This window comes from Theropithecus gelada, chromosome 5 (assembly GCF_003255815.1).
Source record: "Theropithecus gelada isolate Dixy chromosome 5, Tgel_1.0, whole genome shotgun sequence".
Taxonomy (NCBI): Eukaryota; Metazoa; Chordata; class Mammalia; order Primates; family Cercopithecidae; genus Theropithecus; species Theropithecus gelada.
Window position 1 is genome coordinate 124,601,111 of NC_037672.1, and position 72,089 is coordinate 124,673,199.

A 72,089-nucleotide genomic window follows, 5' to 3' on the forward strand; every position below is an offset into this window, starting at 1 on the left:
AGAAGGTGACAGGTGTGGCTGAAGTCCAGGAGCCGGGAGAGTGCCAGGAGATGAAGCGAGGGAGGTAAGTAGAGCAAGACTAAAAACTGTGAGTCATGGGAAACCTCTGAAAGGCAATAAGTAGAAAAGTAACACAATCTAGCTTAAATTTTAGAAGATAATTCTGGCTGCTCTGAGGAGGAGGATTTGGTTAGGAGCCCAAGTGGATGTGTGGAGAGCAGTTAGGAAACTGAACAGGTAAAAGACTGGCACCATGTCTGTGAAAATGGAGAGAAACTGGCAGGTTTGAGAGATAGTAAGGAGATAAATAGAATTTGGATTTAATCAACTGGATTGAACATGGGAGGTTAAAGAGAAGAATTGCCAGGATCAATGGGTGTCTGGTTTGTAAAATTAAATACATGTGTAACTGGATTCTCTGAAGTAAGAGCACAAATGGAGGACAGATTTGTGAGGGGAGAACATGATGGAACTGAAATGGAAATATCAAGTGAGAAGTTGGATACTCAAACCTGAAATGTAAAAGGGAGATCTGGACTAAAAATAAAAATTTGTAAGTCATAAAATAAAAGGGCAATTGAAACTCTGAGAGCGAATGACATCTTGTAAGGAGAAAATATCGCATGAGAAAAGAAAAAAGAGAAAGAGAGAGAATAAAAGGGGAAAAGGAGAAGAGGGAAGAGGTGAGAAGAGACGAGGATTGAACCTGAAAGTACTCCCATATGTAAGGGTTGCAAAGAAGACAGAGAAGGAGTGGTCAGAAAGGTAGCAGAGAAACCGGGAAAGAGGTAGATTTCTAAGAATTAACAGGTACATAGATTTAAGTGAGAAAACTTTTGAACATTACATAAAACCAGATTTTATTACTATAAAAAATTCAAATGGGTTGATATACATAGACATAGATACTCATATATGTGTGTTAATACATAGACAAAAACTGGGATAAAAGAAACATAAAAAACTGTAATAGTGGTTATCACTGGAGATTAAAGAGGAAGTTTAAGAGGCATGTTTACATTGTACTTTTTGCATTTCTATTTGTGATTAATCAATTAAATTACATATATAATTTAAGATATATATATATCTTGTGATATTTCCTTTAAAGAAAAAGAAAAATATGAAGAGAATTACCAAAACATCCAAAGAAAAAAAAAGCAAAAACATGGATATCCTAAATAGTAGGCAAATAGAGCTAAAATTTTGAAAACTGTGTCTATCAAAAGAAATATCTGATAAACATTGAGTTACTATATGACCCAACAATTCCACTCCGTTGTATGAAAACACGTTCATATAAAAACTTGTACATAAATATTCATAGCAGCATTATTCACAATAGCCAAAAAGTGGAAACAGTCAAATGTTCATCAACTGAAGAGTGAATAAACTAAATATGATATTCCACACAATGGAACACTATTCAGTAATAAAAAGGAATGAAGTACTGATAAATGCTGCAAGATGGAGCAACCTTGAAAACATGATGCTACATGAAAGAAGCCAGATACAAAAGGCCACATACTGTGTGATCCCATTTATAGGTAATGTCCAGAATACGGAACCACAGAGACAGAAAGCAGATTGGTGGTTGCTAGGAGCTCAAGAATGGAGGAATAGAGAATGACTGCTTAATGAGTATTAAGTTTCTTTGGGGGATGATTAAAATAGTCTGGAATTAGATAGTGGTGATAGTTGCACAACTTTATGAAGAAAACTAAAAAAAAAACACTGAATTGTACACATTAAAATGGTAAATTTTGCAGGACATGGATTATATTTCAATTTTTTTAATGAAGGTGAGAGATACCTTGTGAAGTGAAGAAGGGCATGACTCCTCTCTGAATGGTGAGACATTGGAACAGAGCTAATCTAACTTTACTACAAGCCTCCAGTGAACATCTTTTTATAGCCTGGAAAAGAAAAAAAGTACCTGAAAATTCAAGTATATAAATATGATAGCACATTATATTTCAATGTACGCTGGCCAGGTAGATCCTTTTCTTACGTCTAACAAAGAACAAAGTAAGATGAAACTCCATGAAGTTATAAGAAAACTGTATCTGAGATCTCGGCATTCCCCCCTACACACCCAAGCTCTATCAGTACAGCCCAGAGTCCTTTCCTTGTATGGACTATGCCCTTTCTTAATTATTGTTTCTCAGCTCCAAAACTACTCCGTCTTTATTCTGACTTGTGATGCTGGGGCTGGAACTCTGCAAACCACAGTCTGCTTTGCCAGTTGACTCCTGTCAGGCTTTTCTAACAGTGGGGCAGACTGTAGGGCTGCAGTAGGGAGAATGATCCTTCCTGTCCACTTCCTGTTAGTTCTTCTGGCTGTCTTCGTACTCCCTCAGTTCAGTAGCAGCAGCAGTACCTTCCCACAGCAGTGGTTGAATCCAGTTTGTGGTTCTTCCAACACTTTCAAAACCAATGGATAATATTCCATTATATGTATGCACCCCAATTTTTTCCTATCCATCCATTAATGGATATTTGGGCTGTTTCCACCTGTTGGCTATTATGAATAGTGTTGCTAGAAAGCAAAAGAAGCTGACAGAAAAGGCCACGTATTGTATGATTCCATTTACTTGAAAGATCCAGAATAGGCAAAACCATAGACATGGAATGCTGATTGGTGGCTTCCAGGGGCTAAAGAGAGGAATGAATGCAGAGCAACTGCTTAATAAGTGTGGGGTTTTCTTTTGGGGTGATGAAAATATTCTGAAACTGGAAAAAAGTGGTAGTTGCACAACATTTGTAAATATACTAAATGCCACTGAGTTATTGATTCTAGAATGATTAGTTTTATATTATGTCAGTTTTGCCTCAGCAAAAATAAATAAGTAACTGGGACTGGGGCCAGACTGATACACGGACCTTCATTACACCCACAGCAGCCTTCAAGTTTGCCTTTGCCACCTAAGCTGCATGGCCTCTTGCCAGCTATTGTTCTTGTCTTGTCTGTTCCTCCAGTTTTTACTGTTTGGGAAGTGGTTAATTCTCAATAGAAAGTATTGTCTTGACTTGTGCTGCCCAAGATTCTAGTCACCAGCCACATGTGGCTATTTAAATTTAAATGTAATTAAATAAAAAATTCAGTTCCACAGTTGCACTAGCACTAGCCACATTTCAAGTGCTCACTACCCACATGTGGCTACGATGGCAGTGGCAGGCTGTCAGGAGTGGCTGCTGCCACCATGCCAGCTGCAGTGGGAGGTGTGAGCAGTGGTGGCAGGAGGAGCTATGGGATCAGCAATGGCGGCATAGGTCCCCTGTGCCTCACATGCCCAAAGCAGCTGATTGTGCCACTCCTACCCTCATGTGGCAGGGCAGGACCTACCCTGCCACATGAGGCCCAGAGTCTCCTCCACTCTGGACGCACACCACTCTTGCCTACAGCCACTGTGGGAAGGGTGCCGGGATGAGGTGGATGTGGGCCTGGGGTGGTGCCACACTCCATAGAACCAGCAGGAGCCAGGGACAAGCAGGAGTCCCCTTGGAGCCCACCACCCTGGGAGCTGCCACAATGGGGCTAGGCAGAGCTGCCTGCCAGCAGGGGAGCAGCATGGTTTGGCACAAAGGGGTAGGCAGAGAGGGGCCCAGCGACGACCTGGAGACCCCACCCCAGGTTGTGAGGAAGTGCAGCTGGGGCTGACTGCATGCTTCATAGAGCAGGTGGGAGCCCTGCCCTCCCAGGTGCTGTATGTGGGCATCTCTGTACTCTGCATCCTGGGGAGCCTGGGAAGACCCCTCCTGCCCCTGCATGCTTGGGGGTGTCTGCTCCCTCCACCTGGCCTCTCTCTGCTCCTGGCACCCTCTCCAATCCTGAAGTGGGGTTGGGGCCAAGCTCAGGCACTTCACAGTCTATCCAGGTGTGCACACACTCAGGGCAGCACGCTCGAAACATGCCAGTTCCCTGCTGCCTCAGCCCACTCCTGACTTTGGGCAACAAAGAGCATAGGATAGGGGGAAAGCCAAGGGGAGGCACTGAGGGCAGGTCGGTGCTGGCCTGCAGCTGCCTGTTAGTATAAGCAGCCTGGGCACTATGGGTGGTGACAGGAGGCAGACAGGCACCCGGGTGGAAGAGGGCAGTCCCAGTGAAGCCCCACCTTCAAGCCAGGGAGGACCTGAAGGCTGGGGACTCGGTTACCAGTCCCACAGACTGGAATGGGAACTTGTGATGCCTTTTTCAGGCCCACCCATAGCAGCCCATAGACCAATCAGCAGACACTTCTTTCCCTCTAAAAGCCCCAAGCTCAGGCAAAGCTGGACAATGGGATGACCAGCTGCAGAGAGGAGCTACTCTCTCTGCTGGAAGCTAAACACTTGTTGGGACAACCTGCCTGCAGAGAGGAGCTACCCTCTCGGCTGGGAGTTGAACATTCGACAGGACACCCTGGCTGCAGAAAGCAGCTGCCCGCTGTGAATCTCCTCTGAGCTGTTACATCACTCAGTAAAGCTCCTCTTCGTAGTGCTTGCCCTTTTCTTGTCTGCATACCTCATTCTTCCCGGTTGCAGGACAAGAACTCAGGACCTGCCAAATGGCAAGGCTGAAAGACAACCTGCAACACAAACAGGGCTGAAACACACCCCTTGCTTGCCACCTGTGGGCAAAGAGAACGAGAGGTGAACTGCAGCCCTTCAGGAAGCCCAGACTTGGGAGCTCCCCAAGCCAGGGCTGTGACTCCCTCTTTGGGGCCCTGCAGTTTCTGGCATCTCCAAGCTTCTGGGCACCACTGCGTTCTCCAGTGCCAGCCATGGAAGCTGTTTGCAGTGTGCCTGGTCTGGCCACAGACTCTCTGAAAGCTGACGCCCATGCCAGCACCTGGAGCTGCCCACCCCACTGCAGCAGCCTGCGTGACTGTGCAGTGGCCAAATCCCACACTCGTTCACACACCACTCACCACTCCACGCCTGACTCACCCTTGGCAGGTGGTAGGATCCAGGCCAGTAGCATAAGCTGAGTGCAGCCTGCCAGGCTAAGTGGGCAAAATGAGCCCAGTGGGTCCGAGCAAAACTCAGGTGCCACCAGCTACAGAGGTTTCCAGCCAGAAAAGCGACACCCCAGTGATCCCATAACAGCTGGTGGCTACGGATTTGGACTACAAAGAATATTTCCAACATCACAGAAAGTCCCATTGAATAGCACTGGTCTGCACTTCACCCAGAATCTTTCAATCATAAAGCCTCCAAAATATCCTGTCCATCAACCTGTAGTCATAGGCTTCCTTAGAGCTTAAATAAGAAAAAATCAGGGAAAAAGAGGTTAAGTCAAGAACAAGTGTCTGCAATTTTCACCACTTCACTCCAGTCTTTCTTCAACCCAGTAGCTTGGTTCTTATCCATCCTTCTCCCTAAATACACATCAGTAATTACTGCATTTACAACTATACATTTATTTTGATGATGCATTAGTTTGACCTATAAAACTACAAACTTCTCCAGGCCAGAGTTTTTGGGTTTTTCATACACGCTCCTCACATTCAGTGGTAGATTCCTTGAACACTCATCAAGTACTTGCTGATTGAACATCTGATGAGGCTAGCTCTGGTTTCAGGGGATTGGTTCCAAACTGAAAAAATAAAACCTCTGCCAGCACAGTGGTAACACACTGCCTAAATAAACAGAAGTAATTTGCAATGCTTTACTCTTATTATTTCTTCTGGTTTTTATTTTTTAATGAGCATACCACTTCAAAAACATTCCTAGTGTGGCTCAGCCCAAATAACTCCAGTAGGAGATGGAAGCCTCCTTTTATGAAAACCAGCCCCGCACTAAATCTTTTTTGCTCCTCAGTAACAGATCAGATCCAAGATCAACCCACAGTAATACAAGCCAAATGCTGTGCCTTTCCCTCAAGACTTTTCTGAGCGTGCTTCCTACCTTTGTTGTGTGGCTTTCAGAGAAGGCTCCAGAGAAACTGAATGGCATGTTCGAATCACAGGGTAACTGATCAGTAGTTGTGAATGACTTTTTGCAAGCTTAGGTCAGATTTTAAAGTACTATAGTTTGTAATTACAACAACTTCCTCAATATTTATGAATACAGTTTAAGGCAAATCTGTGCTTTGTACAGTTTGCAGACTGTTATTGTAGGCATTAATATGTGTCAGGCCAGTAAAGGAGTAATTCTCCTCCTACTTACTGCATGTATGATATTGTCATTATGCATTTATAGTGGAAATGATCACGATTCACGTAGGCTATGATAAGTAGCTCAGCCTTGCTAAATGGAGGGAAAATAAAAGGACATATTAGGAAGAAAGTAGATAAATACAGAAAGTCAAAGTCATGAGAGGTCTTGAAAATGCAAAAAAAGATCCATGTGGGCATGTAAGTCAATTATCATTGGCTCCTCTACATGCTCATTTCTTACTTCTACTTCCTCTATTACTTCTTTCTCCCTCTGAGCTTATACTATATTTGGCCAATTTTCAAGTGGCAAGCCCAGAAGAAGAACCCAGTTCACAGTCCCTGGAAGATGAATAATACGGTCTGTGGAATCCATCACTGCCCTTGCTAGGTGCCCTCGGGCCTTATCATTTCTGTGCCCATGGCCTGATCTCCACCTGCTAGCCTCTACATCTCCTTGTCTGAAGACTTTTTCACACAGCACAAAAAGAAGTATCAGGGAATTAACACATGCTGGAGAGAGTCCTTCTCCAATGATGGGTGACAGTACCCAGTTTCCCTGCCCCTTGGGCAAACTCCCTATGAAATGTATGTTCTACCCTGGCTCTCAGGTTCTCTGGTGGATTAAGCTCTAGTTTCCCATGCTGGTAACTTGTCCTTTATTGGCTGCCTTCCCCTCTCTGTTTTATATCCTCACTTCCCCATAGTGTTTTCTGGGATCGCCTACCAAATAAACTACCCGCACTCAGATATTTGTTTTAGAAGGTGCTTCTGCATGATCTCAAATCAAGATATATACTAATCACAATAGTTATCATTTGTTAAGGATATGCCATGTGACAGACATTGTTCAAAGAGCTTTATACCTATTAAGCCACTTAAATGTCATGCAGTGGATAAGATAGACACTATCATCATTCTCAGTGCACAGATGAGGGAGCCACAGTACAGAGAGGTTAAATATCTATCTTTTGAACCTAGTCAGATGGCTCCAGAGCCTGTGCACCTATATTAAGCTCTGCTGCTCACTGCCTCAAATGGGCCTTTGAGACATGAACAAATAAATAAATAAAAACAGGAAAGGAATAAAATCAGAAATCCAGAAGTCAAATTAATCAATTCATAAATTCTAAGGGCCTGACAGAGGAAGAACCAGCAGACTTGAATACTTATTGGATAAGAGGTAAAAGAGAGAGAGGAGTGAACATAAATGCCAAGATGATAGGAGATATAATCCCTGAATAAAAATGTACATTACCTCTGGAAGGTTAAAGATGGCTACAAATGTTTTGCTACTCCTCCTATTGAGAGGTGGAGGCTATAATTTCCCTCACATTTAAATCTGGGCTGATCTTAGTGATTTGCTTGACCAGTTATATTAGTCGGGTTCTTTAGAGGGACAGAACTAACAGGATAGATGTACATATAAATGGGAGTTTATTAAGGAGTATTGACTCACACGATCACAAGGTGAGGTCTCACAATAGGCCATCGGCAAGCTCAGGAGCAAGGAAGCCAGTCCAAGTCCCAAAACTGAAGAACTTGTAGTCTGATATTTGAGGGCAGAAAGCATCCAGCACAGGAGAAAGATGTAGGCTGGGAGGCTAAGCCAGCCTAGTGTTTCCACGTTCTTCCACCTGGTTTTATTCTGGCCGCACTGGCAGTTGATTAGATTGTGCCCACTCAGACTGAGGGTGAGTCTGTCTTTACTGACTCAAATGTTAATCTCCTTTGGCAACACCCTCACAGACACACTCAGGAACAATACTTTGCATCCCTCAATCCAATCAAGTTGACACTCAGGATTAACCATCACACCAGCAGAGTGCACAGGAAGTAACAGGCTGACTTCCAAGACTAGGTCAAAGAAGCCTCGCAGCTTCTGCCCAGGTCTTTTAGGATAGTACCTCAGGGAACCTTGTACTACCATGTGAGAAGCCTTCCATGCTACAGAGGCCACAAGCAGGTGTGCCAACTGACGGTCTCCGCTGGGCATAACTTGCCAACAACCCCTGCACAGGCTCTAAACAGCTTGGATCTTCCAAAACTGGACTGCACCAACCTGTTTCAGAAGCAGCCAATAAATGGGTTCACTGTATGTAGAGACTTTTTTTTTTTTTTTTTTTTTTTTTTGAGGCGGAGTCTTCACTTTGTCGCCCAGGCTGGAGTGCAGTGGCACCATCTCGGCTCACTGCAAGCTCCGCCTCCCGGGTTCACGCCATTCTCCTGCCTCAGCCTCCCGAGTAGCTGGGACTACAGGCGCCCGCCACCGCGCCCGGCTAATTTTTTGTATTTTAGTAGAGACGGGGTTTCACCGTGTTAGCCAGGATGGTCTCGATCTCCTGACCTCGTGATCCGCCCGCCTCAGCCTCCCAAAGTGCAGGGATTACAGGCGTGAGCCACCGCGCCCGGCCTAGACTTTTAAAACAATAATAAAATGGACAAAAAGTTAGGCTGCTTTTTGTTATTACCATGAGCTGGCAATTCTAAACAATGTCAGCGGTAAACTACTATTACCTGAAAAAAATCTTTCGTTGGTCTAATTTCTAAACAACCACTGTGGTCATTGTTAAGTTTCAATCAGATGCATGTGCACTTCAGATTAGCACATTTTTGTTGCTTATTCTTTAAAAAACAGTATATTCTGCATGGAAGTTAATTCGGAGAACTCCTAGTTATACCCCCAACACATCCAGCCTCAGCAACATGCTTATTTCAAGCTCTCTGTGGGAACATTGTGGACAGCTGTGGACAGCTCATTCTCCAACCCCTGTAAGCACATATTCCTGCATTGCGATAAGAGAGGCAAACAGTGATAGCACAGTAGTTGCAAAAACAAAGAAACAGACCTTGAGTGTCTTCAATACTCTGATTCTACTTGACCACTTAAAGTTTTTATTTGTATTTAACATCTAAAACAGTGAAACAATGTGTAATATTGATGTTTTGTAAGTGCAAATTTTAGTTTATACATTAGTTTGCTGAGTTTAAATAATATTTATAAAAGTTAAAATGTATTCTTCCATTTTAATTAATTATTTTAAATCTAAATAATAAAGCAAGAAAATGAAATATTACATAAGTAGTACAATTTAGCAGTTCCCTAAATTAAATCTTTTATAGACTTCTCAGCTTTCCTAAAACTAACTAGTTACTGCATAATTATTATCTAAAATATTATTATATTAGACTGGAACAAAAAAGATCAAAATTCAAACTATGCAGATTAAATAGAACAACTAGTTAATACATAGTTGTGCATTTTTCCTTTTCTTGGTACTGTACTATTTTGCTTTCTTTTTCTTTTTCTTTTTCTAACAGACAGGGTCTCACTCTATCATCCAGGCTAGAGTGCAGTGCAGTGTGTTTTGCTTTCTTTTTGTAAAACAGGTATGATTATGTGTACAAAGTTCAATAAAAAAGAATTTTTCACTTTTTCTATTTCTCCTGTAGGCATTTATTGTTATTAATTTCATTTCATATTATTACTGAAAATAACCGTATCTTCTAGAAGAAAAGAGTGTTAAAAAATTTGATCTGTTCTTACACCATATACACAACTCATCCACCAGCCGAATACCACCAAGTGGTCAACATTAATTCCACGTGGAAAAGAAGAACCACCTAGTCATGCCCTGACTGAATTCCGAAAGTCATGAAATATAATAAAATTGTCACTGTTTTAAGCCGCTAAGCTTTGGGGAGGCTTAAGATTACAGCGAAAGAAAACTGAAATATTTACAAAGTTGAAAAACTAGGAGGTTTATAATATTTTTCCTTTGCTTTGTGAAATGATTTAACATGGATTTGTGAAACTGGAGAGTTTTTCCTAAGTTTATTTTTTCACTCGATATATTTTTTAAAGTCTAATATAATTCTAATAAGCAGTCATTCTTAGCTAACAAAGTTTCTTGGGTGATTCTGATAAACTCATTCCCAAACCACCACATTCCAACATTCTTGAGAACTGCTAAGATAAAGAAAAGCATTCATTAAAGATAACTGGAAATATGGAATAATATCTGCGAGGGTTTTTTGTTTTGATTTGGTTTGGTTTTTTTGAGACAGGATCTTGCCCTGTCACCCAGACTGGAGTACAGTAGTGCAATCTTAGCTCACTGCAACCTTAACCTCCCAGGTTCAAGTGATCCTCCTGCCTCAGCCTCCCAAGTAGCTGGGACTACAAGCGCACACCACCACACCCAGATAATTTTTTTGTCTTTTTACTAGAGACAGGGTTCCACCACATTGCCAAGGCTGGTCGCAAACTCCTGAGTTCAAGTGATTCACCACCTCAGCCTCCCGAAGTGCTGGGATTATAGTTGTGAGCCACCATGAATGGCCTCTGAGAGCTCTGAATTAGTTGTTCGACAATATTTTTGAGCTCCTACTACGTGCCAGGCACTGTTGTGGGCACTGTGACATAAGAGTGAACAAGACAGAGTTCCTGACCTTATGGAGCTTATATTCTGGTAAATTATGATAATCAGTTTACTTCTGGGCACATTTCATTTTAGAGATTATTGGTACATTCAAGTAATTGTGAACAATAGATATCCAGGAAAAAAGTAAGTGCTAGCCAATAGAACTGAAGATTCAGATTTTAAAATGATTAGGATTTGGCACGTGTATTACTCCGTGACAAAGTCTGAGTGAAAATTGTAGTTATGGCTGGGCGTGGTGGTTCACACCTTTAATCCCAGCACTTCGGGAGGCTGAGGTGGGCGGATCACTTGAGGTCAGGAGTTAGAGACCAGCCTGGTCAACATGGTGAAACCCCGTCTCCGCTAAAAATACAAAAAAATTAGCAGGGTGTGATGATGCATGCCTGTAATCCCAGCTACTCAGGAGGCTGAGGTGGGAGAATTGTTTGAACCTGGGAGGCAGAGGTTGCAGTGAAGCGAGATTGCGCTGTCGTACTCCAGCCTGTGCAACATAGCGAGACTCCGTCTCAAAAAAAATAATAATAATGATTATGTGGCTTCTCCTTAACTGTAAGTCCAATATATGCTTCAGGCTCACCTGGATTCATATGCTCAAAGAAGGTCTTGAGGATTGTTATGGTTTTTTATCCCTTGGAGCCACTCTTCCCTGTGTTAGCTTCATCCTCAGGCAGGCCCTCTCCTCTCCCTGTGGCAGCAAACACGGCCATGGACAGCTCCTGATTCATGTCATTCAGAGTTCCCCACAGTGCTTGATACAGAGCAAACACTCAGTAAGTATTTGTTGAATGGCTGAATCTCAGTTTATCATCCCAGACTAAAAGATGACCCTGTCTTCCCCAGCATTGATATAAAAACTTCAAGTGGACTCTGATTAGCCCTGCTTTGACAATGTGTCCATTCCTAGACTGAACACTGTGTTTAAAAACAGGAATTTTTCTTTCTGCTCTTTTTTCTTTTTTGAGACGGAGTCTCGCTCTTGTCCCCCAGGCTGGAGTGCAATGGTGCGATCTCAGCTTAGTGCAGCTTCTGCCTCTCAGGTTCAAGCAATTCTCCTGCCTTGGCCCCCCTGAGTAGCTGGGATTACAGGTGCCTGCCACCATGCCCAGCTAATTTTTGTATTTTTAGTTGAGATGGGGTTTCACCATGTTGGCCAGGCTGGTCTAGAACTCCTGACCTCAGGAGATCCACCCACCTCAGCCTCCCAAAGTGCTGGGATTACAGGCGTGAGCCACGGTGCCTGGTCAAAAATAGGAATTTTTTTAATTGGCCAGCCTGGTTTGGAATGAGAGCCACATCACAATCCTATGGCATGGGAGAGAGGCAATTCTTGAAAGGAAAAATGCTTCATAGGCAAAGTGATGAAATATATACCCTACAGTGTGAAAGGGAGCAAAATGGAGTACTCCAAAGAATAGAGTTAAAAGAATATTCACAATAAAAGGCTAATAAAAGAAAAGGTCAAAAAGTAAGATAAACCAGGAGGGTATGAAATTTTAGGAAGTGAGGGATAGAGATGGTTTTAAATAACACAGGGAACTTAACAAAATCTAATCCAGCTTATAAAAGAGGAAAAGAACCAAAAATGAAGCTCAAAATAGTGTGACTTGCTAGATACCTTAAAAAAGTGTAACGACCATCTACTTATGTGCCAAACCATGTGCCAAGGACTGGAAATATACTGGTATTTGATGTGGTTTCCAGTCTCTTTGGGGATACATAGCAGCAAACTGGCAAACACAGGACAAGAGCTTTGTCTCTGGTAAGCACCTGGGGCAGGAAACACAGGATTCCTACCATGATGCTTGCAGTGTATTCTTTCAGACATTCACTCTTGGCTCCAAGGTTCGTATAAATCAATCAACCAAATAATGAATGAAAAGCTAAATTTTAAAAACTTTTATATCGTACTTCTACTAATATAAGTGCTACTGACAACCATTATTATATACCCATATGCCACATACATGGAAAATGGTTTGCAAACAGCTTTGATCAATTTCATAGACCTTGATAAGGTCATAGATGTTTTGACTTGCATTTTATTCCATAATGTGATGGGACTGCCCAAAAGAGGTACTATAATATTCTAATTCCAATCAGTGTGAGGTACTCTGAGCACTAGAATTAACTTAGAATTATCAGTAAAAATACCTCTAAGAAATCAAAGACGACCTATTTAATTGGAGATTAATACCCAATATTAAGATTTACTATAGAGCTATGGTAATCAAGACAATATAGTATTGGCAGAGAGTTAGACACGTAGATCAATGAAACAGAATAGAAGAAAGTGGAAATAGACCAACACAAATATGCACAGCAGGTTTTTGAGAAACGTGCAAAATTAATTCAATGATGCTGGAGCAATAAGACATCCACCTGGGCAAGAAAGTGAGCCTAGATCTAACTTCACACTTTATACAAAAGTTAATTCAAAATGGATCAAACACTTAAATGTAAGACCTAAAACTATGAAAAATCATATAAAAAACAAGAGAAAATCTTTGTGATGTAGGACTAGACAAAGAGTTTTTAACTTGATACCAAAAGCACAATCCATGAAAGGAAAAACTGATCAATTAGATTCTTTATGAAAACTAAAAACTTTACCTCTGCCAAAGACTACTGAAGAAGGTGAAAAGACACATTACAGACTAGGAGAAAGTATTCTCAAACCACATGTCTGAGAAAAGACTAGTATCTAGAATATACAAGCAACTCTCGAAACTCAATACTTTTAAAAATCCAGTTAGGAAATAGGTAAAAGACATTTCACCACAGAGGATATGCAGATGGCTAATAAACACGTGATAAGATGTTCAACATCATTAGCTAGTAGTGAAATGCTAACTAAAACCACAATAAGATAATTCTATATGCCCACCAAAATCACTGAAATTTCAATAAAATAGTGACAACACCAAACACTATCAATGATCAATAGAAACTGGATCACTCCTACATTCCTGGTGGGAATGAAGGTGGTACAGCCACTCTGGAAGACAGTTTGGCAGTTTCTCATAAACTAAACATGCAATCACATAAAAACCAGCAATTGTACTCTCGGGCATTTATCTTAGAGAAATGACAACTTACATTCACTGAAAAATTTTTTCATTCATGTTTATAAATGCTTTGCTCATAATGGCCAAAAACTGGAAGACACCCAGATGTCTTTCAATGGACGAATGTTTAAACCAACACTGGTACATCCGTACCATAGAATACTTTGCAGCAATAAAAAGGAATGAACCTTTGATACATCCAACAATGGACAGATCTCCAGGGAATTATGCTTAGAAAAAAAGTCAATCTCCAAAGATTACAAAGTGTATGATTCAATTTATATAACATTCTTGAGATGACAAAATTATAGAAATGAAAAACAGATCTATGGTTGCCAAAGATTAGAATGAGGGAGAAGGGTGTTATAAAAGGGCAACACACTTGAGGAGGCCGCGGCGGGTGGATCACAAGGTCAGGAGTTTGAAAGCAGCCTGGCCAATGTGGTGAAACCCCATCTCTACTAAAAATACAAAAATTAGCCGGGCATGGTGGCACATGCCTATAGTCCCAGCTACTTGGGAGGCTGAGGCAGAAGAATCGCTTGAACTCAGAAGGTGGAAGTTGCAGTGAGCCGAGATCATGCCACTGCACTCCAGCCTGGCCAACAGAGTGAGACTCTATCTCAAAAAAAAAACAAAAACAAAAACAAAAAACAGGGCAACACAAGGGATCCTTGTAGAGATAGAACTATTTTTTATATTTACTGTGGTGTGGATATATAAACCTACACATGTGATAATAAATTGCACAGAACTAAATATGCAAACACACACAAGTACAAGTAAATCTGAGTAAGACAGGCTGGATTGGTTGTGATATTGTACTAGGTAAAGGCTACAAAGGCTTCTCTGTACTATTTCTTAAAATGCATATACGTCTACAATTATCTCAAAATAAGAAGCTTAATTTTTTATATGCCTGTAGATTAATCATCAAAATAATGCAATCTACTAATACTAGCCCTTAACACATAAAAGCCCTAATGAAATTGGAACAAGCCTTGTTAACTTTACCGGCTCTAGGTTCCTGCATTAGGCAACATGATAATACATGTTACAATCAAAAGCACTAGTAATCACCGTGATTGGATTCTTTGCTGTTTTGTAGGGAACTTGAGGTGCAGAAGGGCAAAAAAGAAGGAAGCAGTTTCTCTTAAGAGAAGCATGTGTTCACCGCCTCACAAATGGTCCACAAGCAACTCAAAACTTCAAAGGCAGAATAGGTGGCCGGGCGCCGTGGTTCACACCTGTAATCCCAGCACTTTGGGAGGCCGAGGCAGGGGGGATCATGAGGTCAGGAGATCGAGACCATCCTGGCTAACACGGTGAAACCCCATCTCTACTAAAAATACAAAAAATTAGCCAGGTGTGTGGCAGGCGCCTGTAGTCCCAGATACTCGGGAGGCTGAGGCAGGAAAATGGTGCGAACCTGGGAGGCAGAGCTTGCAGGGAGCCGAGATAGCACCAGTGCACTCCAGCCTGGGTGACAGAGCGAGACTCCATTTCCAAAAAAAAAACAAAAACAAAAACAACAAAAAAAGGCAGAATAGGTTATTGTCTGCAAATGGACTGACAATACAGAAGAAAACAATCAGGTTGGTTGTGCTCACCATAATGAAAACCTACCCCCACCTTGACTGACCCGGCCAAGAAAACTGGGCTGCTGCTGCTTCTCATGCACCCTGTGTAGAAACAAAGAATGAAGGGGAGCCCTGCCATCTCTTAAGGAAATATTTCAGCCTGGGTAACATAGCAAGACCCCATCTCTACAAAATATAAGAAAATTAGCCCAGCATGGTGGCACACATCTGTAATCCTAGCTATTTGAGAGGCTGAGGCAGGAGGATCTCTTGAGCACAAGAGTTCAAGGCTGCAGTGAGCTATGATCATGCCACTGCACTCTAGCCTAGGTGACAGCGAGACCCTGTCTCTAGAGAAAAAGAAAAGAAAAGAGAAGAGAAGAAAAAAGAAAAGAAAAGATTGCAATCTCCCCTTTAGAACAATGGCAATAAAGCCTCCATTTTACAGATACAACAACCAAAGAGCATAGGTAGGAAGCAAACTGCCAAAGTCTCAGTTAGTAAGTGACAAAGCCAAGGGTCAAAGCTAAGTTTTCTAACTCCAAGGCCAATACTCTTTCCAAGGCCAGCTACATCATGGCTGCTAACAGCTTTAGACAATCTTTGGCTAATAACTATACAGAACACTGTAACTGGAAGAAGAAACGCTGCACGATTAAATTAATCACCCTCATCTTTCATCATGTGGGTTTTAAGTTTGGAGTTTGATAAATATTTAAGTTTGGAGAGATAAACCTTTGAATTCACATGTGGGAAAACTGTTGCATATGAATATCTCATTTCATTAATAACATGTAAAATGCTTTAAAGTACATTTGATCCTTGCACAATCCTATAAAATAGGTAAGGCTGGATTTGTTATAACCATTTATTAAAACAAGAAAAATGAGGCTCAGTGAGGCTAAGTGACTTGCCAAAGATGACATAGTTTTTATACTAGAGATGGTGCTGGAACAAGAACTCACATTCACTATCCGAAAGTTTTTTAAACTTCTTTTTCTATTTTATTAATTATTTTACTTACAAAAGGGCATATATTATAATCAACCACACAGCTTAAAAACCTGAACATTGCCATTTTTGCTAAAGTCTCTGGATCCCCTCCCAAAAGCCACTGTGTTTCCTAACTCCAAGGCTCATCGTTCGTATATCCTATAGTGGTAAGAGTGCCCTGGAGTTGTGCCTCTGGTAGTCCTGCCCCATCTCACCTCTCTCTCCTCAATCCTAAAATGTGTTCATCATTACCTTGCTTTTCTTAATATTTCACCACATATTTTCATTACTCTAAAAACATATTATTTAATTTTGGCTGTTTTTTATATTTTTTCATTCTGTTTCTACTCTTTTATGACTTGTTTTTTCACTCCATATTTTGTTTGTGAGCTTCATCCATGTTGATATGAGTAGCTGTAGTTCATTCATTTTTGACTGCAGTGTGGTCTTCCACAGTATGAATTCCCCAGTGTGTTTGTCTGGTCTCCTGCCATTGAACATTTGGGTTGCTTCTAGATTGGGGCTATCATAAGCAATGCAACCATGAATATTTTTAGGTGTGTCTTCTGATCCACAAGAGCAAGAGTTTTTCTTAAGTATGAAAGTAGAAGTGTAATTGCTAGGTTGTAAGATTTACACATCTTCAGCAATATCAGATAATTCCAAATTTTCCAAAGTTTTGTACCAATTGATATTATGATCATCAATGTATAAGAGTTTCTGCTTTATCTACATTCTCAGCAACCATTGGTATTATACATTTTACTTTGCCACTATGCGTATAAACCTCATTGTACCTCATTGTAGTTCTAATATGAATTTTCCTGATTACAAATATGGTCAAGTATCCCTTCATAATTTTGTATTCATTCTGTTTCCTTTTCTGTGCAGTGATTGGTCATATGATTGGCCCATTTTTCTGTTGGATTGCCTGACTTCCTCTAATTGATTTTTTAAAAATAATTCATATATTAGGTAAAAATCTTTGTCAATTACATGTGCTGAAAATTTCTTCTCTCAAATTGAATCCTATGTTTCACTTTGTTTAAGGTATCTTTTGACAAGCAGATCTTAATTTTAATATAAGCATATTTATCAATACTTTCATTTTTGGGTTAATATTTTCATCTGTGATGTGGTAAAACATATTTAAAGATAACACAATGCACTCCTGGAATAAACTCAACTTGATAACTATGCAATCTACTTTTCTGTGCACTGTTGAATTTGATTCTGTTTAGAATTTTTCTATCTATATTTATGAATGATATTGGTCTGCACTTTTCCTTTTCTTACTCTATTTAGTTTTGATATCAAGATTATACCATTCTTACAATATGAAATAGAGAGTATCCGAAATAATTTTCTTAAGACTGATATTATGTCTTCCTGGAATGTTTTCCAGAATTCAGCAGAAGAGGTCTCTGATCTGGTATTTTCTTTGTGAAAAGATATAAAACTACTGATTCAGTTTCTTCAGTGGTTATAGGACATTCAGGTTTTTAAACCCTTCTTAAGTAAATTAGGGTAAACATTTTTCTAGTTTTTCCACTTTGTTTTTAAATTTACTGGCATAAATTATTTGTAATTTTATCCTTTTAATGTCTGCTGCATCTGTATTTATGTCCTCTTTTTCATTCCTCATTTTGTTTATTCGTGGCTTTTCTCTTTTTAATACAAATCTTGCCATCTATTTGGTAATTTTACTGGTATTTCAGAGTCAACTTTTGACTTCTTTATTTTCTTTATTGTATTTTATTTTAATTTTATTTATTTCTCTCTTATCTTTATTATTTCCTTCCTTTTACTTTATTTATGTTTATTCTACTGTGCTCATTCTAATTCTAAAAGGACTGGATTAAGCCAATTATATTTAAATTTCTTCTTTTATAATAACAAGTCTTCAAGACTATAAGTTTCCCACAGGTTCTCTTTTTTTTCTTTTTTAAACATTTCAATTAACAAATAATAATTGCATACATTTATAGGGTACAGTGTGAAGTTTTATGTATTATATGCTATAGAATGATTAGATCAAGTTAATTAACATGTCTATCGCCTCACATACTTAACCACAAATTCTCTCTTATTCCCTATCAAATCTTTCTCATTTTCAGTGTGATTTCTTCTTTTACCAATGAATTTCTTTATTTTCTTTATTATATCTTACTTTTTATTCTCTTTATTATGATCTTATTTTTTATTCTCTTTATTATATCTTCTTTTACCAATGAGCTTCTTTATTCTCTTTATTATATCTTACTTCTTCTGTTTATTATATCTCATTTTTAATTTTATTAATTCCTTTCTTATCTTTATTATTTCCTTCTTTTTGCTTTATTATGCTTATTCTACTGTGCTTGTTCAAATTTCTGAAGACATTGAATTAGGTCAAAATGTTTAAATTTCTTCTTTTATAATACAAGTGTTTGAGGCTTGGGGTTTTTTAAATTTCCAAATATAGGGAATTTATTTTATCTTGTATCATCTTATTGATCTCTAACATAACTGTCTTGAGAGAAACAAAAACATGATCCATAGCTTATTAATTATTTGAATTATTGCTCTATGGCCTGGAATTTAGTCAGTTTTTGTAAATGATTCACATGAACTTGAAAAGGATGGATCTACATCAGTTGTAGGGTTCCACTTTCTATATAAGTTCATTAGATTTAGCTTGCTAATTACGTTGTTGAACTCTTCCATATTGTTATGATTTTTTGTTGGTTTAATCTATAAATTCCTGAGAAGATCATTAAAATTTTCCAAGGTGATATTTACAAGTTCAATACACAGTGTATACATAGTAAATATATCAATTTCTATTTGCAGTTCTATTAATTTTTGCTTTTTGTATGTAAAGCTATGTTACTATTCTAGGAAGGATAAATTCATTCTTTTTAAATTAACTATGTACTGGTTTTCTTTTACCCTGTTTAAAGTCTATTTTGTCCAACAGTAATATGGCTATACCTGCTTTCATTTCACACATATTTACCTATCTTTTCCTATCCTTTTACTTTCAACTTTTTGGTATCGTTATGGGGTGTGTGTGGGTGTGTGTGTGGGTGTGTGTGGGGGGATGTGTGATCCAGTCTGACAGTGTTTTGCTTTTAAATAGATAATTTAGCTAATTTATATTTATTATAAACACTTATTTATTTATTTATTTTGTGCTTTCATTTTATCCTGCTTTTTCTACATTTCTTTCTTTTTCCTTGACTTCTTTTGGATTAACTGATATTTTTACCCTTCTTTGCTTTATTCTTCTCTAAAAGCTTGAAAAATATATATAATCCATTTCTATTTTTCTTATGACTTCCCAGAAACTTAGGATACATAATTAACAAAATCTGAAGTTTATCAACCTCTTTATTGTCAACCAAACAATTCATGGAATTTGGAGTGTTTTTAACACAATGATCAGCATTAGACTCCCTACTGAAGTAATACTATATTGTCCAGTAGATAAAAACTCAACCAGAAAAAGAAAGATCAGGAGTACTGAGAAAAATGGGCAAGTTGCCATTTTAAGTGGTTCAGGCCTCATTAAGAACACATTTGAGCAAAGATTGAAAGAGATAGTGTTAGGCAGAATCTGGGGGGACAGCATTCCAGGCAAAGGGATCCACAAGTGCAAAAGTCGTAGGAAAGAAACAAGCCTAGAGAGTTCTAGGGACAGCAGTGGGTGTGGCTGGAGCAGAGTGAACTGAAGGAAAGTACTAGATGCAGGCAGACAAGCAATGAAGGGTCAGCTCACGTAGGACTTTCTTGGTCGTTTTAAAGATCTGTAGCTTTAACATGTGGAGCTTTTGGGGAATTTTGAGCAGAGAAGTGGCATAATTACTTTTGTTCTTAAAGGTCTCTCCCTTAATTTAAATACTAAGATACCAGAGAATTTTCTCAGAAACAATGTTTTATTTCTACACATACATGCACATACAAACACATCTTATTTGTATAAAAGGAAGTGAGAAAATCTTACGGGAGACACTTTTAAATATGTGTGTTTCATGTTGATTAAACTTTTTATAGTCCTAGTTTTTCTGTAGAAAAAGTTAAAATCATAGGTGATCAGAAAGAAAAACTGTCTAATTGTCAAAAGAATACCACAATTGAATTCTATTTTAAATATATAATATGTAAAATATCTGATTTGTCCCTTAACAATATACTATGAAATTTCTTCATCCAAGCAAATATATATCTACATTCGTTTTTCATAGTTAAATAATATTCCATTCAATAAATGAACCATATATTAATTTTCTCTTTTTTGAGACAGGGTTTCACTACCATCGCCCAGGCTAGAGTGCAGTGGCGCAATCTCAGCTCACTGCAACCTCCACCTCCCAGGTTCAAGCGATTCTGCTGCCTCAGTCTCTCAAGTAGCTGGGACTACAGGCATGCGCCACCATGCCCAGCTAATTTTTGTATTTTTAGTAGAGACAGGGTTCTACTATGTTGGCTAGGTCAGTCTCAAATTCCTAAGATCAAGTAATCCCCTCACCTCAGCCTTCCAAATTTCTGGGATTACAGGCATGAGCCACCATGCCCAGCCCCATAATTAATTTTTAAAACTTTTAAAATTCCCCCGTACATTTAAGTTGCTTCCTAGTTTTACTATTCTCAATAACTCTTCAACGGACAACTTTGCATTTGCAACTTTGTTTACTTGTTCCACTGCTTCCTGGATATAAATTTCTGGATGTGGTTTTGCTAAGTCAATTTTCAAATTTTTAAGATTCCTAAGTCTTTGGAATCCTCCTGCTCATTTAGATTTCTGAAAAATGATTGAATGTATTCCTTTGACATAGTCACCTCCAGCCTATTGGTCAATAAATCCAAATCTTACCCAAGCTGTATAGTGCCCAAGAGTATTTAGCCAGGTGTGGAGAGAGAACAGAACAAGCCAACTCTCCAAAATCCTTTGGGATATGTGCATAATGGCCTTCTCCCACAAGGAAAACAAAACAAAGATACGGCAAAAATTCAAAGAAAACCGTGGAACTCAATAACCCACTATTCTTTGGTTTCAGCATTTCTTGATGATTATTATGTCATTTGCAAATGATGGTTCAGGTTATTCTCAGATAACACATATTTATCTTCTCCAAAGATGTTAGCCCTTTATGTCTTCCTTCTGAATGTTCTATAAAACGCTGTCTCTGGAGAGATGAAAAGAATTAAAAACAAGGAAGAATTTCTGGCAGAACAGTATGGTCTACACCATTAAATATGCTTTGTCTTTCCTCCTCATTTCTCCCCTAGTTCATAACTCTTTAGAAAAAAAAATGCTAATAGAATTATTCTCCTTAATCTCTGCGTAGTTTAATTTGGAAACATTCCTAGACCAACATGGCAAAATAATTTAGGGCATGTAAAAACGGTGAAGTAGACCTTGACCAAAATTCAAGCAATCACTGAAGGCTGGCTCTGTGAGAGGACCTGGGGACCTGAAGACAGGGCTATGGCAGTAGGAACACCTAACGGAGACGGCTTTAACACCCCTTTACCTCCCTGTATGATCCAGCGCTTGCTCAGAGAGTTAGGGAAAGGAGATATCCTGAAGACACCACCAAACTGGGAATATAAAGGGTTTGTTTAGAGGCTTGAGACCCAACTATCCCAATTATCAACTTAGAATAGTATCGCTTAGAAGCAATACAGCACAGTAGTCAACATCCTGGGCTTTGGAGTCAAGCAAAGGAAATACAAAAGGCTTTGTCCCAAAACTCAAGCAGCCTAGATACTGGAATTTTTTCATGTCTAAAAATAAACCATGAATCTTCAGAGAGCCTCTCTTAAAAACAGCCATACTGTCAGCAGAGAGGAAGGTTGCCGCTGCCTTTGAACATCTCTGCCACTTATTAGGGCACACCCCATGGGGACAATAATGCTCACCCCATGTGGCTGCTGTGAGGATCAAGTGTGTAAAGCACTCAGCATAGTGCTTGACATAGAATGCTATAGCTGTGATTATGCTATTAATATGATTACTAACCCTTTCTAGATCACAATTGACTCATCTATGAAATAAAAAGATGGTACTTGATGATTACTACAGCTTCTTTTAATTCAATTCTAATTAAAGTATCTTAAATATAAAATACTGTGCAAGCACAAAATTTGCACCTCATTAAAGACTTAATGAAAGCACTTGAAATTAAAACATATACTTTATTCACTTGTGAACTATTCTCAGATAAATATAATCATCACAGTTAAACGCACGTCACCATATCTAAAAACTGAGCCCTCAACTTTCATTTAACCCAGTGAGGTACAGAAATACACATTCAAATCTTATCTCATATCGCCACCTCTGTGAGCTCATTTTCTTCAGTACTGTCTCTCCTCAATCCTCTCCAGCCTCAATACTGTCCTTGATATTCCATAGGCCGTGCACTATCTCAACTCAGGGTCTTTGCACTTGTTCTCTCTTCCTAGAATGCCTTTCCAATACATATTTACATAGCTTTCCCAGACACTTCACTCACATCTCCTATCAGAAAGGCTTTCCCTGACCACAATGATATCATTCTCTATCCCCATACCTTTAATATTTATTGTGTTAATCCATTTTGCATTGCTCTAAAGGAATACCTGAGACTGGGTAATTTATAAAGAAAAGAGATTTATTTGGCTCACAATTCTGCAGGCTGTACAAACAAGGCACCAGCATCCATTTAGTCTCTGGTAAGGCCTTAGGAACCCTACAATCACGGTGGAAGGCAAAGGGGGAGCTGATGTATCACAAGGCAAGAGTAGGAGCAAGAGAAGGATGTCAGCCTCCTTTAAATAACCAGTACTTATGTGAGCTAACGGCAAGAATTCATTCATTACAGTAGGGAGGTCACTAAGTCATTCATGAGGGATCCACCCCCATGACAACACTTGCTTAAACTATTAGAGCAAAATAAACTCAATTCAGTATGAGATTTGGAGGGGACAAATATCCAAATCATATCACCCATGTATTACATACATGTTTGTTCTTGTCCATGGCCCTCACTATAAATTATGTTCCATGATGAGAAAGATGTTGTTCCTATTACTACCTGGATCCCCAGAGTCTAGATGTATGCCTGGCACACAGTAGAAGCTCAGTAAATATTTGTCATTTGAATGAATGAATGAGTGAAATATTCCTGAAGAGTGGATCAAGGAATAAAAGGAAATCTATTAATCCCTTTCTAAGAAACGTGTCTAATAAAGACGTTAATTAGGAGCCTTAGCTACTTCAACTGATAGTAACATTTTAAATTCAGGTGTGTGTTTGGAAATACAGGAAATACAGGCATGTGTTTGGAAAGAGATCCTGGAAAGAGAAGGAGGAGAGAAGATTTTAGTCTAGGCCAGAAATCTACTCGGCCAACTTTGTAAAGACTCTCAACTCTAAAGATTCTGTGTCCAGCTATAAAGTTAAAAACAGAAAAATGTGAGCTGAGCATCTTTAAGAAGAAATAGAATCCTGTCTCCTCTTGGCCTGCGTGGAGGGAGTCCTGCTGGCTTCTCCCCTTAAAGTACTGCTTGCTCCCCTTTGAAAAGAAAAAGGGGGGAAATGGGTTTTGACATTTCTTCTTAGTCTTCTTCACCTTGAGCTAAATGAAGATAGTGACTAATCCATAACATAGGAATACAACCATTTTTGCCTTTATACATAATATTTCTCTTCCTAAATTTTTAGGTTGACAAAGAAGTATTAAGTTTATATTGCTGTAATAGTTCAGGCAAGTGTTATAAATTTAATTCCAACTCCAAGGAAAATTTGGAGAGAGAACTCTTTTCAGATATGCCTCTCAAATTGAAAAACTACCTTATTATATACTCTACTAGCAAAAAGATAGGTCAGCATCTGGCAGAAAGACTCCTGTTCCAAGAATTCCGGGAGGGTGGGCAAGACGGCCGACTAGATGCAGGCGGGAAGTGCTGCTCCCAAGGAGAGACAACAGTATTTCAACTAAATCAACGTATTTGAACAGATATTTGGAGAGAAAATACCAAATGTGGACGAAGAAAAGATACAGATGCTGAAGCTGAAGAGGCAGGAACTGGGAACGGCATGTGGAATGCCTGAATGCTAGGGCTGGGTTTGACTCCTGGGGAATGAGTCAGTGAAGGAACTGAGGGAATGTCCACTCTCACCATGGACCTCTGGGATCCTAGCTGCAGGGGACCCCACAGTCCTCACAGATGTTTGAGCTGGTAGGCGGATCTTCCTGGAGATTAAATGAAAACAGACATGTAGCAGGCATGGAGCCAGGGACCTTTGTGCACAGGACAGCTCCAACAGAGCCGGGCCATAAGTGTCCATCCCCCAGGGCTCTCCGTCTCCGTCTGAGAAGCTCTGATCTCAGCTAACCACCGTGGAGAAAGCAGTGCTGGCTTCCCTGTGGGACTAGGGCATGTGTGTCCTGCAAGCCCACCTGTCAGCCAGCCCCTCCCAGGGCTTCTGCCTGGCTGCCCCAAAGGAGTGTGTCCACAGTGCAGCCTCTGCTGCCCAGCATGGGTGCTTTGCTCCAGGTAAGTGCATTCTGGTAGCTTGGGAGCCCTTTGGATTCCCCAACACACCTGGAACTCAACACCGAGGGTCTGAAGGAGGGGCCCGAGAGTAAGTCCTATTCTCCCAGGTCTGCCACCCTTGCTTAGGCAGGGTCAAGCTGGGATCTATGCCCAGCACTGGAAGTTGGAGAGGAGGAGGCCACACTCTCAGAAAACTGAGAGGGCTGAGTCACACAGGTTTGAGGGCTGGTTTGGGACCTAGGTGTGCCTCCCTCCACAGGGCTGGTCCTGTAAGGGCATGGCCTATCTCTCTGCCGCACCCCTGCCGAAGGGAGCCCCACAGGCCCCAAAGATCTAATAAAAATAGTTGCAGCCGGGTACAGTGGCTCACGCTTGTAATTCCAACACTTCCAAAACTTTGAGGCTGAGGCGGGCAGATCATGTGGAGTCAAGAGTTCAAGACCAGCCTGGTCAACATGGCAAAAACCCCATCTCTACTAAAAATACAAAAAAGTAGCCAGGCGTGGTGGCGCATGCCTGTAATCCTAGCTACTCGGGAGGCTGAGGCATGAGAATCACTTGAACTCAGGAGGTTGAGGTTGCAGTGAGCAGAGATTGCGCCGTTGCACTCCAGCCTGGGCAACAGAGCAAGACTCCTTCTCAAAAACAAAACAAAACAAAACAAAACTGTTGCAACAATTTTGTGTTTAAAAGTGTGTGGCAACTCCTCCCCACTCTCTCTCTCTTGCTCCCACACTTGCCATGTGATAGATACATCAACTTCCCCTTTACCTTCTGCCATGCTTGTAAGTTCCCTAATGCCTTTCCAGGAGCCAAGCAGATCCTGGCACTATGCTTCCTGTACAGCCTGTAGAACTGTGAGTCAGTTAAACCTCTTTTCTTTATAACTTACCCAGTCTTAGGTATTTTTAATGGCAGTGCAAGAATGACCTAACACAAATTCTTTTTCTGGTATTTAATATATTTTCTTATTGCTGGAGTCTGTTATTGCAGAATTATTCTGTTCCTACGAAGGTGACATGTTTTCTTCCTTTGATATGTGCCTATTTTTTTTTGTTTTTGTTTTTTTGGTTTTTGTTTTTGTTTTTGTTTTTGTTTTTTGCATCTGTTGAAAGAGTCACCTCTTCCAATTTTATTTAATAGGTTTTGTAGAGAAAGACTTATTCCTATAGGTGACTCTTGATGTGTCAACTGGGTGGAGTGCGCTGGCTTTGGTTCTAGGTAGACAAAGTAATATAGTATCTCTGTGCAGTTTCTTCAGCTATAAACCATACTGGTGATGTTTGCAAGTGTTTCAGTGACTGCACACATTTGTGGAGGCAGTGTGGTACAGTTTGTCTACCAGTAGCAGGCCCACTGGGCTGTTTCTTAGGCTCTGGGCTCAGGCACATGATTACTTGGCCAGCCTAGGAGTGGGTCTATCAGGAGTGGACTTCCAGGATGTTTCTCAGGTCCTGGGCACAGGTGCAGGGCTGCTGGGCAGGCCTAGGAGTGTGTCAGCTGGGGACTGACCAGTGAGGGAGTCATCAGCCCATGTCCACGGTCATGTGCCAGTGTCCAGAGCCTGAGAAACAGCTTTGTGGGCCCATCCCTGGCACACACACCTCTAAGCTGGGTGAACAGCCATGTGCCCTAACCACAGGCCAGAGTAACAGCCCTGTGACCCCAACCCCAGTGAGCCAGAGCTCAAGTTTGCCAACCCATTGTATGCATAGGTTGTATGCAGGCCTGGGAGTATATCAGCTCGGGGCAGACCTACTGAAGTGTTTCTCAGGTCTTGATCACAGAAACCCAGCCACTCTACCGGCCGGGAGTGGGGAGCATTTTAGCTGCTAGGCAGCTCAGAGGCCACTCCTGCTTGAGGGAGGGTTCATGGCAGTTTGGCCAGCTGAAGGGCGGGTTTGCCCTGGGCAGGTCTACCAGACTGTTTCTTTTGCTGGGACTACAGGTGCACACTACCATGCCCAGTTAATTTTTGTATTTTTTGTAGAGACAGAGTTTCACCATGTTACCCAGGCTGGTGTTGAACTCCTGAGCTCAAGCAATTTGCCCACTTCGACCTCCCAAAGTGCTGGGATTACAGTCGTGAGCCACCACATCCAACAGAGGTTGGTTTCCTGGCCACGCAGGACCCGAATCACAGCCTGTCCTGGACCCAGGCTCCATGCAGCCAGGGTCATGTCATTGCAGTCACCCATGTGGCTCTATAGCACCATATGGTCTTAGTGGAAGAGAGACAGAGCCTCATGGCTGGAAACATTCAGTGGCTACTGGCTCCCAGAGCAAGGTGCACTGCAGAAGTGCCTCTGGTCTCAAAATGGCACCATACTGCAGCAGCTTAGGTCACAGGGGTTGAGAGTGAAGGCAGGAGTTGGGAGTGTACACTTTGTGCTCTTAATCTGGAGCAATGCAGCTGTGTAAATTCCTAGCAGCTCCCTAAATCGGGCTCAGTGCTTGTGATAACGATGGGATCTCTTGTAGTAAGCACTGTAGGTGTTTGCAACAACAATGAGGGCTAGTGAGGTTCTTCTGCTTACTTTCTTCCCACAAGGGAAGTCCCTCCTAACTCTGAGCCAATCCAGCCTGGGAAGATGGAGCAGCAGAGATCGGGTGTCTCCATGCTGCCCTCCTGGGCTTTTTAATCACTACAGGCATCTCTTCACTCACTTGTTGCACTCCAGCACTCTCCCTTTGAGACTTCTGTCAAATTGTAGCTGTTTATTCATTGCCTTGGTCCTTTCTTGGGGGGTTGGGGTGGTGGCAAATGCCACGTGTGTCTAGTCCTCTGTCTTGCTGATGTCACTCTCTTTATTCCACTTAAAGACTACTCTTAAAGTTTGTTTGCATGATCACAACAGTAACATTAGAAAATGTTTGGAAAATACAGAAAAAAATAAAAATAATTTCACCACACATACGTAATCTCTGTTAACAATATGTTGTATTACACACACATACATACACACACACACATACAGTTCATACATAGTTGGGATAACACAGAGTATATGGTTTTATTTTGTCTATTTCTACTGACAAATGAAACATAGGCAGGACGTGGTGGCTCACACCTGTAATCCCAACACTTTGAGAGGCCAAGGTGGGTGAATTGCTTGAGCTCAGGAGTTCGAGACAGCCTGGGCAACATGGTGAAATCTTGTCTCTACAAAAAATACAAAAATTAGCCGGGCATGATAGTGTGCACCTGCAGTCCCAGCTACTGGGGAGGCTGAGGTAGGAGGATCTCTTGAGTCTGGGAGGCGGAGGTTGCAGTGAGCCATGATCAAGACACTGCCCTCCAGCCTGAGCAACAGAGCCAGACCCTGTCTCAAAAAAAAAAAAAAAAAAAAGGGCGGGGGAAAGAAAAGAAACACAACTATCCCAAAGGAGTATACACAACCTTTCCATGTGATCATGTTTGCAATAACATAATCTGTTTCAAGAAGTTATTTGTAAATTCTAATAAATAAGAATATGCTTAACAATTCATCAAACTTTGAACTTTTATTAAAGTTTTATTCTTATTAAAGTTTGTTAAAGCTAGAAAACATTTTTACAAATAAGTTAGCCAGAGAATTTTTTACTTGTAATAAAGAATTCCTATAAATTTGAGACCTATATTTTTTCTTCCTTTCTTAAAAGGGCACAAGGCAAGTGGTGCATTCCTGCCCTAATTTATGATAGTGACATGGCATACAAGTTTAAACATCTTTAATAACAACCTTACAAGTTTATTGGCAAAAAAAAATTTAAAAATCAACTGGCTTAATGGAAATGAAAATGTCCTTAGCATGATATTTTGAAAATTCGTAACACTCATTTTTAGAACAGTAATTTTCCTATTATAAAAGTAATAGATGCTTCTTTGAATTTGAAAAATGTAAATGTAGAAAGGAAAAAAATCAGTAATCGTGATTTTTGGTACCCAAAGATACTCTTTCTGACATTTTGCTGAATATTCATTTTTTCTTTTAAAATGATTAAAGCAATAATCACACATTTGTGTCCTGAATTTTTAACTAACATTATGAAACTTTAAAAATCTTCTATATAATTAAAAAACATTATTTTAATAACATCTCTCATATAAATGTGTCATAATTTAACTACTTGCCTATTACCCAATATTTTACAATTTCCAGGTCTTTAGCAAAAGTGAACAGATTTGCGCAGAAAGCTTTTTCTATATTTATGCTTATTTCTTTAGGTTAGTGTAACAGTCTTTTGATATGTCAGCTTGGCTAGGCTACAGTCCCCAGTTATTCAAACACTAATCCGCGTGTTGCTGGAAGGCATTTTGTAGATATGACTGTGAAGTCCATAATCAATGGACTTTGATAAGGAAAACTATCCGAGATAATCTGGTGGGCCTGATTGAATCAGTTGAAAGGCCTTAAAAAGCAGAGTTGAGACTTCCCTAGAGAGGAAATTTCACCTGTGGACAGCCTGCCCTACAGATTTCGGGCTTGTATAGACAGCTCCCACACAACCCATAAGCCAATTCCTTACAATAAATCTCTTAATACATACCTCCCACTGATTCTGCTTCTTTGGTTGAACCCTGACTGATACAGTAATATTTTCAGAAGGATACACTAAGTTAAAATGCTTACCCAATTAAAAAGGCCACAATAGTATTACCATTGGGTTTTTGTTATAACTTTCTCCATGATGCTTAAAATATTTAGATGATGTCCTGCTTGCCAACTGATTTCACATAGTCTAAAATTGAGCAAATTGTTAAAATCATGTTTGACTGAAGATCTGTTTTATGGCTAAGTTAAGAAAAATTACACTCGGAATAAGTGAAATTGGTGGCGTTTGTTCCCTTTGTATGCTAAACAACGTATACCAAGACTTGGTCCAAATTCTTCCCCAACAGTGTTGGCATTTGTGCAAATTGTCTCAACTAACACTTTATTTTCCAGGCAATCTAAAGAATTCTATGATAACATTCTCTTCTTGGATTGATTTTTTGAAAAGACTGAGTTCCATTTATAATGTAACATAAAACATGTTCGAGAAAAAAATTTCACCCACACCTATGTGCATATATACATATACACCACCCTCAACAGACACAACCTTTTAAGTGTTCTTTCCTTCCTTCCTTTTAAATGTTCTTTCCTTCCTTCCTTTTAAATAACTAAGACTCATTTTGTCTTATATGATCCCTTATAGTTTATCAACTATTCTTTATCATCTCTCTTCAGATTTTATCTAATTTCATATATAAAGAATTATTTAAATGACTTTAGATTGATAAGAAAATGCTATAATAATTAAATAACAATTGCACACTGCCGGGCGCGGTGGCTCACGCCTGTAATCCCAGCACTTTGGAAGGCTGAGGCGGGTGGATCACGAGGTCAGGAGATCGAGACCATCCTGGCTAACACGGTGAAACCTCGTCTCTACTAAAAATACAAAAAACTAGCCGGGCGTGGTGGCGGGCGCCTGTAGTCCCACCTACTCGGGAGGCTGAGGCAGGAGAATGGCGTGAACCCGGGAGGCGGAGCTTGCAGTGAGCCGAGATCGCGCCACTGCACTCCAGCCTGGGCGACAGAGCGAGACTGTCTCACCAAAAAAAAAAAATTGCACACTGATGAAGCATATGTAAGTTGATATTTAAAATGTCACACGTATCATTCTTATTCCGGAAATTTAACAGGATACTACCATCAGAGCAAGACCTAATGAGTTTACTGTCTTTCCACAGAGTGTACACAATTGGCTACATATTTAGGTCACATATGCTACTGCATCTCTACTACGCTGCATAAGAACAACCACAGATTTGGGGATAAAGTTTTTAAAAGTCTAACTATAAAACCAACCTCAAACAAAAGAATTGAACTATTATTGGGTGCCTTCTCTCTTCTAAGGTTAATGCTTCTGTGCATCTGAAATTGTTATGAAATGAGTAAGTTTCTCCATCTACATAAGATAATGAGAAAGATTTTTAAATGACGTGCCACAAGATGATTTATAAATGTGATTTTTCCAGAGTCGAAACTTAGGTAGCCAACAGGATAGACACAGTTAAGGGAGTCTAAGTATCTCACCACATTGGAGATGCCCATGTTGCCCACGAACAGCTATGTAACTGGGTTAGAAATTTAGACCTGGAATGCAAAAGTGAGGTCAACAGAACTGGAATTACTTAAAACATGTCCACACAAAGTAAAGTGGACATGTTTTAGCATTTGATGTGCCCAAAGTCATGATCTGCAGACAACACTAAATGTGCTGAATGAATGAAACTTTTTTAATACATAAAAATCCTCTGGATAAAAACAAAAAGAACTAAAGAAAAATATATAGGCATACCTTAAAGATATATGCCAATTTGGTTCCAGACCACCATAATAAAGGAAATATTGTAATAAAGTCAGTCACACAAATGTTTTGTTTCCCAGTGCATATAAGTTACCTTTATACTATTCTGTAGTCTATTAAGTGAGCAACAGCATTATGTCTAGAAAAACAACGCACATTCCTTAATTTTAAAATACTTTATTACTAAGAATTGCTAACAATCATCTGAACTTTAGCAAGTCATAATCTTCTTGCTAGTGGAGGGTCTTACCTGGATGTTGAGGACTGCTAACTGATCGAAGTGGTGGTGGATGAAGTTTGGGGTGGCTGTGGCAATTTCTTAAAATAAGACAACAATGGGGGCCGGGCACAGTGGCTCACACCTGTAATCCTAGCACTTTGGGAGGCCGAGGCGGGTGGATCACCTGAGGTCAGGAGTTTGAGACTACCCTGGCCAATAATGGTGAAACCCCATCTCTACTAAAAAATGCAGAAATTAGCTGGGCATGGTGGCGGGCACCTGTAATCCCAACTGCTTGGGAGGCTGAGGCAGGAGAATCACTTGAACCCAGGAGGTGGAGGTTACAGTGAGCCGAGATCGCACCATTGCACTCCAGCCTGGGCAACAAAAGCGAAACTCCATCTCAAAAAAAAAAAAAAAAATGACAACAGTGGGGACTCTCAGAACCTACTCTAGCTCAAGAGGCTGCCTGATACATGAATCATTCACTGCTAAATTAAATTCCTTTAAATTAAAAAAGATAACAATGAAGTTTGCTGTATGAATTGACAGTGCCTTTCATGAAAGATTTTTCTATTACCAGTAATGATATTTGATAGCATTATACCCACAATAGAACTTCTTTCAAAATTGTAGGCCATCCTCTCAAACCCTGCTGTCACATTATGAACTATGTTTATGAAATATTCTAAATCCTTTGCTGGCACTTCAACAATGTTCACAGACTCTTTACCAGGAGTAAATTCCATCTCAATAAACTACTTTGGCCCTCACACTCTCAGGGCTGAGCAAGAAGCTTAGACTACTGTGCATTCCACAAACCAGCCCATTGTCTTAGATAACAGAGAGCATCTCCCAGTAAACAAGGACCAGGTATATACCCAGCAGCATTGGCTGCAGCCAGTTCTTACCTATAAGCACATTTATTGGCTTGTAGGTTGAACTGCACAGCCCAACATAAAAGCTGCCAAAAGAAGTGCATGAGGCTACAAAGTCAAAAGACCCTACTCTGCATTCTCTATAGTCACACCCTTTATGAAGCAAGGAGAAAGGGAAAAAGAAAGAACAAAAAGTATCATAGGGAAAGAAGAAAAAAATTCTACCTGCACTGAAATAATTACAAAATTTTGAAGTGCCAGCATATCCAAATGGGAAGGAACCAACACAAGAATTCTGGCACCATTAAAAATCTGAATGTAGTGGCACCACCAAAAAATCACACTAGCTCTCCAGTAATGGTCCCTGAACAAGATGGAAACTCAGAAATGACATATAAATAATTCAAAGCATGGATTGTAAGGAAGCTCAATGAGATTGAAGACAAGGTTGAAAACAACACAAAGAAACTTCTAAAGCAATACAGGAAATGATGGAAGAAATAAACAGTTTCAAAAGAAATCAATCAGAGCTCTAGAGCTGAAAAACTCACTTAAGGAATTTTAAAACACAATACAATAGATAGTTTTATTGATAGACTAGACCAAGCAGAAGAAAGAATTTCAGAGCTTGAAGACTGATCTTTTTAACTAACCCAATCACCCAACTATAAATAAAAAAGAACTTTAAAAAATGAACAAAGTCTTCAAGAAATATAGAATTATGTAAAGTGACCAAACCTACATATTATTGGCATTCCTGAAAGAAATAAAGGGAATAACCTGGAAAACACATTTGGGGGAATAATTCAAGAAAATTTCCTTAATCTTGCTAGAGAGGTAGACATTCAGATATAAACAATCCAGAGAATACACATAAGATACTTTACAAAAAGAACATCACCAGGGCATGCATTCACCAGATTGTCCAAAGTCAATACTAAAGAAAAAATCTTACAGGCAGCTAGAAAAAAATGGTCTGATCAGGTACAAAGGGAACCCCATCAGGCTAACAACAAACTTCTCAGTGGGAAGTTTACAAGCCAGGAGAGATTGAGGGCCTATTTTTAGAATTCTTAAAGAAAAGATATTCCAGCTGGGCATGGTGATTCACCCCTGTAATCCCTGAACTTTGGGAGGCAGAGGTAGGGGGATCACTTGAGGTCAGGGGTTGAGACCAGCCTGGCCAACTTGGTGAAACCCCATTTCTACCAAAAATACAAAATACAAAAATTAGGCAGGTGTGGAGGCATGTGCCTGTAGTCCCAGCTATTCAGGAGGCTGAAGTGGGAGAATTGCTTGAACCCTGGAAGCAGAGGTTGCAGTGAGCCAAGACTGTGCCTCTGCACTCCAGCCTGGGTGACAGAGTGAGACTCTGTCTCAAAAAACACTAAGATAATAAAAGAAATTCCAACCAAGAATTTTATATCTCACCAAACTAAGCTACTTAAGCAAAAGAGAAATAAAATATTTTCTAGAAAAGGAAAAACTAAGAGAATTTGTTACCATTATACCAGCGTTACAAGAGATCCTTAAGGGAGTGCTAAACATGGAAACTAAAAAAAAAAAAAAAAAAAAAAAAAAAAAAAAAAAAAAAAAAAAAAAGATACCTCCAACCACAAAACATACCTCAGTGCATAGCCCATAGACCCTGTAGTGCAACCACACAATAGAAACAGCAAAGCAACCAGCTAACAATTTCATGATGGAATCAAAATGTCACATATCAATATTAACCATGAATGTAAACAGTCTAAATGCCCCACTTAGAAGGCACAAACTAGCAAGCTGGATAAAAAATTAAGATTCATTGCTCTACTGTTTCCAAGAGACCCCATCTCACATGTAACAATACTCACAGGCTCAAACTAAAGGATTAGAGAGGGGTCTATCACAAAAATGGAAAAGAAAAAAAAGAAGTAGCTATTCTTACATCAGATAAAACATTTTAAACCAGTAAGAATAAAAAGTGACAAAGAAGGGCATTACATAAAGTGTTCAATTCAACAAGAAGCCTTAACTATCCTAAATATATACACATCCAACATTAGACCATGCAGACTCATAAAACAAGTACTTCTAGACTATGAAAAGACTTGGGTAGCCACGCAATAATAATAGGGGACTTCAACCCCAGACTGACAGCACTGGACAAATCATCAAGGCAGAAAACTAACAAAAAAAAATTCTGAACTTAAATTCAACACTTTGCCTGTATGATCTAATAGGTATCTACAGAATACTCCATTCAACAATTACAGAATATACATTCTTTTCATTTGCACACAGAACATGTGCCAAGATTGATCATATGCTTAGTCATAAAGCAAGTCTCAATTAATTCAAAAAACTTAATATCATACCAACCATAATGTCAGACCACAGTGGAATAAAAATAGAAATCAATACCAAGAAGATATGTAAAAACCACACAATTACATGTGTAATTAAACAACTTGCTCCTAAATTACATTTGGGTAAACAATGAAATTAAGGCAGAAATCTAAAAATTCTTTTTTTTAAATTATTATTATTATACTTTAAGTTCTAGGGTACATGTGCATAACATGCAGGTTTGTAACATATGTATACTTGTGCCATGTTGGTGTGCTACACCCATCAACTCGTCAGCACCCATCAATTCGTCATTTACATCAGGTATAACTCTCAGTGCAATTCCTCCCCCCTCCTCCCTCCCCGTGATAGGCCCCGGTGTGTGATGTTCTCCTTCCTGAGTCCAAGTGATCTCATTGTTCAGTTCCCACCTATGAGTGAGAACATGCCGTGTTTGGTTTTCTGTTCTTGCAATAGTTTGCTGAGAATGATGGTTTCCAGCTGCACCCATGTCCCTACAAAGGACACAAACTCATCCTTTTTTATGGCTGCATAGTATTCCATGGTGTATATGTGCCACATTTTCTTAATCCAGTCTGTCACTGATGGACACTTGGGTTGATTCCAAGTCTTTGCTATTGTGAATAGTGCCGCAATGAACATACGTGTGCATGTGTCTTTATAGCAGCATGATTTATAATCCTTTGGGTATATACCCAGTAATGGGATGGTTGGGTCATATGGTACTTCTAGTTCTAGATCCTTGAGGAATCGCCATACTGTTTTCCATAATGGTTGAACTAGTTTACAATCCCACCAACAGTGTAAAAGTGTTCCTATTTCTCCACATCCTCTCCAGCACCTGTTGTTTCCTGACTTTTTAATGATCGCCATTCTAACTGGTGTGAGATGGTATCTCATTGTGGTTTTGATGTGCATTTCTCTGATGGCCAGTGATGATGAGCATTTTTTCATGTGTCTGTTGGCTGTATGAATGTCTTCTTTTGAGAAATGTCTGTTCATATCCTTTGCCCACTTTTTGATGGGGTTGTTTGTTTTTTTCTTGTAAATTTGTTTGAGTTCTTTATAGGTTCTGGATATTAGCCCTTTGTCTGATGAGAAGATTGCAAAAATTTTCTCCCATTCTGTAGGTTGCCTGTTAACTCTGATGGTAGTTTCTTTTGCTGTGCAGAAGCTCTTTAGTTTAATGAGATCCCATTTGTCAATTTTGGCTTTTGTTGCTGTTGCTTTTGGTGATTTAGACATGAAGTCCTTGCCCATGCCTATGTCCTGAATGGTATCACCTAGGTTTTCTTCTAGGGTTTTTATGGTATTAAGTCTAACATTTAAGTCTCTAATCCATCTTGAATTAATTTTCACATAAGGAGTAAGGAAAGGATCCAGTTTCAGCTTTCTACTTATGGCTAGCCAATTTTCCCAGCACCATTTGTTAAATAGGGAATCCTTTCCCCATTTCTTGTTTTTCTCAGGTTTGTCAAAGATCAGATGGCTGTAGATGTGTGGTACTATTTCTGAGGACTCTGTTCTGTTCCATTGGTCTATATGTCTGTTTTGGTATCAGTACCATGCTGTTTTGGTTACTGTAGCCTTGTAGTATAGTTTGAAGTCAGGTAGCGTGATGCCTCCAGCTTTGTTCTTTTGACTTACGATTGTCTTGGCAATGCGGGCTCTTTTTTAGTTCCATATGAACTTTAAAGCATTTTTTCCAATTCTGTGAAGAAACTCATTGGTAGCTTAATGGGGATGGCATTGAATCTATAAACTACCTTAGGCAGTATGGCCATTTTCATAATATTGATACTTTCTATCCATGAGCATGGTATGTTCTTCCATTTGTTTGTGTCCTCTTTTATTTCACTGAGCAGTGGTTTGTAGTTCTCCTTGAAGAGGTCCTTTACATCCCTTGTAAGTTGGATTCCTAGATATTTTATTCTCTTTGAAGCAATCGTGAATGGAAGTTCATTAATGATTTGGCTCTCTGTTTGTCTGTTACTGGTGTATAAGAATGCTTGTGATTTTTACACATTAATTTTGTATCCTGAGACTTTGCTGAAGTTGCTTATCAGCTTAAGGAGCTTAAGGAGATTTTGGGCTGAGATGATGGAGTTTTCTAAATATACAATCATGTCATCTGCAAACAGGGACAATTTGACTTCTTTTCCTAACTGAATACCCTTGATTTCTTTCTCTTGCCTGATTGCCCTAGCCAGAACTTCCAACACTATGTTGAATAGGAGTGGTGAGAGAGGGCATCCCTGTCTTGTGCCAGTTTTGAAAGGGAATTTTTCCAGTTTTTGCCCATTCAGTATGATATTGGCTGTGAGTTTGTCATAAATAGCTCTTATTATTTTGAGATACGTTCCATCAATACCGAATTTATTGAGAGTTTTTAGCATGAAGGGCTGTTGAATTTTGTCAAAGGCCTTTTCTGCATCTATTGAGATAATCATGTGGTTTTTGTCTTTCGTTCTGTTTATATGCTGGATTACGTTTATTGCTTTGCGTATGTTGAACCAGCCTTGCATCCCAGGGATGAAGCCCACTTGATCATGGTGGATAAGCTTTTTGATGTGCTGCTGGATCTCGTTTGCCAGTATTTTATTGAGGATTTTTACATCGATGTTCATCAGGGATATTGGTTTAAAATTCTCTTTTTTTGTTGTGTCTCTGCCAGGCTTTGGTATCAGGATGATGTTGGCCTCATAAAATGAATTAGGGAGGATTCTCTCTTTTTCTATTCATTGGAATAGTTTCAGGAGGAATGGTACCAGCTCCTCCTTGTACCTCTGGTAGAATTCAGCTGTGAATCCATCTGGTCCTGGACTTTTTTTGGTTGGTAGGCTATTAATTATTGCTTCAATTTCAGAGCCTGCTATTGGTCTATTCAGGGATTCAGCTTCTTCCTGGTTTAGTCTTGGGAGAGTGTAAGTGTCCAGGAAATTATCCATTTCTTCTAGATTTTCTAGTTTATTTGCGTAGAGGTGTTTATAGTATTCTCTGATGGTAGTTTGTATTTCTGTGGGGTCGGTGGTGATATCCCCTTTATCATTTTTTATTGTGTCTATTTGATTCTTCTCTCTTTTCTTCTTTATTAGTCTTGCTAGCGGTCTATCAATTTTGTTGATCTTTTCAAAAAACCAACTCCTGGATTCATTGATTTTTTGGAGGGTTTTTTGTGTCTCTATCTCCTTCAGTTCTGCTCTGATCTTAGTTATTTCTTGTCTTCTGCTAGCCTTTGAATGTGTTTGCTCTTGCTTCTCTAGTTCTTTTAATTGTGATGTTAGAGTGTCAATTTTAGATCTTTCTAGCTTTCTCTTGTGGGCATTTAGTGCTATAAATTTCCCTCTACACACTGCTTTAAATGTGTCCCAGAGATTCTGATATGTTGTATCTTTGTTCTCACTGGTTTCAAAGAACATCTTTATTTCTGCCTTCATTTCGTTATGTACCCAGTAGTCATTCAGGAGCAGGTTGTTCAGTTTCCATGTAGTATAGCAGTTTTGATTGAGTTTCTTAGTCATGAGTTCTAGTTTGATTGCACTGTGGTCTGAGAGACAGTTTGTTATAATTTCTGTTCTTGTATAGTTGCTGAGGAGTGCTTTACTTCCAATTATGTGGTCAATTTTGGAATAAGTGTGATGTGGTGCCGAGAAGAATGTATATTCTGTTGATTTGGGGTGGAGAGTTCTGTAGATGTCTATTAGGTCTGCTTGCTGCAGAGATGAGTTCAATTCTTGGATATCCTTGTTAACTTTCTGTCTCGTTGATCTGTCTAATGTTGACAGTGGGGTGTTGAAGTCCCTCATTATTATTGTATGGGAGTCTAAGTCTCGTTGTAAGTCTCTAAGGACTTGCTTTATGAATCTGGGTGCTCCTGTATTGGGTGCATATATATTTAGGATAGTTAGCTCTTCTTGTTGAATTGATCCCTTTACCATTATGTAATGGCCTTCTTTGTCTCTTTTAATCTTTTAAGGTTTAAAGTCTGTTTTATCAGAGACTAGTTTTGCAACCTCTGCTTTTTTTTTGTTCTCCATTTGCTTGGTAGATCTTCCTCCATCCCTTTATTTTGAGCCTATGTATGTCTCTGCATGTGAGATGGGTCTCCTGAATACAGCAGACTGATGGGTCTCGACTCTTTATCCAGTTTGCCAGTCTGTGTCTTTTAATTGGATGATTTAGTCCATTTACATTTAAGGTTAATATTGTTATGTGTGAACTTGATCCTGCCATTATGATATTAACTGGTTATTTTGATCGTTAGTTGATGTAATTTCTTCCTATCCTCGATGGTCTTTACATTTTGGCATGTTTTTGCAATGGCTGGTACTGGTTGTTCCTTTCCATGTTTAGTGCTTCCTTCAGGGTCTCTTGTAAGGCAGGCCTGGTGGTGACAAAATCTCTAAGCATTTGCTTATCTGTAAAGGATTTTATTTCTCTTTCACTTATGAAACTTAGTTTGGCTGGATATGAAATTCTGGGTTTAAAATTCTTTTCTTTAAGAATGTTGAATATTGGCCCCCACTCTCTTCTGGCTTATAGAGTTTCTGCCGAGAGATCTGCTGTTAGTCTGATGGGCTTCCGTTTGTGGGTAATCCGACCTTTCTCTCTGGCTGCCCTTAAGATTTTTTCCTTCATTTCAACTTTGGTGAATCTGGCAATTATGTGTCTTGGAGTTGCTCTTCTTGAGGAGTATCTTTGTGGCGTTCTCTGTATTGCCTGGATTTGAATGTTGGCCTGCCCTACTAGGTTGGGGAAGTTCTCCTGGATAATATCCTGAAGAGTGTTTTCCAACTTGCTTCCATTTTCCCCCTCACTTTCAGGCACCCCAATCAGACGGAGATTTGGTCTTTTTATATAATCCCATACTTCTTGCAGGCTTTCTTCATTTCTTTTTCTTCTTTTTTCTTTTGGTTTCTCTTCTCGCTTCATTTCATTCATTTGATCCTCAATCGCTGATACTCTTTCTTCTAGTTGATCGAGTCGGTTACTGAAGCTTGTGCATGTGTTGCGTATTTCTCGTGTCATGGTTTTCATCTCTGGAAGTTCGTTTATGGCCTTCTCTGCATTAATTATTTTAGTTATCAATTCTTCCACTCTTTTTTCAAGATTTTTAGTTTGTTTGTGCTGGGTACATAATTACTCCTTTAGCTCTGAGAAGTTTGATGGACTGAAGCCTTCTTCTCTCATCTCGTCAAAGTCATTCTCCGTCCAGCTTTGATCCGCTGCTGGCGATGAGCTGTGTTCCTTTGGAGGGGGAGATGCGCTCTTATTTTTTGAATTTCCAGCTTTTCTGCCCTGCTTTTTGCCCATCTTTGGGGTTTTATCTGCCTCTGGTCTTTGATGATGGTGACGTACTGATGGGGTTTTGGTGTGGGTGTCCTTCTTGTTTGTTTTTTTTCCTTCTAACAGTCAGGACCCTCAGCTGCAGGTCTGTCGGAGATTGCTCGAGGTCCACTCCAGACCCTGTTTGCCTGGGTGTCAGCAGCAGAGGCTGCAGAAGATAAAATATTGCTAAACAGCGAGTGTACATGTCTGATTCTTGCTTTGGAAGCTTTCTCTCCAGGGTGTACTCCACCGTGTGAGGTGTGTGGTGTCAGTCTGCCCCTAGTGGGGGATGTCTCCCAGTTAGGCTACTCAGGGGTCAGGAACCCACTTGAGCAGGCAGTCTGTCCGTTCTCAGGTCTCAACCTCCATGTTGGGATATCCACTGCTCTCTTCAAAGCTGTCAGACAGAGTCGTTTGCATCTGCAGAAGTTTCTGCTGCTTTTTTGTTGTTGTTGCTGTTGTTTTTGTTTAAGTGTGCCCTGTCCCCAGAGGTGGAGTCTACAGAGACAGGCAGGCCTCCTTGAGCTGCTGTGAGCTCCACCCAGTTCCAAAAATTCTTTGAAATAAATGAAAACAGAGACACATATACCAAAATCTCTGGAATGCAGCAAAAGTAGTGCTAATAAGAAGTTTATAGCACTAAACACCTACCTCAAAAAGTTAGAAAGATCTCAAATTAACAATCTAATATCATACACAGAGAAGCCAGGAAAATAAGAACAAACCAACCTCAAAGCTAGCAGAAGAAAAAGAAATGACTAAAATCAACGCAGAACTGAAATAGAATGCCAAAACTTTCTTCAAAGCATCAGTGAAATCAAAACTTTGTTCTTTGAAAGGATAAGCATGATTTTGATAGTCAGCTAGCTAGATTAACAAAGAGAGAAGATCCAAATAAGTACAATCAGAAAAGACAAAGGACATTTCAACCAATCCCACAGAAGCACAAAAGATCCTCAGAAACTATTATGAACACCTCTATTCACACAATCTTGAAAATATGGAGGAAATAGATAAATTTCTGGAAACACACAAACTCTTAAGATTGAATCAGGAAGAAACTGAAGCCCTGAACAGACCAATATCAAGTTCCAAAATTGAATCAGTAATAATAATAATAATAATAATAATAAAACTACTCAGGAAGCTTAGGCAGAAGGATTGCTTGAGCCCAGGAGGTTGAGGTTTCAGTGAGCCATGATGGGTCCACTGCACTCCAGCCTGGCTGACAGAGTGAGACACTGTCTCAAAAAACAAAATAAAATAATACCTACCAACCAAAAAAGCCACAAACCCGATGGATTCACAGTCAAATTCTACCAGATACAAGGAAGAGCTGGCACCAATTCTACTGAAACCATTCCAAAATATGAAGGAGGAGCGACTCCTTCCTAACTCATTCTACAAAGTCAGCATCACCCTGATACCAAAACCTGCCAAAGACAACTAAAAAAGAAATCTATAATCCAATAATCTTTTTTTTTTTTTTTTTGAGACGGAGTCTCGCTCTGTCACCCAGGCTGGAGTACAGTGGCCGGATCTCAGCTCACTGCAAGCTCCGCCTCCCGGGTTTACACCATTCTCCTGCCTCAGCCTCCCGAGTAGCTGGGACTACAGGCACCTGCCACCTCGCCCGGCTAGTTTTTTGTATTTTTTTAGTAGAGATGGGGTTTCACCATGTTAGCCAGGATGGTCTTGATCTCCTGACCTCATTATCCGCCCGTCTCAGCCTCCCAAAGTGCTGGGATTACAGGCTTGAGCCACCACGCCCGGCCAATAATCTTGATGAACATCAGCACAAAAATTCTCCACAAAATATTAGCAAACCAAATTCAACAGCACATCAAAAAGTAGTCGTCAGGCCAGGTATGGGAGCTCATGCCTGTAATTCCAGCACTTTGGGAAATTGAGGCAAGCAGATTGCTTGAGTCCAGGAGGTCTAGATCAGTCTGGGAAACATGGTGAAACCCTGTCTTTACAAAAAAAAAAAATCAGCCAGATGTGGTGGTGCACGCCTATAGTCCCAGCTATTCAGGAGACTGAGGAGAAAGGATCACTTAAGCCCAGGAGGCAGAGGTTGCAGTGAGCCAAGATCATGCCACTGCACTCCAACCTGGATGACAAAGTAAGACCCCATCTCAAATAAATAAATAAATAAATAAATAAATAAATAAATAAATAAATGTAGGCTTTACTTCTGAGATGCAAGATTGACTCAACATATGCAAATCAATAAATATGATTCACCACTTAAACAGAATTAAAAGCAAAAATCATGAGCATCTTAATAGATGCAGAAAAAGCTTTCAATAAAATCCAACATTGCTTCATGATAAAAATTCTCAAGAAACTAGGCATTAAAGAATCATACCTCAAAATAATAAGAGCCATCTATGACAAACCCACAGCCAACATCACATTGAACAGGCAAAAACTGGAAGCATTCCCCTTGAGAACTAGAACAAGACAAGGATGCCCACTCTTACTCCTATTCAACATAGTACTGGAAGTCCTAGCCAGAGGAATTAGGCAAGAGAAAGAAATAAAAGGCATCCAAATAGGAAAAGAAGTCAAACTAACTCTCTTCACTGGTTATATAAATCTATATGTACAAAACCTAAAGATTTCACCAAAAGGCTCCTGAAACTGATAAATGAATTCAGTACAGTTTCAGGATACAAAATCAATGTACAAAAATCAGCAGCAATTCTACACACCAATAACATTCAAGCTGAGAACCAAAGCAAACCATTTATAGTAGCCACAAAAGAAAATATCAAAGAATACCTCTAAGGAGGTGAAAGATCTCTAAGAGGAGAACTACAAAACACTGCTCAAAGACGACATATACAAATTGAAAACATTCATGCTCATGGCTTGAAAGATTCAATATTGTTAAAATGGACATATTGCCAAAAGCAGCCTATAAATTCAATGCTATTCCTATCAAACTACCAATATAATTTTTCACAGAACTAAAAAAGACTACTTTAAAATTCACACGGAAGCAAAAAAGAGCCTGAATAGCCAAAGCAATCCTCAGTAAAAAGAAGAAAACCAGAGGTATCACATTAACCAACTTCAAATTACACTATAAAGCTACAGTCACCAAAACAGCATGGTACAGATACCAAAACAGGCACACAGCCAATGGAACAGAATAGAGATCCAGAAATAAAGCTGCACACCTACACCCATCTGATCTTAACAAAGTCAACAAAAATAGGCAATGGAGAAAAGACTTCTATTCAATAAATGAAGCTGAAATATTTGGCTAGCCATATGCAGAAGAATGAAACTGGACCCCTACCTTTTACCATATACTAAAATTAATTCAAGATGGATTAAAGATTTAAATGTAGTACTTCAAACTATAAGAATCACAGAAGAAAACCTAGGAAACACCATTCTGGACATTGGCCTTGGGAAATAATTTATGAGTAAGTTAGCAAAAGCAATTGCAACAAAAACAAAAATTGACAAGTAGGACTTAATTAAATTAAAGCACTTCTGCACAGCAAAAGAAACTATCAACGGAGTAAACAGATAACCTACAGAATGGGAGAAAGTATTAATAAAGTACACATCCAATAAAAGTAAAATATCCAGAATCTGTAAGTAACTTAAACAATTGAACAAGTAAAAAACAAATAACTCCATTAAACATCAGGGAAAAGACATGAACAGACACTTCTCAAAAGAAGACATGCAAGCAGCCAGTGACATATGAAAAAATGCTCAACATCACTAATCATCAGAGAAATGCACATTAAAACCACAATGAGATACCATCTCACATCAGTCAGAATGGCTATTATTAAAAAGTCAAAAAACAACAGATGCTAGTGAGGCTGTGGAGAAAAGGAATGCTTATACATTGTTGATGGGAATGTAAATTGTTCAGCCACTGTGGAAAGCAGTTTGAAGATTTCTCAAAGAACTTAAAACAGAACTACCATTCAACCCTGCAATCCCATTACTGGGTATATATCCAAAAGAAAACAAATCTTTCTACCCAAAAGACACATGCACTCATATGTTCATCAGAGCACTATTCACAATAGCAAAGACATGGAATCAATCTAGGTGACCATCAACAGTAGATTGAATAAAGAAAATTTGGTCCATATACACCATGGAATACTATGCAGCCATAAAAAAAGAAAGAAATCATGTCCTTTGCAGCAACATGGATGCAGCTGCAGGCCATTATCCTAAGTAAATTAACATGGGAACAGGGAACAGAAAAGCACATACTGCATGTTCTCATTTACAAATGGGAGCTAAACACTGGATATTCATGAACGTAGGGATGGCAACAATGGAAACTAGGGACTACTGGGAGCAGGGAGGTAGGGTAGGGTGAAGGGTTGAGGGACTAACTATTGGATGCTGTGCTCAGTACCTGGATGATGGCATCATTTGTACCTCAGACCTCAGCATCACACAATATTCCCTAGAAAACAGACCTGTGTATGTATCCCTAAATCTAAAAGAACAGCTGAAAATATAAATATAAATAAAGAAAACTGTAAAAAAAAAAAAAAACTGTAAAAACAAGCTGTTCATCCTTAAGAAGCAACTCCTCCTCTGTTAAAGTTATATCAGCAGTTTAGTCCCATCTTCAGGCTTCACTTCTAATTCTAGGCCTCTTGATATTCCCACCACATCTGCATTTATGTCTTCCACTCAAGTCTGAACCTCTCAAAGTCATTCACGAAGGTTGGAATCAACTTCTTTCAAATTCCTGTTAATGTTGATATTGTGACCTCCTCCCATGAATCATGAATGTTCTTAATGACATGAAGAATGGTGAATCATTTCCAGAAGATTTCAACTTACTTTGCTCAGATCCATCAGAGGACTCATTATCTATAGCAGCAATAACTTTATAGAACGTGTTTCTTAAATAATAACACTTGAAAGTCAAATTGACTCCTTGATCCATGGGCCACAGAATAGATGTTGTGTTATCAGGTATGAAAACAACATTAATCTTCCTTCTACATCTCCTTCAGAAGTCTCAGGGGACTAGGTGCATTGTCAATGAGCAGTAATATTTTGAAAGGAATCTTGTTTTCTGAACAGTAAATCTCAATAGTGGACTTAAAATATTCAGTGAACCACACTGTAAACAGATGTGTTGTCATCCAGGCTTTGTTGTTCCATTTATACAGCACATGCAATGCAGATTAAGCATGATTTTAACGGTCCTAGGATTTGGGGAATGATAAATAAGCATTGGCTTCAACTGAAAGTAACCAATTGCATTAGCACCTAATAAGAGAGTCATCCTGTCCTTTGAAGGTTTGAACCCAGGCACTGACTTCTCTCTAGCTATGAAAGTCCTAATGACATCTTCCAACAGGAGGCTCTTTTGTCTACATTCAAAGTCTATTGTTTAGTGTCGACACCGTCATCAATGATCTTAGCCAGATCTTCTGGGTAATTTGTTGCAGCTTCTCCATCAGCACTTGCTGCTTCACCTTGCACTTTTATGTTATGGAGCTGTCTTCTTTCCTTAAACCTCATGAGCCAAACTCTGCTAGCTTCCAACTTTTCTTCTATAGCTTCCTTCCCTCTCTAAGCTTAGAACTGAAGACAGTTAGGACCTTGTTCTGGATTAGGCTTTGGCTTGAGGGAATGTTGTGGCTAGTTTGATCTATCCAGGCCACTCAAACTTTCTGCATATCAGCAACAAGGCTGTTCATTTTCTTCTCATTCATGTGTTCACTGGAGTAGCACTTTTAATTTCCTTCAAGAATTTTCTTTTCACAACTAAGCTGTTTGGTGCATGAGGCCTAGCTTTTTGGCCTATCTTGGCTTTCAGCATGCCTTCCTCAATAAGATTAATCAATTCTAGCTTTTGAGTTAAAGTGAGAGATTTGCTACCATGCCTCTCACTTGAACATTTATTGGAGAGTTAGTATTGGCCCTATTTCCATATTGTTATGTCTCAGGGAATAGGGATGCCTAAGGAGAAGGTGAAAGATGAAGGAATGGCCAATAGGTGGAACAGTCAGAACACCCACAATATTTATCGCTTAAGTTCACTGTTGTTTACGGGTGTGATTCATAGTGCCTCAAAGCAATTATAATAGTAACATCAAAGATCACTGATTACAGATAACCACGACACATATGATCGTAATGAAAAAGCTAAAATATTGCGAGAATCACCAAAATATGGCACAGAGACATGAAGTGAGCACATGCTGTTGGAAAAACGGTCCCCATAGGGTTACCACAAATCTTCAATTTATAAAAAACGAACTATCTGCGAAATACAATAAAGCAAAACACAATAAAATAAAATATGCCTGTAGTGTACAAATATTTTCAGAACCTAAAAGTGATATATTAAGGGCACTTGTAACACTTCAATGCCAGTTGAAGTTTGAGAGTAATAGCAGTATGAGTCTCAAATGACAGCATTTTGTTCTTTGAATATTTCTCAAAAATCCCCCCATAGAAGCTTCCTAAATGTAATTTTTTATTCCCTAGATGGCAAGATATTTGCTACAGATACTAGCTTCGAAGCATTCCTAGTTTTAGGCTAAATTAAGATTTATATATGTTTTTAATCCTGGCTCTGCTACTTACTCACTATTTGACTTTGGAGTAGTCAAATCCTCATTTTTCTCATTTGTAAGATGGAAATAATATTGATAATACTTACCTCAAAGCATAGTTGTGAGGATTTGAAGAGATCAACTTCATAATGCATAGCACAGGGCATGGCCCATTGAAAGCACCAATATGTGGCAGTTGCGGTGGTGGAGGTGGAGAGGGCAGCTGTGGTGGCCATTAATTGCCTGCACAATAAAACACAGAAAGTGTTTCCTGGGCTTGATTGTGGTAGTAGAGTTTAAGGAGTGGTGTGCTACCCTGGCTAGTTCTGGCTTCGAGGGCTAATTATTAACTGTTAATTAATTTTTCAAGTGTGGCATTGGTGGAAACATTTACACTGCAGAAATCAGCAAATGCTACACATCAGGGTTTCCTCCCACCCTAACTACTGCCCGAGCAAGTTACCAACACACTGCCGGCTTTAAGCCTTGTTTTGTGGAGTTTATTTTTTAAAGAAACTTGTCTAACTTCCAATTCTTCTGGCTACGGACTTCAATAAATCCAATATTGGATATGATTTAAGCTTAATTTATACATTGTCTCATTTAAAACCTAAAAATAAAACGCTGCTATTCGGTATTCTGCTCTGCTTCTTCAAACTAATAATAAGCTGTATTTCATTTCTCAAATTCTTTACTCATTATTCTATTGTTTTCTATACCAGAAATCTAAAGATACTCACTTAGCAAGTGTACTAGTCTGTTCTCACTTTGCCATAAAGAAAGTGAGACTGGGTAATTTATGACTAAAAGAGGTTTAATTTACTCACAGTTGTGCAGGCTGTACAGGACGCATGGTTGGGGAGGCCTCAGGAAACTCACAATTATGGCAGAAGGGTGAAGCAAAAGCAAGCACCTTCCTCACAGGCAGAACAGGAGGAAGAGTGGGAAGGGGAAAGGCCACACACTTTCAAACAACCAGATCCCTTGAGAACTCACTCACTATCACAAGAACAGCAAGGGAGAAATCCGTCCCCATGATCCAGTCACCTCCCACCAGGCCTCTCCTCCAACACTGGGAATTACAATTCGATATGAGATTTGGGTGGGGACACAGAGCCGAACCATATCAATGAGGCAATAGGAAAGAGTAAAAATTAATTAAATAAGTAAATAATCTGTAATTATTTTTAAAGCCTGTATCTCTTTATCTCTGTATATTGCTGTGTATCTATGTATCTATCTCTATCTATACTATGGCAAGAACAATATTTTGTATGCATCAAATTATTTGCCTTTTCCTTCTGGACACACAGGTAGGCTCATGTGACTAGCTCTGGACTAAGGAATGTAAGTAAAAACAAAGTAGAAAGACGTATATCACTTCCAAATCTAATCGTACAAAAAGTTCTCACGCAATCTCTCATTCTCTCTCTCTCTCTCTCTCTCTCTGTTTCAGTCTCTCCCTCTCCCATCTCTGTCTCTGTCAACCTCTCTTTCAAATCTGTCTGTCAATCTCTCTTCCTCTTCTTTCTCTGTCACTGTCTCTTTTCTCTTTTCACTGTCTATGGTGCCGGACATAAGAACTCCAAGATGGCAGAACCACACTGAGGAAACAGCTCAGATGCCTAAAGCACCACTGAGAAGAGAGTTGACCAGAAAAGCTTCCTGACCTGCTGTAAACTGTGACATGAGCGGAAAAAAAAGCCTACATTGCACTTAGCCACTGAGAGTCCAACGATGTCTTGTTACAACAAATAGAAACTACAAATATTATCACTCTTCCCTGTTTCTACACCAAGTCTTCAAGAAAAAAAGAAAGGGCAAGATGCCTAGATTTCGGGAGGCCTAGATTCATGATAGTTCCGTTCTCCATAGTTGCATTTTTTTAAAGATTGTTCAATGGAATGAGTTTAATGCATAGTTTACTGTAGAAAATCTGGGAAATGACGCTTTGCAGATGCTGCCGCCGCCGCCAGGAGCCCCGTACTATCAACCATGGTCAACCCCCACCATGTTCTTCCACATCGCTGTGGACAGTGAGCCCTTGGGCCGCGTCTCCTTCCAGCTGTTTGCAGACAAGGTTCTGAAGACAAAAGAAAACTTTCATCCTCAGAGCACTGGAGAGAAAGGATTTGGTTATAAGGGTCCCTGCTTTCCCAGAATTATTCCAGGGTTTATGTGTCAGGGTGGTGATGTCACACGCCATAATGGCACTGGTAGCAAGTCCATTGACAGAGAGAAAGTTGATGACAAGAACTTCATCCTAAAGTATACAGGTCCTGGCATCTTGTCCATGGCAAATGCTGTACCCAACACAAACGGTTCCCAGTTCTTCATCTGCACTGCCAAGAGTGGTTGGATGGCAAGCCTGTGGTCTTTAGCAAGGTGAAAGATGGCATGAATATTATAGAGGCCATGGAGCGCTTTGGGTCCAGGCCTAGGCTAATGTGTGTGTTTTTGTCTTCATTTTTAACAAAAAAGTTTAGAAAGTAAAAATTTTAAAATGTTAATAGAAAAAAAATGGAATAAGAATATAAAGAAAAAATATTTTCACAGCTGTACAATTTGTGTTTTAAGCTAAGTGTTATTACAAAAGAGACCATAAATTTAAAAAAATTTAAAAGCATATAAAGTTAAAAAACATTACAGTAAGCGAAGGTTAATTCATTCTGAAGAAAGAAAAATATGTTTTATACATCAAGTGTAGCCAAAGCGTACAGTGTTTATAAAGTCCTCGGGCCTCACATTCATTCACCACTGTCTCACTGTCTCACTCAGAACAATTCCCAGTCCTACAAGCTCCATTCACAGTGAATGCCCTATACAGGTGTACCATTTTTACTTTTTATACCATATTTTTACTGTACCTTTTTTATGTTTACTTACACAATGGTTGTAATTGCCTAAAGCATTCAATACAGTAATATGCTTTACAGGTATGTAGCCAAAGAGCAATGGACTATACCATATAGCCTAGGTATGTCATAGGCTATATATACCATCTAGGTTTGTGTACATACACTCCATGATGTTCATGCAATGATATATTCACTTAGAGCATCTCTCAGAATGCATTCCCATTGTTAAGCAATACACAACTGTATTAAACTAAAATAACATTTAGATAAGAAAAATACAACTTAAGTGTCTTAGTCCATTCATACTGCTATAAAAAATACCATCAACTGGATGGCTCATAAACAACAGAAGTTTATTTCTCATAGTACTGGAGGCTGGGAAGTCCAAGATCATGGTTCCAGCATGGCTGGGTTCTGGTAAATGCCCTCTTCCAGTTTCTCACTGTGTTATATGGTGGAGGAGACAAGGCAGGTTTCTGGGGTCTCTTTTACAAGGGCACTCATCCAATCACCTCTAAAAAGCTTCACCTCCTAATACCAGCACTTTGGTAATTACGTTTCAACATATGAATTCTGAGGAGACACATTCAGAGACCATAGGAATAGGTTCATAGGAATATTTTATGAGCTATATTTACACTCGAAGAAAATTGTCATAGACCCTGGTATAATGAATAGGTAAAGTACCTTTAAACTCATATTGTGAATTTTATTAAAAAGATACAACAAAGTCCTGAAGAAGGTATTTAACCGAGATTAGAAAACTTGGGTCTTAATCACTGTTCTGCCACTAATCTGCTGTACAACCTTGAGCAGTCATTTAACCTCTTTGTCATCTCATAAACTGAGGAAGTTTGGAAAAGGTGATTCTGTGTGATTCTGCCCACTTTCAAAATACTATATAATCAACACTATACTCACAGTCTGAGAAAATGACTATTGAGAGTTATTGAATTTAAAGACTTGCCTTTTTTTTTTTTTTTTTTTTTTGAGACAGAGTTTTGCTCTTGTCACCCAGACTGGATGGGCATGATCACGCAATGGTGTGATCTCTGCTCACTGCAACTTCTGCCTCTCAGGTTCAAGTGATTCTCTTGCCTCAGCCTCCTGAGTAGCTGGGATTACAGGTGCACGCCACCATGCCCAGCTAATTTTTGTATTTTTAGTAGAGACGGGGTTTTGCTATGTTGGCCAGGTTGGTCTCGAACTCCTGACCTCAGGTGATCGGCCCCCCTCGGCCTCCCAAAGTGCTGTGATTACAGGCGTGAGCCACCATGCCTGGCCAAGTCTTGCTTTTTAAAACATGTTGTTGGTAATATTATGCCAAAATTGATGATCAGGCACATATCAAGCCCCTGAGAATTTTATCATTCCAATACAAAACACATAAGCTACTTTATAACAATCTATTTTATAATATGGTTTCCAGACCTGTGCTGTGTTGAAAATCAATCTTTATACTCACCCCACATTATCAAAAAATAATGCAAAAAATATTTTTCTTTTTTTTTGTATGTTTTTATTTTTGTTTTGAGACAGGGTCTCACTCTGTCACCTAGGCCAAAGGCACGATCACGGCTCACTGCAACCTCTGCCTCCCACGCTGAAGAGATTCTCCCACCTCAATCTCCCGAATAACTGGGACTGCAGATGTTGCAGGTGTGCACCTCAATGCCAGGCTAATTTTTTTTTTTTTTTTTTTTTTGAGACAAGGTTTCACTGTGTTGCCCAGGACAGCCTGAACAAATATTTGTCGATCACTCATTGTGAGTCAAACTTTGTTTTAGACATTGTATGAAAAAATAAAACTACACTCTCAAAACAAGACAAAACTTGGATTCAGATACCCTTCTGTCCTCAAGAACAGAATTCAGGAAAAATATAAAATAGCTTGAATATAAGGTAGGTCTTAATATAAGACCTCGTGAAGGCATAAGCCGAATGCATAATTCAGGGGGGAAAGGGATGTGACATCCAAATGAGAACAGGGAGGGCTTAACCAAGAACTTGGCATCTAGATGCATCTTGAAGATGGCTTGAATTTTTACAGATGAAAATGAAAAAAAAGTATTACTGGTGAGTAGAACAGCAAGAGAAAATGTGAAAAGTTGAGAAAATGTAGCACATTTTCAAGGAAAAAAAAAAAAAAGCAAATTGATGAGTTTTACTTGAGGGTAGAGAATAAAATAACTCATGAGAGGTTATACAGAGATAGCCAATTATAGAGGGTCCTAAATACCAGGCTGAAGGATACATACTCAGTTTGAAACATGCAAGTGGGTCTCTGAAGATTTTGGTCAGGGGATTACAAGATACAATATTTTGAGGGAAAAAAGGAGAAAGCTATGAAACCGTGTGTAGCAAGGCCTCTTGACAGTGAAGTCAGGCAGGCAGGCTGAGGGTGAGGCAGGTTCCAGATAATGTCGATAGCTTAAGGGGAAGACAGAATACTGGAGCAGTCAAATGTCAGTGGAAGTAATTGGACATGCACTGTAGGATTACGAGGAGTGTGGTGACATGAAAGTTTCTTTCACTTTTTCAGGGTCCCAGAGACACTCAGGATTCTGTGAGAGAAACTCCCCTGTAAGTGGATGCTGTTACCCTTAATTCCTCACTTTCTCTGGTAGTTATCAGAACTAGGAGTTGCTCAGCATATTAGCAAGATTAAAAGGGAAAAAATGGTTCTAGACATGCCCCATTTCCAAAGTAAATATAGTCCCCCCAAAATGTGGGTAAATAAAATTTTTAAAGATCAAACTATGTGCTATATACCCAGGAATCTTGCAGTACAAGATTTCCTTTTGCAAAACAGAGGATCATTTTGTGCCAAAAGTAACTGCCCAATAATTTGTCTTTCAACCTTCTTTTAAACCTATAGCCCCTTTCTAATAAATCTAAAAATCTCAGGCCCTTTTAAATGTTAGTCAAAATTTCAATGTAAAATGATAATCAAGAACACATTAAAGCAATTATACAATGAAACGCGCTTTTTACCATTATTACACCCTAAGTTCTAGGGTACATGTGCACAACGTGCAGGTTTGTTACATATGTATACATGTGCCATGTTAGTGTGCTGCACCCATTAACTCATCATTTACACAACTATGTCTCCTAATGCTATCCCTCCTCCCACCCTCACCCCATGACAGGCCCCGGTGTGGATGTTCCCCATCCTGTGTCCAACTGTTCTCATTGTTGAAAGCTGAAACGTGCTTCTCAAAACAATATATGCTCCTGAATCTGATGTCACCACCAGCTAACTCCCAGAATACACCCTTATCCCACACCAAAACACCTCTGCAATATTTGAACGAAAACACTGACTCTATAACAGAGTCATTGCTTGCAAAAAAAAAAAAAAAAATACACCATTTGTACTTTGCTGCCTCAGAGCTAGTTGCACAATTATACTTTGCTGCATCAGAGCTAATTGCACAATCAAAACAGAGCAAGTTTATTAGTGAAACCTAATTATCTTTACACTAAAGAAGGTAACTACAAACAGGAAAAAAAGAATACTCCAAAAGTCATATTGTGTCCAGAACTGGTGGGTTCTTGGTCTCACTGACTTCAAGAAAGAAGCCGTGGACCCTCGTGGTGAGTGTTAACAGTTCTTAAAGATGGTGTGTCCGGAGTTTACGCCTTCAGACTTTCACATGTGTTTGGAGCTTCTTCCTTCTGGTGAGTTCCTGGTCTGTCAGAAGTGAAGCTGTAGACCTTGGTGGTGAGCATTACAGCTCAATATGGCACCATGTCTGGAGTTGGTCTTCCCCATGGGTTCGTGGTCTCACTGGCTTCAGAAGCAAAGCTGCAAACCTTCACCGTGTTACACCTCATAGCAGTGTAGACCCAAAAAGTTAGCAGCAGCAAGATTTATTGCAAACAGCGAAAGAACAAAGCTTCCCCACTGTGAAAGAAGACCCAAGCAGGTTGCCACTGGCAAGCTGGGGCAGCCTGCTTTTATTTCCTTATCTGGCCCCACCCACATCCTGCTGATTGGTCCATTTTACAGAGAGCTGATCGGTCCACTTTACAGAGAGCTGATTGGTCCATTTTGACAGAGTGCTGATTGGTACGTTTACAATCCTTGAGCTAGATGCCGAGTCAGAGTGCTAGTTAGCTAGATACAGAGCACCAATTGGTGCGTTTACAAACCTTGAACTAGACACAGAGTGCTGATTGGTGCATTTATAATCCTTGAGCTAGACGCAGAGTCACAGAGTGCTAGTCCTCCAAGTCTCCACTAGGTTAGCTAGATACAGAGTGCCAATTGGTGTATTCACAAACCCTGAGCTAGACACAGAATGCTGATTGGTGCACATACAATCCTCCCGCTAGATATAAAAGTCTCCAAGTCCCCATCCAGTTCGGGAGCCCAGTTGGCTTTACCCAGTGGATCCAGCACCAGGGTTGCAGACAGAGCTGCCTGCCAGTCCCCAGCCGCGCCTGCAGTCTTCAACCTTTGGGCTGTCAGTGGGACCCGGTGGCACCGGGCACGGGGCAGCACCCGTGGGGGAGGCTCAGGCCGTGCCGGAGCCCACCGTAGGGGGAGGAGCTCAGACACGGAGGGCTGCAGGTCCCAAGCCCTGCCCCGCTGGGAGGCAGCCAAAGCCGGTGAGAATTTGAGTGCAGCGCTGCCGGCAGGACAGCACTGCTGGGGGACCCGGCACAACCGCTGCAGCTGCTGGCCCGGGTGCTAAGCCCCACACTGCCCTGGGCCGGCGGTGCCGGCCGGCCGCTCCATGTGCTGGCCCGCCGAGCCCGAGCCCGAGCCCGAGCCCGAGCCCGAGCCCGAGCCCGAGCCCGAGCCCGAGCCCGAGCCCGAGCCCGAGCCCGAGCCCGCGCCCGCGCCCGCGCCCGTGCCCGCCAGAACTCACACCGGCCCGTCAGCGCAGCGCGCAGCCCAGGTTCCTGCCCGCGCCTCTCCCTCCACACCTCCTGGCAAGCAGAGGGAGGGGGCTCCGGCCTCAGCCAGCCCAGAGAGGGGCTCCCACGGTGCTGTGGCGGGCTGAGCGGCCCTTCAAGTGCCACCAGAGTGGACGCTGAGGCCAAGGAGACACTGCAAGTGAGGGCTGCTAGCACTTTGTCACCTATCAATATATTTTTTGGAATGCTAACAGATTTGCTTTTCTAATTCTGTTTAATATATTATTGCATTTCCTAATCCCACATGACATAACATAGGAGACAGATCACAAACAGTGCAGATTAGAAGAAGCCAGTGAAAGTTTTAAAATGCGTTGGAAAAACCCATAAAACAGAAAACTCACACAGGAATTTGAGAACCAAGATACTGTAAGGGTAGTGACTTAAAAGACATGCAAATAGTCCTTTACAACTATTTTTGTCATCTTTTTAGGTTGGTAGTGGTACATTACAATTGAAAAACTCATTCCTATAGTTCTATAGTTTTTTTAAATTTCATGTCGTTTTTTCCTTGCTTTTTTCTTTCTTGCTCCTCATGTGGTTCCCCACCTTCTGCAGTATCTAGACACGATCCATCAGCTAGACTCATTTCTCAGGAAAGTACTGACGCAAAAAGGGAGGAAAGTCATCAAATGAGTCGTCGTTTTCATTTTTACAGATTAAAACACTGAGCTGATAAAATACCAAAGTCAAAATTTAAACCCCAAAATGACAGCTTCTTACATTTATACAGCACTTAGACTTTTTAAAGGATTTCACACACCTAGTTTAAATTTACTTAACTTTTTTTTTTTTTTTTGGACAGTCTCACTCTGTCACCCAGGCTAGAGTGCAGTGGTGTGATCTTGACTCACTGCTACCTCTGCCTCCTGGGTTCAAGCGAGTCTCCTGCCTCAGCCTCCCAAGTTGCTGGGATTACAGGTGCACACCACCACACCCGGCTAATTTTTATATTTTTAGTAGAGATGGGGTTTCACCATGTTGATCAGCCTGGTCTCAAACTCCTGACCTCGTGATCCTCCCGCCTCAGCCTCCCAAAGTGCTGGGATTACAGGCATCAGCCACTGCACAGGGCCAAAATTTACTTAACTTTTATTAGATTATTGTATCTAAAAATGGGTTCCTGAAGGCAGGGGAGAGACATGCTAAGATTCATATTTGTGATACTTGCATTTTTTAAAATTCCACATATAAATATAAAAATTAGGGGTAAAAATGTTAAGAAAACACTTGCTTTTTTAAGTTTTTGTTAGGCCATGTGGTATTACAAAATTATCTATAAAATTGTTCAGATTATTTTACATATTTTGTTCTAAACTTAAGCCAATAAATACTTAGTCAGATGTCCAGTCTAAAATAAACCTATCAGCAGGGCACAGTGGCTCCTGTAGTCCCAGCACCTTGAGAGGTCGAGGCAGGCAGATTGCTTGAGCCTAAGAGTTCAAGATCAGCCTGGGTAACATGACAACACCCTGTTTTTACTAAAAATACAGTTAGGCAGGTGTGGTGGTGCACGCCTGTAGCCCCAGCTACTCAGGAGGTTGAGGTGGAAGGATTGCTTGAGCCCAGGAGGCAGAGATTGCAGCAGGCTGAGATCCTGCCACTGCACTGCAGTTTGGGCGACAGAGTGAGACCCTGTCTCAAAAAAAACAATAATAATAATACATAAAATATAAAATAAACCTATCAAAAAAGAAACTGAGGCTAAAAAAACTGCTTGTTCTTTCTGTCATCTATATAGTTCTTGAGGATTTGGATTTGTTCTTACTCAAATTATTTGAGCATATTTTGTTGTAGCATACACACAGAGAATTACAAACCCAAAACTAATACATAGAGAATGTGCCCAATAAAATAATTGAATGGATAAATAAGTTAAATTGAACAGAGAGCAAAAGGATAGGTAAGTGTAATAAGAAAACTTGAGAATGGAAATAGAAACAGGATAATTTCAGTGATATGATAAAATGACAATTGGAAATGATTGATTTAACTCATTGATGCTTCTACATAATTTATTTACATTTTTAAATTCCAGGTGTGTTTAAAATAAAAGTAAGTCTAAAATTATATCAATCTTTCTGTGCTAGAAGTGCTAAAAACTTGATATTTTGTATTATTTTTTGACTTATTTTAAGAGAAATTAAGTCACATTAAAGATTATTTAAAGATTTGTTTCCAATATGAAGAATTAGATATTCTTGTGCCCTGTGACCTACTTATCCACTTTTTGGTTTCTGTTGTTTCAGCATTCAATAATATGCTGAGATATTTTAGAAAATGAAAATTTTCATATTTAATTTCTCAAGCATATTAACCCATTGCATCACATATGAGCAACTGCATATGAAGTGGACCAATGTCTTTGAACAAAGCAGTGAATGCCCTCTAGTGTTTCTTGCTAGAATATCTGTTTTAATAACAGAAAGATAAATTATATATCTAAATGATATTTTATAACTATTTAAAAAGTAAATTATAAACAACAGAATCTGAATATGTAAAATATTTCAAATGTAATAAAAAATAGAGTAGCAACACATATTGTCCAATCTAAATAATAGATATTATTGTAATGTATACATAATGGTGATAGAAATCAGAGATGTTCTAAGAGTTTTTCAGATGTGAAACATGAATCATGCTCATTTCTAGTACTGCTTTTCTAGCTAACTCTAAACTAAAGTAGTTGTAGAAGTCTTTTTTTTTTTTTTTCTTTTTTTGAGACAGGATCTCGCTCTGTCATCCAGGCTAGAGTGCAGCAGTGCGATAATAGCTCACTGCAGCCTTGAACTCCTGGGTTCAAAGGATCTTCCCATCTCAGCTTCCCAAATAGCTGGAATTACAGGTGCACACCACCATGTCCAGCTCATTTTTCATTTTTTTGTGAAGACAGAGTCTTGCTATGTTTCCCAGGCCGGGTCAAACTCCTGGATCAAGCAATCCTCCCAAATTGGACTCCCAAGGAAGAAATCATTCTCAAAGCAGCAAATACACATATTTTGGCCCAAAAGCCATACCTGCGCCCTGTCCATAAGCATGCATACACAGAGCTTCTATCTCTAGAAGATAAAACACTATTTCCATGGGCATCTGCTGCCTCTGCTCAAGTCATCCTGTTAACAATGTCCATGGGGAAGCAGTAAAGAAAACCATTTACCTGGACACTCGCCAAGCTTGCAATTTTCCTGTGTGCCTTGCCTTAACTTTACACGGCAGCAATCATTTCAAGAATATACAATCCCAAGAACAAAAAAATACCAATACATCAGTGATAAGCACCAGTGCCTGATCTATCTAGTGCAACATTTGCTTAGAGAGAAGAAACAGGAACATCAAAAAGCATGTTGAATATCTGAGCTTGTCATGACCTAACAGATAGTGCATGTCATCTTAGAAACTAAGGAAAGTGATTATAACTGTCACAAATGAAAAAATCATTGGAAAATATTTGAGTTGAATACATCAAGTAGTAAGTATCTGTTATTTTTCTTGCCCAGCATCCCTTCACTTTCTTTTGGGGACGACCTCTCTTGCCTTTCACAAAACTGGCTTTGCATGGAAGGTATTTTATTTTCTTCAGGACCAACGAATGGGTTCAGAGTGCAACCTTACCCAGACTTTAACTTAAGGAGTATCTTAGGCAGAGCAAAGAGGGGATGAAAAGTTTCTCCCCAGACCTCAGAGCCTCCTGTTAACTTTTCCTCGGAATCTGTGTGAAATATCGGTAGCTCATTTTTTCCTCTTTTTGCTTAAGTTAACCAGAATCAGGATGCCTAATTAAACTACTTCATAATATCGGTGTTATACTTATCACAGTTAAATGGTTGCATAAAGCATGAAGAACAAAATTAAGTGGAATAATTATTTTGTATTTTAACTACACATGAATAATTTATGGACAATATTTTACCATGTAAGAACATTATCAGCTATAGTTTTAAAACAGAATTTGTGGAGATGTTACATTATTAATTTACTTTCATGAAAACCTACAAAAGAGCACAATAAAAAAATTAAAACAAAAATATTATTCATTGCTCATGTTTACAGATAAACAAGGATGTCTTCTTTCATTCTGTGCTTCAATTGTCAGGTGCTATAAAAATGTGTTTCCTCCACCACTGCCTCAAAAATTGAAGGGAGAGAATTAACCTCTCTATCTCTCCAGATCTTTCATGCAATTCAAATTTACACTTACTTTTGTTTCCATTTTTAACCTACCAAAAAGTAGCTCAGTTATAATCTTTGTCTTTGTTAGTAAATAATCCATGTATTTTACATGAAAGAAGCAAAGCAAAATAAGGTCTATTTTAAAACATATTTGTTTATTTAAATAGTTGTTTCAGAAAATTTTTACTTAAATATCTTTACATGTACTATAAATTTCAAAATTCCTATAAAAGATCAGAATACCTACTTACATTTTTGGCAGATAATTTTATTAGAAGTACAATTAAACTATGATTATATAACCTTAAAAATGCAATGTGCTTTAGTTTACCGAGTGTTCTCAAGTGGGTTATTTCATTTAAGCCTTATGACCATGTGAATGGGAGTCAGAGAATTATAGCCACATCTTACAGATAAGGAAAGGGAAGCTTAAAGAAGGTAAGTGGCTTACCCAAGGTAAGTAAAGCCAAGACTCAAATGCAGATATTCTACCTCCCGGGCTATGGTTTCTTTCCACTCTCTTATACTACAAAGTAATCTGAAGTTTTATTTTCCTAGAGTTGCATTAACCTCGTAGTGTAAATATCAGTGAGATAGAAGCAAACCAAGCACATGGAATGACACAAGATCCCTGGGCATTCTCCAGAAATTGCAAGTTACTGGTGCTTATTATTGCCTTTCTATCAGGAACTGAAGTGTCTTTCACTTCACATAGTTGATCATTCTCTAGGATACTCCAGTAACGTATATCCCGTTTCAATGAGAGCCAACAAATCTGAATATGTATTTCCATCATGACCAGCACTTAATAATGAAAAATAACACTAAATATGATTTGTTGTGTCAGTAAAAAGTGACATTAAAGTCCTACCCTTCACCAGTAAAAAAAAAAAAAAAAAAAATTTTTTGAGATGCAGTTTTGCTCTTGTTTCCCAGGCTGGAGTGCAATGGTATAATCTCGGCTCACCGCAACCTCCGCCTCCCAGGTTCAAGTGATTCTTCTGCCTCAGTCTCCCAAGTATCTGGGATTACAGGCATGCACCACCACACCCGGCTAATTTGTATTTTTAGTAGAGACAAGGTTTCTCCATGTTGGTCAGGCTAGTCTCGAACTCCCACCCTCAGGTGATCCACCCACCTCAGCCTTCCAAAGTGCTGGGATTACAGGCATGAGAAGGCATTTTTCTAGAAGCGATGTTGGATTTGCATTGATTTATCATCACTCTTGTCCAAAAGCCCTTGTGACTGGTGCTAACAATACCATGCTGGCTAAATTAAGTGATTATATTATTTTAACATACTTTTGTCAACTCTATCAGTTAAAAATTGGGGGCTTTTGACCCTATCGTTAATATTTTTATTACATAAATTTATTTATATTTATTAATCCTGTCTTTACATCTGTTTCTCTGAGATCCTGGAGAATTAAAGGATCACAGAGAGCCCTTATACCTTATATGGTATATAGTTATATCATGTAAATAGTATAATTATTTTGAATTTTAACTATAACATCCTTTGATATCTTGTAGTTAAAATACAAAATAATTTTACCATTTTATTTCATTCTTCATGCTTTGATGCAATGGAGCATCAAAATATCAAGTGGTTCCATAGGACACATGAACTTTTCCACACCATGCACTAATTAGCAAAGCTCAAAGAGACCTGGACCTGAGTTTAAGATTTCAAAATCTAATTTAATGCATAAGAACCAAATAGTAGATCACCCAGATATTAGAAAATAAGACCAATGTCTCCACTTGCTCCTTTTTCATAAAACTTCCAGAAGGGAAATTGTGTTAGCCCAGAACCTCAGAGAAACAGATACAAAGACAGGGTTAAATATGTCAGGATTTTAACAGTGGGAAATGCCTGTGTAAAAAGAAATAAAGAAGGAACTAGGAAAGTCTGGGAGAGCTGTCGGACTGCATCCAAGTCTGACCCCAGGATGATGGAGAGAAGGTTGAATGGAAGAATCCTACGCTGCTCTGCAGTCTGAGAATTGTTTGTCAAAGCCATGGGGAAGTACTCCAGCCTAAGCGGTGGACAAAGGAGCCCCACCTGTCTTTCAGGACCAAGACAGCCTCAGTATCGCCACAGCACTCAGTCCATTGGTAAGAGCAATGAATGGGAGGTATGGCTGACTTCAAAGCACAGCAGCTGGGTGCTCTGTCTGTGAGGTGCATTTTCATGCCTGCCAAAGGTAGGATGAAGGGAAGGTGCATGAGAGAAGTTTCTCTAAAATCTTTAATGTTAAAGGAAACTTTTTCTATCAGACATACATTATTTACTTCATAAAAGAACTAAGTCCATGTAATTTTGAAATAATATCAATAGCATTACTATAAATAGAAAACTGAGAAAAGCATTTTGAATTACAATTTTCAGAAAATGTAAAATCATCAAATCATTTTTAAAAATCTATAGTTTCATTCAACACCAGGTGGAGCCCTTTTGCTTTTCAAAACTGAAAGAGGAAATTTTTCTTAATACAGGTTTACGTTGATTATTTCATAACTCTTAAGTCATCATTTTAAATCATTTTAAGACTTTCTCATTATATTTATCACCATTGTAAACCTGGTTTCTTTCCAAATACCATGGACTAGCTAAAACTGCAAGGTTAATATAAAGCCACCAATTCTAAAAGGTATTGTTAAATATCTAAAATAAAGTTTTTAATAATACTGTTTTAAAAATCTGTATACTTTTAAAGGAGAGACTTAAAACGTGATTTAAATTTCATATTCAATCTTAAACAAATCAAACTACTTAAAGTACTCTCCCAAATCTCCAACTTGCTACATCATCATTCTTTTTATCCAAAATACCTTCTCTATAGAAAATTTATTCCTTTAAAACAGATTTCAGTTAGCAAGCAATGAGTTTCTGAAAATATATATATTTAAAAAGCAAAAAAAAATTATTAAGTTTTAAAAAACAGATTTCAGGTTATAAAGTATGATATTTTTAATATCTGCCCTGTGCCAATCAGAAAGTATAGGATAAAAATAACAATGTTTATAAAGTAGACATGCTTTTTCCAAGTAAATTGTAATAGCAAGGAGGCATTATTTATTCTGTGTCTATGCCTCAGAATTCTGTCATTCTCATTGCAGGGAAATAGAAACAGATAAATATAAATACATTTTCGTAATAAAAATGTTAATGATAAGGTTAAAAGCCCCCAATTTTTAACTGATGGAGTTGACAAAAGTATATTAAAAGTGTATATTTAATGGCATAGTTTGTATCCATTTTTACTTATTCATCCATCCAAGAAATACAGAGATATATGCTGAAGAGACAGGAATAAATAAGACAATCATAGTACCTGTCCTTAAAAATTCAGAAGGCATTCAATGAAGCAAGCATTATAATAAAGGCTATTGTAATTAAGGAAATACACAGTACTCTGGAAGCACCTAGCAAGGGAACCTAAGGGCTAACCTAATCTGGGGGACAGGGAAGACCTTCCAAAGAATTGAAATTTAAGCTGACACTCCTCAGTAGGAGAGAATGAGGCAAAGAACAAAAGGCAGGGTTGGGGTTTTTATGTTTATTTTATTTTTATTGACATATAATAATTTTACATAGTTATAGGGTACAACATGATATTTAGATACACGTATATATTGTGTAACCATCAAATCAAGATAAAAGGTAGAGTGTTTAATGTGAGCAAACAGGTTTTAAAAGGCCTTTAGGTGAGATAAAGTAGGTCAAATTCTAGAAGGTAAAAGCATTTCAACATAGCTAAAACACAGAGCTCTAGAGGAAGGGTGAAAATAAAAGACTTGGAGAGATTTGTGAGAACCAAACTGTGGAGGCTCTTTCAACAGAATTAGGAAATTTGGATTTTATCCAAAAACAATGGAAAGCATAAATCAAGGTTCTGAGTTAAAACATGAAAGCATGTGATAACCAGACTTGGAAATGTTCAGCGTCTACAAGAGCAATATGTTTGATGAATCATCAGTACCTCTACCAAAGTAAACTACTTACTTAGACATGATAATTTCAGCTTTTCTTATCCATTAGAATAGTAGCATTGAAATACAAGCCCAGTTTATATAATGATTGTTGATTTCAATGACATTCTTACCATTACACCTCTTGAAAAGTTATACTGTCTTTCAGATTATCTGGGGTTTTTTTTTTTTTTTTTTTTTTTTTTTTTAATTACCTTTCCCCAAGAAAACATGCTAAGTAGATTTACTGTAAAAAGTGATATTTCAATATTACAATTTTAGAAAAATCCAGTTACCATTTTACTCAATACATTTCTAGTCAGGAAATTTTAAAATGGAGCAAATTTGAATTGAGTTCCATGTTTGGATGGTCCAAAAATATTTTTCTCTGTGGACCTATGCCAACAGATCTATGCTCTGCAGTTTGTGCTACACATTAGCTATGTCCGTGTGTTTCAAAGCACTGTAATGTCTACCCTGTATTTTTCTTTGAAGGTGTTCTTAACTGTTATAAACTTTATTATTTTTTTTAATTTATTTATTTACTTTGAGATGAGTCTCTCTCTGCCTGCCCAGGCTGGAGTGCAGTGGCGCGATCTTGGCTCACGGCTAGCTCTGCCTCCCAGGTTCACACCATTGTCCTGCCTCAGCCTCCCAGAGTAGCTGGGACTACACGGGGCTTCACCATGTTAGCCAGGATGGTCTCGATCTCCTGACCTCACGATCCGCCCGCCTCGGCCTCCCAAAGTGCTGGAATTACAGGCGTGAGCCACTGCACCCGGCCTATAAACTTTAGTTTTAAGTGTAATTTGAGTGCAAATAATCGTGATCTCCCTAAAGTCAAAAAAATTGATGAAGATCATACAGAAAAAAGAATGCACCTTTCAAAGAATGACTCCCCAACCCCCCACATCCTCCTTTGCCACCCACTATCAAGCCATTTCTTCTTCCTTTGGAGAATATAATAAATCTTTATCATGTTACATTTTATGTATGACCTGTTTCTTTACTTTCAAGTTGTTTTTATTACTTATATTATTCAAGTGGTCTTTTTTCTGTCTGTGAAAAGTGGTTATCTTGGGTTGAGATGGCATACACTATAATTTTCCTTATGTTAAGCTTCACAGAAAAAAATTTAAATTTATGCCATCATTTTAAGGCATTTTATTAAAGAGTATTTATTTATCTCTCTCTTTTTTAACTGCCTGCTCCTGTCTTTTCATTTTTTTCTTTTGGGGTTTTAGTCTCTTTTCACTCCTTAATTTTTTAAATTAAAAAAAAGTGTTATTTAGCTATAATTGACATACAATAAGTGGAACACATTTAAAATATTTAACTTGAGCTTTGACATATGCATACGTATAACAATCATACCGATTTCCCCCCACATGAAAAGATGCATAATTTCACATGTAATTGGAAATGCCAAATACTAACACAGTTTTTCACCTTTCAGATAGGCAAAAATTCAGGAGCTTTTGCATACACACCATTAATGAGAAATGAACAATGGTGTGAACCGGGAAGGCGGAGCTTGCAGTGAGCCGAGATCGCGCCACTGCACTCCAGCCTAGGCAGACAGAGGGAGACTCGTCTCAAAATGAATGAAAAGTTTGAGGGCACTCTCAAACTTTTTACATGGTACTACAAAATGATGTAGTCTATTAGGAGGGTATTAGCAAATTGCATGTGCATTTATTCTTTGTTCCAGCATTTTTACTTCTAGGAATTTACCCTGAAGGTATACCTCACCTAAAATAGGTTATCCAATATGGCATTACTGGTAATAGTAAAACATTAGAAACGATCAAAATGCCCATGTATAGGAACCTGGTTGAATAAACAAGATGGAGTATTATGCAGGTCTAAAATTGAATTTTAAGAAAAACAAATGAACCTCACTGTATACCAAATTGGTAACATAATCAGAAAAAAAGATAATTGAAGTATCTTTATAGTACAGTAATGTGACTGCATCTTTGGTGTGATATACTGTAAGGACAAAAAAAACTGCAAACAACTACTGAACTTATAATGATTTGGGCATAATAATTGTGATCCCAATTTATATGAAATGCAGAAAAGAGCAATTGTGTGAATATATTGATATTCTTAGGAACTGGGGCTCTCTCTGTTGGAGAAGGGAGATGCAAATATGGATTGGGGAAGGAGAGGAAGAATTTAATGGCATTGTTTTGAAATAGGACTTGTTAGTATTGACTCGTGATTTTTAAAAAATATATTTTCTAGTTTTCTCCATTGAAAAGGCATGGAAGCAATGACACATCAGTAGCAGTAAACACACCCATTCCCCAGTGTCAAGAACTGTACAGAGTCTGAGATTTTATCCTACTTGAAACCTGACAAGCTAGCCTGCCAGTTTCATGAATGCTGGCAGAACACAAGAAACTCCTGGGTCAGCAACAAAGGACTTTATTATTCATGGAAATAGAGTTCCCAGAGTATCAGTATTTGCTCCTGTTCTCCAACCTCAATTCCCACAGAGCAACATGAAAAGAACCAGGTGACGTCTGCACACGCAATGGGTTCTGTTATAGGAAAGAAACCCTGAATTTGCTGAATCTTGTAGAATGGGAAGGCTGTCTGACATTTGCCCAGAGAGAGACATTATCTTGATTATGCTGGACAGTAAACAAACCTGGCCTTTGCTCTGGAGAAAGAGATTATCTCTATCTTCCAAGGCCATTCACTTCACAAACACCCTGGAAAAAGGAGTCCAGAACAAAGAGCTGGGACTCCCTCCCTCACAAGGTGCACAGAAATGTGAGAGACCTGCACAGAATTGTCTCTCTCCCAATAGTCATATCTTGGTGTCAAAATACTACTCCTTACTTTTAAATAAATACATAAATAACTTTTAATGAATTCCTTTGATAAACAGTTGATTATAAATTTGGAGCAAGGAAAGATCAAGGTAAATTTGAAATATTGTATTGTGTCGGAAAGCAAAAGAATCCTGAAAAATTGATGGAGATGTTCAAAGAACATTGGAGTCAGAACAATTTAAGCATCAAAAAGAATAACTATGGAGTGGATTTTAACACATTAAATAGAAAAAGAATCCACAAGGCAACAGTGATCCTTTAAAAAGGTAGAGGGAGTTCATCCTTAGGAGAATGTCAGCTAATAATACAAAAGCAACAAGAGAATGAGAAAATAGGTATGAATCTTCCACAGACACCAAAACTCTTGGTTAAAAAGTTATTGAGGAACACAGACTCAAAACATCACTCCAAAGATTGTTTATTGATTACAAATGGGAAAAGTTACTATTACAGTGGAGAAATCTAGCAGACACCACCTCAACCAAGTGATTAAACTTACCATTACCAATGATGAGGCAAGTTGACATTATATGCAACCTGGAGGGATGCATTGAAAGCAATATCACCTATGTATTATTTATATTAAAACATATTTAACCTGATACAGTCATAAGGAAACTATAAGATAAATCCACATCATGGGCCAGGCATGGTGGCTCATGTCTGTAATCCCAGCACTGTGGAAAGCAAGGTAGATCACTTGAGCCCAGCAGTGCAAGGCCAGCCTTGGCAACATGGCGAAACCCCATCTCCAATAAAAATGCAAAATAAATTAGCCAGGTGTGGTGGCACATGTCTGTAGTCCCAGCTACTGGGGAGTCTGAGGTGAGAGAATTGCTTCAGGCTGAGAGGCGACGGTGCAGCAAGTCGAGATTGCGTCACTGCACTACAACCTGGGTGACAGAGACCCTGTATATATTAAAAAAAAAAAAAAAAATCCAAATTGTGGACTATTCTACAAAACCACTGGCCTAGACTTTTCATAGATGTCAATACCAAGATCAGAAAAATAAAAGGACTGGTAGCATGTTTAAGATGAAAGATTAAAGAGACATGACAACTTAATGCACAAATAATTACTGATTGGCTTCCAGTTTTTTAAAGAATGACTACAATATTGTTGAAAATTTTGGAAATTTGAAAATGTGGACCTTTTATTAGATAACACTAACGTGTCAGTAATATTGTGATAATATTGTGGTTATATAACAGAATGTTCTTTTTCTTTGGAAACAGATGTTAAAGTATCAGGAATAAAACAACGTGACCTCCGCAACATATTTTCAAATAATTTGAAAAAACAGATTATGAATGTAAAAAATGCTCATTGATGAATTCTAAGTGAAGGACATATAGATGCTCATTTCAACTTCTTTGAGGGTTGGCAATTTTTCAAAATAAAAAAGTTGCAGGCCGGGCGCGGTGGCTCAAGCCTGTAATCCCAGCACTTTGGGAGGCCGAGGCGGGTGGATCATGAGGTCAGGAGATCGAGACCATCCTGGCTAACATGGTGAAACCCCGTCTCTACTAAAAATACAAAAAACTAGCCGGGCGTGGTGGCGGGCGCCTGTAGTCCCAGCTACTCGGAGGCTGAGGCAGGAGAATGGCGTGAACCTGGGAGGCGGAGCTTGCAGTGAGCCGAGATCGCGCCACTGCACTCCAGCCTGGGTGACACAGCGCGAGACTCCGTCTCAAAAAAAAAAAAAAAAAGTTGCAGAAAAAGTAATAAATCACATTCCCTGGTCATCTTTCAAACCTGTATTCCTGATCTCTTGCAAACGTTCAGCCCACCCATTTTTAGGATCATTTAAATTACCTCTTTTGAAACATATTGCCAGTTTTCTTATTATTTTATTATGGAGTATATTAAAACTGTGCATGGAATTTTGCTATCAGAGCACATGACTTTGACCTAGGGTAGATAATAGCTTTTATTTTGTATAAACATTATGTTTAAAATCTTGAATTTCTAGGCTATCTACACTAAGATTATACCTTAACTGATTTTCAGGTCTTTCACCTGGTTCATAACTGATAATACATAGATAAATCTAATTTGGATTAATTTTTCATATATTTTCAATCACTGAAATTAATATGCCTTTTTGTCTATTCATGTAGTTACCCCTTTATTCCATAGTCATTAAAATTCCCAAAATAGCTTAGCAACAAGCAATATCTTCAAGTATGTCGCTACCTATTTTGACTTTCCAGTATTTATAAGTTGTTAAACTCATCCAGTTCTACCTTTCCTTTTGGAGGCCTCTATTGATCACAATTCTATTCCCAGAGACTTTTCGTTTTATGCCTCTAAGACTTTTCACACCTTTTAAATTGTCTACCCACCTCATCTTTTCCCACTGTAACGTTGACAGGAAATTTTGTGAAAGGCTTTTTGAATGATAAATTATGTCTATTGTTTCAGTGCATCCTATTCATATATACCCCCCAAATTAATATATGAGCCAGACATGATAACCTTGAATAAACTGTGCTGTCTTTTCCCCAGAGAAGGCATTTGCTTAAAGTTACCAAATTCCCTTTAGTCCATTAAAGATCAGAACACAGATTTTTTGTGCAACCACTGCCTTATTTCCTTTTAGGTTTCCTCTCACTTCCTTAATTCTCGGTTATGTGAACACGCCATCCTTATTTTTACAACTTCACAGTATAATTAATTATATCTGGACCACGACAGAGTAAAAGACAATTAACAACGTCACCGCATCTTTGTAGCATTTCACTGTCTATTCCTACCACCTACACAGGTTCTTACAGATGCTTATGCTTACCTTTCATCTGTGTGATGCCATTAAAAGGAGAGTGAAGGGTGATACCATGCATTATGAGACAGCATTACTGTTAGCAGCTCACACAAACACGCAGCATCCAATTGAATGTTCAAAACACACTCTCATACTCTAAGACTGAGTTGTATCTTTCAAATGAAGAAGTCAGAGGTTTCGCCACTGGTGCTCTATGCCATTTAATGAATTTCCAACTCCTGAAGAGGGAGGTATATGCCAGGCCCCAGAGAGAAGACAGCAAGGAAAGAGCCCTTTATACCTATTTTGTTGTAAAGGTTTGCACGCAGAGAGGATTTGGATACCAGCAAATAACCTTTTTTTTTTTTTTGAGGCGGAGTCTCATCCTGTCACCCAGGCTGAAGTGCAATGGTGTGATCTCTGCTCACTGCAACCTCCGCCTCCTGGGTTCAAGTGATTCTCCCGCCTCAGCCTCCCAAGTAGTTGGGATTACAGGCATACGCAACCATGCCTGGCTAGTTTTTGTATTTTTAGTAGAGACAGGGTTTCACCATGTAGGCCAGGCTGGTCTCACTCCTGACCTCAAGTGATCCACCTGCCTTGGCCTCCCAAAGTGCTGGAATTACAGGCATGAGCCACCGTGCCCGGCCCCAAGTAAATAAAACTTTATCTACCTATCTGCCTATCATCCTATTTATCTATCACTCCACACATATATTATTTCTCAATGTTTAGCATGAAAAGACCTGAATATGCATTCGGGGGTCCAGGAAATGGCAAGAGTGTATCAATTGGGTATCAGATGGTAGCGGTAAAGATGCTCCTGCTATCTTCCAGAGAGACAGCAGTGGGACAGCCTGATATAGGGCAGAGCTTGGTATATCAGAGCTGAAAGCTAACTCCTGAGAAACGGCCAGGATCCCTAACCCTAGAGGATGCCGAAACTCTAACAAGATGCCTCATCTGATTAGGAAGCTAGAACAAGAACCAAGTGATATAGGGCATTAAAAGCATTTTTAATGGATGATATAATGATTTGCATTTGATAATATTCATTAAATATTTGTTAAATAAATAATATGCATGAAGAAAAGTCAGAAATGTTAAATTGTTATAACCCTGCCATTATGCCTCTCAATGTCTGCAAGAGTATACACATATGGAACATTACCAAAAAGAACAGTCTTACCAGAATCCTCCTATCATAAGCACAGAGTTCAGCAGGTAAAAAAACCAGTTCTTTCCTGTCTACATTACATAGGCTGATGTGTACCCAGAAGCTCTGTCTTCCTTATTCCTTCTCAGCCCCCACCTCACCTCCCACATATTCCAGCCTCCCCCTGCCAGGTGACCACCATTCTGGCGTCTTTTGTGGGCAAGGTCCTTTTAGGTCTACTTTTTGTTCCATTTTCCAATGTAATGATGGATTCTCAAATTCTTCAGAAAGGTGAACCTAACTGGAGAACCTTCCTGACTACATATGTACTGTCCTGAGGGTAGAAAAACACAATTAAACCCAACGTGTCAAGGGTAGTCAAGTATTAATACTCCATTCCATACTTTGACTCATGCTATATCTTCATCCTAGCGCAGAGAGCGCATAAATGGTCACTACGTTAAAGCTGCAAGGGTGAGCCAGTATTGGAATGGACACCTGTGGCCACCGGAAATGCCAGAGAATAAAAAGAATTTTAGAAATTCTCTAAGGACTCACACTCCACTTTATTTTTCTGTTCAATACTAGATTCCACTAGTGCAACATCCTTGCCAGGGGTCCTGAAGGATCTGTGGAAAAATCTTCTTCCAAGCTTATCCAAGTTGCTGGCAGAATTTAGTTCCTTGTGGTTGTAGGATTGAGATACCCTTGCCAGCAGTCAGCCAGGGGCCACTCTCTGCTTCTAGAGGCTGCCTCTCCATCTGCAAATCAGCAATGCCCCATAGAGTTCTTCTCAAGAGCATCTCCTAACTTCCTCTTTTGCCATCAGCTGGAGAAAGCTCTCTGCTTTTCGGCTCGTGCAATTAGATCTTTCCCACCCAGATAATCTCCCCATCTTAACTTCAACTGTGCCATATAATATCAGATCATTAAAGGATTGATATCTCAGCACATTCTCAGGTTCTGAGGATTAGGGTAGAATGTCTTTTGGGGACCATTTTAGAAATCCTGCTGACCAGTGCCCTGAACATGCCAGACAAGCTCTTTACATTTATTACCCTGGTCATCCCTGTCTTCCTTTCACCACACCAGCATGATCTTTTCTGTGCTGTTTTCAAACCTCCATCCCCTACCTGCCCTCTCATATTTAGCAGATGATCTTGTCTCCCATCTCACACACCCAAAAAATAGAATCCAGCTGTCTTAGTTTCCTAGGGTTGCCAAACCAAATTAATACAAATTGGGTGGCACAAAATGACAGAACTTTATCTTTTCACAGTTCTGGAGGCTAGAAGCCCTAAACCAAGGTGATGAAACGGCAGTGCTCTCTCTGAAGGTTCTTGGGAATGATGTGTTGCATGCCTGCTCCTAGCCTCTGGTGCTGCCAGCAATCTTTGGCATTCCTTGGCTTATAGATGCATCACTCTGATCTCTGCCTCTGCTGTCTTATGGCCCTGTCTTTCTGTGTGTGTATGTCTTCCCTCTGTGTGTGTATGTCTCTCTTCTCCTCTCTCATAAGGACACCAGTTATATTGGATTAGGACCCACCCTAATTCAGTGTGACCTCATCTTAGCTTGATTACATCTGCAAAGATACTCCTCCAAACACAGTCACATCCAGGTACCAGAGGTTAGGACTGCCACATATATTTTGAGGGGACATGAACCAACCCATAATGCCCCCTGACTGGAAGACTCCATCTTCTACCATTTAACTTACAAACCTTCACACCTGCCCTGATTTGTCGTCTACAGGATACTAGAGAGCAGCATCCCCTCTCCTCTGTAAGACAATCATTTTCTTTCTTTTATACTCAGCCTCTTCCTCTCAGTTATTTAATAGATTATCCTCACAGTCATTTTAACCTTACTCAAGCCTCTGACATTATAATAAGGTAAGGGAGGGAGGAGTAGAAGGAGAAAGGAAGAAATCTGCCTTAACACCACATTAACCCATAACTAATTCTCTTCTGATGCAAACTTTGCAAAAGAGCTATTTCTGCCCTTTGCCTGCACTTCCTCCCCTCCAACTCACTCTCCCAGCTGTCTCAATACATCTCCCCACCACCACTACTCCATACAATCAGCACTCACTAATGACCTTCTTGTGCCTAAATTCAAAGAACATATTTCAGGCTTCATCATCCTTGACTTTCCAGTGGAAACATTAAGTTCCCTTTGCTTCCGTGAGTTAAGCCCTTCCTTTCTCTGGCCATTTCTCTGTGTCCTTTCCAGGAATATATACTTCTATCCTGCCATTAAATGTTGCTGTCCTTCAAGACTCACTCCATTCATAAAGGAAATGACAACAACAACTAAGACTCATTCTTGGCTATCCATTCTTCATAGAGCAAACCAGGGTGAATTTTTCAAAATATCTCACCATGTCATCATGTCAGTCCTCTACTTAAAACTCTTCAATGACTTTATTTTGTTGCACTGAGGATAAAGACCATAATCTTTAAGGTAGTGTATATAATCTGGCCTCTGCTTGCCACATATACCTAGATACAGAATTTGGAAGAAGAGAAAGAATTTTTAAAGATGTGCCGGAAATTTCTATTATTAAAAAGTTAAAAAAAAAAAAACCCCAATAGATATTGGAAAGGATGTGGGGAAAAGGGAATACTTTTACACTATTGTCAAAAATGTACATTAGTACAACCTCTGTGGAAAATAGTAAGGATATTTCTCATAGAACTAAAAATAGAATTACAATTCAATGCAGCAATTCCACTTGTAGGTATCTATTTAAAAAAATCATTAGATCAAAAAGATACTTGCACTCAAATGTTTATCACAGCACTATTCACAAGTAAAGTCATGGAATCAACCTAAGTGTTAATCAATGGATGATTAAATAAAGAAAATGTGGTATATATACACCATGGAATACTATGCAGCCATAAAAAATGAAATTATGTGTTTTGCAGCAATATGGGTACAGCTGAAG